The sequence below is a fragment of the Psittacula echo genome (genome assembly GCF_963264785.1).
Source record: "Psittacula echo genome assembly, chromosome: 24".
NCBI classification, from domain to species: Eukaryota; Metazoa; Chordata; class Aves; order Psittaciformes; family Psittacidae; genus Psittacula; species Psittacula echo.
In genome coordinates this window covers 3,738,045-3,796,529 of record NC_137759.1, presented here as the reverse complement: position 1 = coordinate 3,796,529, position 58,485 = coordinate 3,738,045, and the positions used below count along the sequence as shown (strand labels likewise).

General features: G+C 49.3%; 6 protein-coding genes across 8 annotated transcripts in view; 2 read left to right on the top strand and 4 right to left on the bottom strand.

The window, feature by feature from the left end:
* Window positions 1-3,077: 3,077 nt before the first annotated feature.
* TIMM13 (translocase of inner mitochondrial membrane 13) lies at window positions 3,078-4,247 on the top strand. The gene is made up of 3 exons (XM_080634119.1): window positions 3,078-3,233; window positions 3,466-3,534; window positions 3,623-4,247. Exons 1-3 carry the CDS (start codon window positions 3,096-3,098, stop codon window positions 3,719-3,721), a joined length of 306 nt encoding a protein of 101 aa, XP_080490245.1. The 5' UTR covers window positions 3,078-3,095; the 3' UTR covers window positions 3,722-4,247.
* A 1,118-nt stretch (window positions 4,248-5,365) lies between these two features.
* Window positions 5,366-18,704, bottom strand: TMPRSS9 (transmembrane serine protease 9; the record flags this gene model as incomplete). Its single annotated transcript, XM_080634188.1, has 18 exons — window positions 5,366-5,527; window positions 5,961-6,097; window positions 6,572-6,837; window positions 7,223-7,394; window positions 7,883-7,999; window positions 8,087-8,432; window positions 8,934-9,070; window positions 10,034-10,305; window positions 11,400-11,571; window positions 12,566-12,884; window positions 13,137-13,273; window positions 13,393-13,667; window positions 13,825-13,996; window positions 14,946-14,987; window positions 16,052-16,233; window positions 16,961-17,028; window positions 17,262-17,389; window positions 18,581-18,704. 18 exons carry the CDS (start codon window positions 18,702-18,704, stop codon window positions 5,366-5,368), a joined length of 3,228 nt encoding a protein of 1,075 aa, XP_080490314.1.
* Window positions 18,705-28,070: 9,366 nt separating this feature from the next.
* Window positions 28,071-42,658, bottom strand: SPPL2B (signal peptide peptidase like 2B). Of its 3 annotated transcripts, none has more exons than XM_080633735.1 (15): window positions 42,514-42,658; window positions 39,163-39,282; window positions 38,173-38,355; window positions 37,425-37,514; window positions 36,918-37,057; window positions 36,212-36,354; window positions 35,313-35,409; window positions 35,040-35,156; window positions 34,584-34,665; window positions 33,703-33,777; window positions 33,532-33,594; window positions 32,977-33,076; window positions 31,998-32,075; window positions 31,683-31,843; window positions 28,071-30,813 (listed from the first exon to the last, which is right to left on the bottom strand). In XM_080633735.1, exons 1-15 carry the CDS (start codon window positions 42,574-42,576, stop codon window positions 30,523-30,525), a joined length of 1,803 nt encoding a protein of 600 aa, XP_080489861.1. In that variant the 5' UTR covers window positions 42,577-42,658; the 3' UTR covers window positions 28,071-30,522. The 3 variants fall into 3 exon arrangements, with proteins under 3 accessions (XP_080489861.1, XP_080489862.1, XP_080489863.1); XM_080633736.1 differs by lacking the exon at window positions 42,514-42,658 and adding an exon at window positions 41,909-42,493; XM_080633737.1 differs by having other exon boundaries at window positions 30,674-30,813; window positions 31,615-31,843.
* An 88-nt stretch (window positions 42,659-42,746) lies between these two features.
* LSM7 (LSM7 homolog, U6 small nuclear RNA and mRNA degradation associated) lies at window positions 42,747-45,628 on the top strand (the record flags this gene model as incomplete). Its single annotated transcript, XM_080634072.1, has 4 exons — window positions 42,747-42,779; window positions 43,007-43,097; window positions 44,387-44,458; window positions 44,613-45,628. 4 exons carry the CDS (start codon window positions 42,747-42,749, stop codon window positions 44,753-44,755), a joined length of 339 nt encoding a protein of 112 aa, XP_080490198.1. The 3' UTR covers window positions 44,756-45,628.
* Window positions 45,629-46,704: 1,076 nt separating this feature from the next.
* On the bottom strand, window positions 46,705-49,395 carry LOC308229755 (kelch-like protein 23; the record flags this gene model as incomplete). Its single annotated transcript, XM_080634009.1, has 3 exons — window positions 46,705-47,017; window positions 47,220-47,631; window positions 48,474-49,395. 3 exons carry the CDS (start codon window positions 49,393-49,395, stop codon window positions 46,705-46,707), a joined length of 1,647 nt encoding a protein of 548 aa, XP_080490135.1.
* A 3,053-nt stretch (window positions 49,396-52,448) lies between these two features.
* Window positions 52,449-58,485, bottom strand: part of CERS4 (ceramide synthase 4) — a gene marked incomplete at its 5' end in the record, with an annotated part of 21,058 nt that continues 15,021 nt past the window's right edge. Inside the window, 6 exon segments of the mRNA XM_080633992.1 lie at window positions 52,449-52,724; window positions 54,929-55,085; window positions 55,502-55,608; window positions 55,875-56,003; window positions 56,732-56,824; window positions 57,221-57,271. Of these exon segments, the coding sequence (XP_080490118.1) occupies window positions 52,533-52,724; window positions 54,929-55,085; window positions 55,502-55,608; window positions 55,875-56,003; window positions 56,732-56,824; window positions 57,221-57,271 (729 nt within the window). The 3' untranslated portion in view covers window positions 52,449-52,532.

Sequence of the window (58,485 nt, the reverse complement as noted above, 5' to 3'; positions counted from 1 at the left end):
GAGAAAGATTGGACTTGTCAGGAGGCAAAGTCTTTCAGGCTTCTCTGATAAGGGATGTTAACCAGTAAAGCTTTTATCAGAATAGTTACTTGAGTGTAGCCACCCCTATGGATGTTTTTATTCCAAGACAAATAAGCAAACAACTTTATTCTGGGTGAAATAGTAAAAATGATTCCTAATTAATTCTCAGTGGTTAAGAGGGGGAAGGAATAACAGCATAACTGCTGCAGAATAGTTAAGCCAGTCCTTTCATTGTGTAGATCATAAGATCTTATATGATAAACACACACCACCTAATCCTAAATTGGTAAGCTGGTACTGTGCGACAACACTTGTGTCTGAATAACTCATCCTTCTGCAGAACCATTGGGAACATGACATCCTGCAGATGGTTATAGAGAGCCTCTGACATTTCATTCCCTTCTTTCTCCTTCACTTCCATATGATCCTTTACCTGTTGTGTTGCAGTGATTAATTCCAAGTAACGATGTGGCTGTGATTCCTGTGTGTAGCTTCATTTCCCAGTGTGTCTACTTAGGCTGCTGCTACTCCAGATTTGCCCTAAGAGAGCCAATAGTTTACACTGATGCATCGATGGCTCATCTGCAGCGCTGTTTTGCCAGTAGATGGGAATTGGCTGGCAGAGTTTGTAGCAGGAACCAAGTCTCAGGAAGAAAATAAACATCTGCTTCCCATGACCTGCAATGTCAAAGCCAGATGGGCTTGTCTGCAGCTCGCATTGGTCATGACAATTGTATTGCAGCGTGAAGCAGACTGTACTGTGAAAGGAGATCATGTTTATCCTAGAGCAACAGGACACCTCATGGTCAGTTCAGGGATTTTACTCGGGTTTTTATACACCCTCTTTTTATGCTTCTCCTGTATAAAGGCCCTTTAACTGCAACCTGAACAGAGGATATAGAAGAAGCTTGTAGAAGTCCTCTCTACACCCCAGAACATTTGAGAACGTTCCTCTGGTGTGAAAGGTCTTGATGCTGTGTGTTTTCTCTCTCCTATAGCCACTTCCTTGCTATTAAGCCATTCTATCCCTTCTGTTTGTATCTTCCTTTGAAAGTCTTATCTCTAAACAAAAGCATATCCATATTTGATACTGGATTTCATTGCCACTGTTGGGTCCAACCCCCGTGTGTGCAGGAAACAAAGCCTTGTTGTAAACCAGTGAGTGGAAGGTGAGATGACGATTGCATTTGGTTCAAAGCATTGTTTTTAGACAAATCGTGCTGGAGAGTTTCTTTTCTCCCTTACAATGGCCTGGGAAACAGAATTTTATTTGCCCTTCAATATGCTTCGCTTTAAACCAATTTAAAATAATTTAAAAGTGGTGTTTTTTTTTATACAAGACCATATTTACATGCAATTATTATTTGTAAACTTAATGCCTTTCTTGAAATGCTAAGGTCTAGAGACTGAAAAGGATGCTTAATATTCAAAGACTCGGAAACAATGAATGGACTTGGAGTTCAGTTTGAACTTCCAAAAGGGGTTTGAACTTCCAGACTTCCTACTTGGTTCGTAATGATTCCATGTTGATCAACAGTAGGTGTGATTGTGTATTCCAGAATCACTACACTAAAAATGAGAAGCTATTTGAAACAAGTTTAAGCCACAACGCTACCCATCTGGGCACAAACTGCAGTACAACAGTGATGCCTTGTGACTTGACTTGCGATTTATTGCTTTTTATTCTTTTTCCATGTTTTTAAACACAACCTCTGTTTAGATGGCTGTTGTTCTAGGTCACTGCTGGGGTTCACTGGCTTCTGGATCAGCTGCTGCAGAAGAGTGTTTGGAAGGTTCAAGTTGTTAAAGGAAGAGTTGTGAAAATGGTTGCAAATTGAATTACAACAGGGTTAACATGTTCATAAGGAACTTATGAAAGCTATGGAATGATCTAGACTTTATCATTTCAAAGTGGTTTCTTTTTTTTCTTTTTAGAATATGCATGCCAAAAGTCTTGTCTTTTTTCAATGATTTGTAATATACATTTTATGACTGGAACCTTTTTGTACAACACACTCAAATAAATGTTTTGCATTTTATTTGCTTCCTTCTTTCATTCAGTCAACGCAAAGCCCATATTGGCTGTTGGAAATCATTCCTCCCAGGGGAGGGGACCTTCGCTGTGCAGGCAGATGGGACAAGGCACTCCTAAAAGGAATCAGAACCCCCCAGCGCTTGAGCAGCAGGGCAGGGAGGGGATGAGAGAGCTGGGCTGGGGCAGCCTGGAGAAGAGAAGGCTCCTGAAGGGGAGACCTGAGAGCAGCTCCAGTGCCTAAAGGGGCTGCAGGAAACCTGGAGAGGGGCTTGGGACAAGGGCCTGTAGGGACAGGCCAAGGGGAATGGCTTTAACCTGCCAGAGGGGAGACTGAGATGAGCTCTTAGGCAGAAGCTCTTCCCTGTGAGGGTGCTGAGGTGCTGGCACAGGGTGCCCAGAGAAGCTGTGGCTGCCCCATCCCTGGCAGTGTTCAAGGCCAGGTTGGACACAGGGGCTTGGAGCAAGCTGCTCCAGTGGAAGGGGTCCCTGCCCGTGGCAGGGGTTGGAGCTGGAGGAGCTTTAAGGTCCCTTCGACCGAACCCATTCCCTGCCCTGGGCAATGGACAGAGGCACCGCGGGGTGTAGGGATGGACAATACCCTTCACAATACTCGCGTGGGGGCTCCAGCTGGTGAAGATGGGCGCGGTTCTGGCTTTAGCTCAGCCGTACTGCCCAGCCGCTCTCTCACAGCCATCTCCTTCCCTCACATCACATTTACTCTGTGACGGTCTTGACTCTGATTTACTTCTACCAAGTCCCTCAGCGTTCTTACATCGTGCAATCAGTGCAGGCCGCACGCATGTGATGGTTCAAGCCCCCGAACCGTCCCCGTTCCCAGCACCGCGGCCGCATTTCCACCCCTAGGACCTCACCTCCGGCCCCAAAGCTCCCCCGGAGCCGCTTCACCCGCGCTGGGCTCGGCCCCGGCTCGGCGGAGGGAGACCGGAGCCGCTGAGGTACTCGCGGTGCAGGGCGGGAGCCGTAGTCCCTCCGAGCCGCCATTTCGCCGGCAGCGTGCGGCCCTCGCTGACCCCGCGCCATGGAGAGCGGCTTCGGCTCCGACTTCGGCTCCGACTTCAGCTCCGGGGCTGGCGGCGGGGGGAAGCTGGACCCGGGGCTCATCATGGAGCAGGTGAAGGTGCAAATCGCCGTGGCCAACGCTCAGGAGCTCCTGCAGGTCAGGAGGGGCAGCGGGGGGCGGGCGGGGGTGCCGCTGTCCCGGCCCCGCTCTGTGCCGGGCAGGGAGGGTTTCCCCTGGGGCTCGGGGGGGGGGATTCGGCCGTGGTGCAGTGCGAGAAGGGAGAACGCGATCGCGGTCGATGCTGCCGGCGCGATCCGGCAGGGCTCGGCCGGGGCCCGCGGCCCCTGTCCCGGTTCTTCCCGCGGCCCCTCACGGCCTCTCTCCTTAGCGCATGACGGACAAGTGCTTTCGGAAGTGCATCGGGAAGCCCGGCGGAGCCCTGGACAACTCGGAGCAGGTGAGCGCGGTCGGGGCCGGGGCGGGGGGGAAACGGGAGCCGCGGGGCCGAGCCCCGGGGCAGGCGCTGAGGGCCCCGTGTCCCGCAGAAGTGCATCGCCATGTGCATGGACCGGTACATGGACGCCTGGAACACGGTTTCCCGAGCCTACAACTCTCGGCTGCAGCGGGAGAGAGCCAACATGTGAAGAGCGTCCGCTCCTGGAGCAGGGAAGGACCATGTGGGCACGGGACGAGCGGCCGGTCCGGGTGGCTGGGGGTGGAATCCTGCTGCCTTTCCAGCCCCGACCATGGCGGAGCAATAAACCCTCTCTGAGCCTTCTGCATCCATTGGCTTTTATTAGCAACCAGCCCCAGGAGCGAGGGACTTTTCCAGCCTCAAGAACCACCGCGAGCTGCTTGGTTCCAGACTGGCCATGGAGCAGCGGATAAATCCCTGCTGGAAGGGCTGCGAGAGGCAAGGAGCATTCTATGGACAAGGAGCACCAAGCCAGCAACACGTTCCCCTTGCCCAGGAAGCAAGCATGGACCCAGCCACCAAACAGTTAACCCAGGCCCTTCCCATCACTGCCATGCTTGGCTCTTTCCTCCCTTGTATTTTGATAGCAGGTTGAGGGCTCACTTTTGGGCTCGTAGGCTTTGACTCAGCTCAAGCAGTGTGCTGGGGAGCAGGGGTGCTCTTAGGTTTGCAGCACAGCCTTGGCAATACTTGTACAAGCCCAGCTGGGGATGGGAAGGGCTGGGAAATCCTTGGGTTTCATTCATTCTCCAATAAAACCTGTTGTGTGGCTGTGATGTTTTGTAACCCCTGGTTTGCCTCCGGCACAGAATGTTCCATCTTGGAGCCTGCCTCTTAGGTAAAACTCTCAGGTTTCTGAGGGAGAAGTGCTTCTGCAGCAGGATGTGGGGCAGTGTGGTTGGTGGCTTCTATGGAGGGACTACAGCGTTCTCACTCAAGGTGAACTGTTAGGGGATAAGTGGGTATTTGGATTAACTGAAACTGGGGTTTGCCATCCAGTCTGGGTAGAATGACTGCTTGAAAATAAAGTGCCTTCCAGCCAGGTTTGCTGAGAGGCCTTGTTACTTTTCTTCCTGGCTGTATGAGTTTCATGGTACTGCCTGTACAGCAGTCCTGTTTCATTGATCAGAGCATCCCACAGTGTTCGAGCCAGGGGTTTGAACCCATCCTGAGCTAAGCTGTGCCTGGAAGCCAGGGCTGCCACCTTGCTAGTGTTCGAGCTGGGGAAGTGGTGGATTTGGGTTGGGAAAGAAGAAACCTCTTGTTATACCTAGATGCAGAGTTTAAGTGCTAAAGATTAGGAAGGGGTTTGGGATAGAAGCTGCTGTTCAGTTTTGATGGTTGGAGCTATGATGTAGAAGCTGTCCAGAGATGTAGCAGCCTTCCAGTACCTAAAGGGGGCCTAGAAGAAAGCTTGAGAGTGGCTTTGGACAAGGGCCTGTAGGGACAGGACAAGGGGAATGGCTTTAACCTGCCAGAGGGGAGACTGAGATGAGCTCTTAGGCAGAAGACGTTTCAGTCACCCTTCCCACTAGAAAGGCCACGTTTTAATGCATAGGATATTTGGCCAGGTCTTAAGATGGACAGGCCTCCTTTATTTATAGAAAACATCTAGAATTGTACCTTTCTATGCAAAGCACTTATCAGACGCCCTGGTGTCACGGTCGCTGTGGGTCACACAGCACTGGCGTTTGCTTGCCCATCATCACTCCTTTGCAGCAACAGAACAGATGTACAATAGCTGAGGGGTTAGTGCATCATCTGCCAATGACTCTTCTCACTTGTCTCCTTCCCTGAGTGGTGAAACGCAGCTTCAGAGCTTGAGGTTCTGCGCAATCCAGCCCTGCACAGCCGTGACTTTGGTGTAGACCCCAGGGAAGTACGGCCTGGCGCAGCCGTAGCCCCAGCTGGTGATTCCTGCTAGGAACCACTTCCCTGAGGGTTCTTTACAAGCCAGGGGCCCGCCCGCATCGCCCTGCAGAAAGAGGAGAAGGGACCTGGATCAAGCAAAGCAGCGGCCCAGCCCTCCCCATCGGGGGTGTTCCTGCTCCCTGGGACATGGGAGCATTTGCTGTCCTGTCCCCCACCTCCCCCGGAGCCTGCTTCCAAGCTGGAGGGCTCCTCAGTGATCTGCTTGCGTGAGGTTAGGGCTTGGAGGCACAAAGAAGGCCATGAAATGGGCTCCACGGTGTTCCTGTGCTCTCTTGCTTGGCACTACCTCTGCCTGATTCCCTGACCTGTCCTAGGGTGATGGGACAAGCAGAATGAGGGACTCGGGTCCAGTGCCAGTGGGGATGGATGCAGAGAGAGCTGAGCTGGGGGAGGCAGGGCATGGCTCCTCAGGGAATGCAGCCTGGAGTCAGGCTTTGCTCTGTCCCAGCCACCGTGTTTGGTGCTCTCACACTCACTGAGCAGCTGTCGACGGTGCCCTGCGGGAAGCCAGCGCACAGCATCCTGCTGCTGATCTGCACCGGGTAGAACTTTTTGCAGGCCTGGTCTCCAATCACGTTCACTGCTGCTTTCTGCAGGTGCTTTGCCATGAGACCTGAAGGAGACAAGTCGAGCTCTTAGCTTGGTGCAGAGCGTGTGAGGAGTACGTGGAGTGGGGGCTCTGCAGCCATGCGTGCTTGCCAAGGGAAGAGACCTAACAGGGAAAGTGAATCGCGCCTCATCCTTCCCGGCAGAGCAAGCACTGGAAGGTCCCTTGGGTGTGCAGTTTGTCGGGCAGCTCATTGACTGGATAGAAATGGTACCGGGGTGGTTCTTGCACTGCAGGAGCAGCTGCTGCAGGGACGGGGAGCACTGTGGCTGGCAGGTAGAAAGCTTGGGAAGGCTGCAGGAGGGTGGAGGTGTAACCAGATGAAGAGTACAACGCACATGGGGAGGAACCTGGGGTGACAGCAGGCTTTGCCCAGGTCGGCATCGCTTGGTGGGGGAGTGCTTGGGACACTGGAGTGGGAATGGGGATGTTTGGGCTCACAGGGTAGCATGGATGTGAGGGAACCTCCTCAACCCGTACCTCCTTCCTTCGTGGAGCCCCAGCCTGTGATGAAGCATCTGGCTCCTTCATGGAAGACGTGGGAATTGTGTGGGAGACAGATGGGTTTGATGGTGCTGCTGAACCTGAGGGGCGCGCTCAGCTCCAGCAGGGCCACGTCGTAGTCCAGGCTGTAGACGTTGTAGAAAGGGTGCTTGTAGATACGGAATATTTTCTCCGTTTTGCCGTCAACGCCATTCAGGAGGGGGGTTCCTAGAAAGGCCACCCACATTTTGGGGTCACTGTAACTGCAGAAAGACAGCAAAGCTGGCTGTTAGGAGCATGGCCTCACAAGGAGGGCTGTTCCTCCACTTGTGGGGCTGGGCTGCCCCATCCCTGGCAGTGCTCAAGGCCAGGCTGGACACAGGGGCTTGGAGCAAGCTGCTCCAGTGGAAGGTGTCCCTGCCTGTGGCAGGGGTTGGAGCTGGATGAGCTTTAAGCTCCCTTCCAACCCAAGCCATTCTGTGGTTTTCTGATTCATTCCTCTTCACCCTTACCCACAGAGACACATCTGCAATAGAGAGCGTGTGCTTCCAGTGGGGCGCAGCATCGCAGCCACGGTGCTGGATGCAAGGAATGGGGAGAGCAGGAGGGTTCATGGCAGTTGGCTTCCCCAGCCCACCTTTGACTTACATATCAAAGCAGTGAGCTGCAGAGAGCAGCCACCGGTCCGCAATGAGCACAGCCCCGCACTTGTGCTCCTTCCGCCGCAGCCAGAGGCTCACTTGCCAGGGCCATTCGCCTCGAGCCGCGGTGCTTCCACCCACGATCTTGCTGAAGGCCAGAGCAGTTGTGGAGCCGCAATCTGGGACAGAGCAAGAGGCACTGTGTCTTTAAATACCAGTAAGTGAAGGCGACAGCCACCCTCCTTCCATTCCCCGTGCCATGGGGCAGCCTTCGGGGGAGACATCCATAGGGCATCCATCTGAGGGAAGGCTTGGCAGATGTGGTATGGTTTGGGAACTTCTACTTGGTATCACAAGGAACAGTCCTGGGGATGACAGGGCATCCTCTGGACTGCCACACTGAGCAGAGCTGCCTTGCCAGTTTGTCCTTACTGGCTAGGCCTGAGTGCTGGGGAATGGGTCTGATGGTTCTAACAGAGGGGAAGATGCCACATTTTCTGGCATAGAATTTGATCTCTGCTCATCCATCTTCATCTTGTTACAGGCTCTGGCAGAGCAAGAAGGGGCTGGGGCAGGTACCCAGCATAAAACATGGGGCCCAAGACCCACGTGAAGCTGGTGGGTTGGGCAGTGTAAAATCAGGCTGGGCAGCAGTTGTGGTGCTCACCGCAGTTGCGCTCATCGAAGCCGTTGCTGCAGTCCACGATGCCATCACATTCCGGGTTTTCTTTTCCAATACAGACCTTGCTGGAGCACTTGAAGGTGAGGCTGGTACAAGGCACCACTGGAAGGCAATAACCCATCGTCTGCTCAATACCCACTGTGCTGGAGCTGGAGGCCTCGTCCCAGCACGGCAGTGAATCAGGTTTACCTGGGGTTCGGGTGGGCTCGGCAGCCTCACTGGTTTCCAGCACTAGGGAGGTTCCTTTCATGCTTGTGGTTGTCCTCATCCCCAGCGTGGTTCTGTTGTCTGGACCTGCAGACGCTGGGCTGGGCTGGCGGGTGAGAATGGCTGCAGGAGCTGGACTGGAAGGGCTGCCTGGGCCGGGACTGGGCAACGGTGAGATGGTGCCCAGGATCCAGTCCTGGAGCTTGGTAACTCGGGAGTACACACCAGGGTTCATAGCCTGGGCACAGCCAATGCCCCAGCTCACGATGCCAGCCAGGTAAAACGTTCCTGGGGTCACCTCACAGGCCAAGGGTCCTCCTGAATCTCCCTGGGGAAGAAGAAGCAAGGCAATGGCTGCTCACTCTGATCTCCCCAGTACAGGTCTACGTGGAGCTGCTGCTCAGCCACACTGGGAGGACTTGGCCAACTCCTCTTTCTCTAGCCCTGCAGGTCTGCAGTATGTGTGCAAGACGTGAGTGTGCAGAGGCTGGATGTGGGATCAGTGGCTGCACAAATACAAGTGACATTAATAGCTCCTGACAGCACCTTTCCACCAGAGCAGGACCACCACCAACTGCCACTGCCTCACTGCCGCAGATGGGCTTCATCCAGACTGCCCACACAGTGCAGTGAGAGGTGGTTGCTCAACTTGATGGGGCTTTATTTACTCTTCTAAAGCTCCAAAGCCGTGGGCTGGGGTCTTTGAGCTAAGGGACATGTGGATTACAGCACCTGCGTTAGCGCTTCCCAAGGACGTGCTGAGGCTGGGAGTCAGCCCAGCTTTCTGGAACCAACCACAGAGGAGTAGAGACAAATCCCAGCCTCTTACCTGGCATGAGTCTACCTTCCCCTCCAGGAAGCCAGCACAGATCATTCGGTCAGTGAGGGAGAAGTTGTAGAGGAAGTCACAGGTTTTCTGGTCTATGATGCCCACAGAGGCTTTCTGCAGGACCTCAGGCTTGGTGGCTGCATGGAAACCACAGCATTGATGAGTGGAGCAGAGGGAAGAGGGAACTCGTGGCTTTTAGACTGACCCAACCCGGATTCGAGGAAGACAATCTCTAATCCCGTAGTCCTGCATCAGCTCTCAGCAGTCGTAGAATCATAGAATGGTTTGGGTTGGAAAGGACCTTGAGATCATCCAGTTCCAACCCCCTGCCATGGGCAGGGACACCTCACACTAAACCATGGCACCCAAGGCCTCATCCAACCTGGCCTTGAACACCGCCAAGGATGGAGCATTCACAACCTCCCTGGGCAACCCATTCCAGTGCCTCACCACCCTCTCAGTAAAGAATTTCTTCCTTAGATCCAATCTAAACTTCCCCTGTTTCAGTTTGAACCCGTTACCCCTTGTCCTGTCACTGCAGTCCCTGATGAAGAGTCCATCCCCAGCATCCTGCTGCTCCTGGCTTCCCAGCTTGCGGTATCACCAGGATGCACCTTCCTACCTGTGCAAAGGATACTGCACACAGGCAGCACCTTTCTATTGTCTCGACAGCTTGTGGGCTCCTGGTTAACTGCTGGAGGGACAGTTGGGCTTCTTTGGTAGCTCACGTGCTAAACTCTCCTCCTACAATGGGATCTTTGCTTTTTCTGATTGCTTGGGGCATCTTCGCAACTGAGTGTGGGTGCTGAGGGGGACACAGGGTCCTGGCAGAGCTACAGCAGGGCCCTGAGGCAGTGCCCCGCTCTTGCTTAACTGCTGAGAGGAGCCCAGCAGGTTCCTCCTGGTCCCTGCCAAGCTGCTCTCTCTGTTTTCTCTGCTGCTGGCTCCTAAACAACTGGATTAAGATAGTCTCTGAGGACCCTTATTCTTGTGTCCCTGTTCCTGTCCCCTGTCCTGTGTGGCCTCTGGATTGCCCAGGCTTTGCTGCTGAGGCTGTCACAGCTCCCAGGCGGGTCAGCGGGTGATGGATCACTGCTCACCGTTCCCTTCTTGGAGGTTACCCCAGCCAGAAATGAGGCATTGCTGGCCAACAGCAAACTCCTGCGCAGCGAGCGGGAGGCACACGGGCTGGATGTGCTTATTGAAGACAAGAGGCCTTGCCAGCTCAAGGACAGCCACATCAAAGTCCAGCATGATAGGGTTGAAGAGGGGATGTGGGATCACTCTTGTGACGTTGACTTTCACTGCACCTCCGTCTGTTCCATTGAGCGATGTTGTTCCCACAGAGGCTTCGATCTCTTCTGGGTTTGTCCTGCAAATGCAGAATTCTGAGCATGCAAACACACACACGTGTGTGCCCAGCAGGGATTCTGGCATTTCAGCTGCAGGCAGCTCCCAGTGATCAGCGTCTGAGACCTTACTTGGCAAAGCAGAGCTCAGCACACAGAAGAGCCCTGCTAAGTCAGGCCCGGAGAGCTGCTCCCAGTGCCACACGTTGGATGGCTCCTGAAGAGCAGGTGAGCACTCAGTATTCCCCAAACACTTTGTACCCTTTGGAATTGTATGGTCCTGATCACAAGTTCCCTGTTGTCTCCTTTCCCAAGTTTACTTGGTCTACTTCATCATGCTTGTTACAGATGCTGTACCCAGCTCATCCCTGTGTCTTGTGATAGCCTTTTCCCAGTGTTGTCCCAGTGCTGCATGAAATGTCTGGGAAGTGGGTACCTGCTGGGTTACCAGCAATGTACTGGTGCCCTCAATTGTTTCTCTAGTGATTTCTAGCATCCCCTTGCTCTCTGATTGCCCCTGCCCACAGAATTGCTGTTCCCATGGCGATATCCTCAGTATTTCTGACCTCTTGTTCGGAATGGTAAAGCTGATGGAGACCCATAGTCACCAAAAGCACTGCTTTTCTGTTACGTGCCTCACTTCACACTTGCCAGCCTTGCTTTTCCCTTGCTGCTTTATTGCCAGGCTATTTAAAGCATAAGATCAGCTTGAAACGCTTCATAGCTTGTCCCCCACCTTTTGTGCCTTCAGACAAGCATTATCCTCTTGCTGCACATTTCTTTGTCTAGGCTATCAATTTGGGCTCTTGCTATGCAGGATTGAACTGACCATCTTCCCTCTATGCCGTATATAACAGCCAGTTTTTAAGGATCCGTTGAGGAAACTCTTGTCCTTGTGGCACCTTTCCACCCATTAGATGTGTTGTTCTTGCTCCCTGCCCAGCCTACTTTAACCTTCCTCTGCCTCATCCCAACCCCTTTTCCTATGGGTCTCTAGCTATAACCAGTATTCATGTCCAATGGGTGTTCTTGGCTTTCCCCGGTGTCGCAGTGATGGGTTTGGCTCCATGGCCATGGGCGGGCGAGCTGGAGCAGCAGTGCAGGGATGGGCTCTTACTCATTGAAGCAGTGAGCTGCTGACAGCAGCCAGCGGTCCCCTATTATGGTGGCTCCACAGAAATGCCTCGAGTCCTCTTTCAGGCTGACTTGCCAGGGGATCTCTCCTCTGGAAGCATCGGTTCCTCCGACAATCTTGATGGGTTTCGAGAACCCCGGTCGCTGCCCGCACTCTGCACAGAAGGCAAAGCAGTGATAGAATCATGGAGTCATAGAACAGTCAGGGTTGGAAAGGACCTTAAGATCATCCAGTTCCAACCCCCCTGCCATGGGCAGGGACACCTCACACTAAACCAGGGCACCCAAGGCTCTGTCCAGCCTGGCCTTGAACACCGCCAGGGATGGAGCATTCACAGCCTCCCTGGGCAACCCATTCCAGTGCCTCACCACCCTCACAGTAAAGAATTTCTTCCTTAGATCCAATCTAAACTTCCCCTGTTTCAGTTTGAACCCGTTACCCCTTGTCCTGTCACTACAGTCCCTGATGAAGAGTCCCTCCCCAGCATCCTTGTAGCCCTCTTCAGATACTGGAAGCTGCTCTGAGGTCTCCATGCAGCCTTCTCTTCTCCAGGCTGAACAGCCCCAATGTTCTCAGCCTATCTCCATACAGGAGGTGCTCCAGCCCCTGATCATCCTCATGGCCTCCTCTGGACTTGTTCCAACAGTTCCATGTCCTTTTTATGTTGAGGACACCAGAACTGCACACAATGCTCCAGGTGAGGTCTCACGAGAGCAGAGGGGCAAGATCACCTCCTTCGACCTGCTGGTCACGCTCCTTTGGATGCAGCCCAGGATACGGTTGCTTTCTGGGCTGCGAGCGCACACTGCAGCCGGCTCATGTTCATTGTCTCATTGACCAACACCCCCAAGTCCTTCTCCACAGGGCTGCTCTGAATCTCTTCTCTGCCCAGTGATGTGTGATGTGTGAGTGCTCCTAGCAGGAGACAAGGAGGAAGGAGACCTTTGGTCTCTCAAAGCAAAGTCTGAGCCGCCTGAGCCCTGCCTGCTGATCGTGGCAGTCCCGGCTGGTGGTTGTGCACAACCATACAGTCATGGAATCCCAGCCTGGTTTGGGTTGGAAGGGACCTTAAAGCTCATCCAGTTCCAACCTGTCGAGGGCGATCCTGACACTTGGAGCTGTACCTGCCCCAGGCTGGGTGCTCGTACCTTGTGCTCTCGGTGCAGTCACCGCCTTGCTGGCGGCTGGGGCTGGTGAAGAGGTGGGGATTGCTCTGCTGGTGGTGGAGTTGAGCTCTCCAGGGTTGACTGCGTTACTGTTGGTGCTGGAGTGTGTTAGAGGGAGGGTGCGGGCTATGGAGGTGGGGAACTCGGAAATAGCATCCAAGATCCAGTCTCTGAGCTTGGTCACGCGAGTGTACACCCCGGGCCGCCTGGCTTCAGCACATCCAATGCCCCAGCTCACGATTCCCGCCAGGAAGAACTTGCCAGATGGTTCTTGGCAAACCAGGGGCCCACCAGAGTCACCCTGCAAGAGAAGCCAGATGGTGAGCTCTCCCTGGGGATGCTCGGTACCCATGCGTGTCCCAGCTCACCTCTGCTTATTCCCTCCAACCCACTGATGCTGAAGCATCTCCTGTGCTGGCCTTTGGCTATCAAGCAGTGCCCTTGAGATGCCAGAACCACTTCTGTCAGATCCTGCTCCTCGAAGTGCTACTTGGTGCATACTGGGAGGGAAAAGACTCTTGTGGGGTCTCTGGCTTCCCCAGGCAAAGCTTACCTGGCAGGAGTCTATTTTCCCCTCCAGGTAGCCAGCACACAGCATCCTGTCGGTGAGGGCATGGCTGTAGAGGCTGGAGCACAGCGTCTGGTCCAGCAGCTCCACTGTTGCTTTCTGCAGGTATTCAGGCTTCACCACTAAATGAGAAAGATGCAACCACAAGCTCAGGGCAGGGAGACCCTGCCCCAGCCCAGCAGCATGGCCCCAGCACCCTTCGCTGGTGCCTCTTGCCCTGCTCCCGCACCACTCTGCTTACAGAAATCCTCCTTGAGGTAGCCCCAGCCAGAGATCAGGCACTTCTTGCTGGTGGGGAAGTGGTGCCCAGCCTCGGGCAGGCACACGGGCTGGATGTACTTGGTGAAGCTCACGGGTCTCTTCAGCTCCAGCACGGCCACGTCGTAGTCGGCCGTGTCAGTGTTGTAGGAGGGGTGCGGGATGATCCGGGCGATGCCCATCTTCACTGCGCCGCTGTCCGAGCCTCTGAGCGAGGTGGTCCCCGTGTAAGCTGCCCACATGGCTGGGTCCTGAAACCTGCAAAAGAGACGGGAGCCTGCCCATCCCTCCAGCCCCGCTGGGACAGCAGCTCCGCACGGCTCCGTCGGGTAGGGGAAGGAAACGGCGCCTGGGGATGCAGCAGGAGCTTGAGCTGGGAGCCAGCAGCAGCTTTTGGGACTGGGCTGGAGCTTACTCGGTGAAGCAGTGCGCAGCGGACACCAGCCACTTCTCCGTGAGGATGGCGGCTCCGCAGAAGTGCTCGTTGTTCTCTCGCAGGCTGACTTGCCACGGGAACTCCCCTCTGGATGCCTCCGAGCCCCCGACTATCCTGCCGGCAGTCTGCATGGCCGGGCGGCTCCCGCAGTCTGCAAGGCAGGGGGAGAGCCGGTGCCTTGGGATGCTGCGCCCAGCAAAGCACCCTCAGGACCAAGTGGGAAAACCAGCTTCAGCTGCAGGCACGCTCCCAGCACGTGGACAGGGCCAGGGATGTCACAGGGATGTCACACATTAACCTGCAGGCTTGGATAATGAAGCAGAGCCCTGGCCCACCACAGCATCCTCCCTCATTTCTCCTAAAGCAAGAAGTTCTGCAGACAAACCCCTCGTTCCACAGGCTCAGCTTTGCCTTGTGATGTGCTCCCAGCAGCTCGTGGGCTTCTGGTGCTCGCCCAGCATTGCCGCCTCACCACGAAAGTGGGTCTTGTCCTGACCCTTTGCAGCGGGTGGGGGGACCAAGGTGTTTCTAAGCTGTAGTTGCCCTCATCCTGATGCAGACATCACCATTGGCCTCACAAGTTGTGCTGAGCCCTTGGCTCTCTTCAATGCCACAAGCCCAGTGGAGCTTCAGCTGCCAAGGTCTGCAGCAGTGGGTAATGGCCATGTCCAGGAGCCTCACTCTGCTCCTCCAGCTCCAACCCCCTGCCAGGGGGACCCCTTCCACTGGAGCAGCTTGCTCCAAGCCCCTGTGTCCAACCTGGCCTTGAGCACTGCCAGGGATGGGGCAGCCACAGCTTCTCTGGGCACCCTGGGCCAGCGCCTCAGCACCCTTACAGGGAAGAGCTTCTGCCTAAGAGCTCATCTCAGTCTCCCCTCGGGCAGGTTCAAGCCATTCCCCTTGGCCTGTCCCTCCAGGCCCTTGTCCCAAGCCCCTCTCCAGGTTTCCTGCAGCCCCTTTAGGCACTGGAGCTGCTCTCAGGTCTCCCCTTCAGGAGCCTTCTCTTGTCCAGGCTGAACAGGATGGGGCACAAGTACCGGAGGGAGCTGAGGCTGCGGAGGGCAGCCAAGGCAATGGCTCCTCCTCCTGCTGGCTCTTACCTGATCTCAGCCCGGGTCTGCGGGGAGAAACCTCACTGAGACCTGTGACAAAGTGGAAGGAATGGGGTTCAGTGAGGAACGGAGCTCAGTGAGGAAGGGGGCTCAGTGAGGAATGGAGCTCAGTGAGGAATGGAGCTCAGTGAGGAATGGAGCTCAGTGAGGAATGGAGCTCAGTGAGGGTATCCCAGGAGCTCTGTGCTCCCATGGATTCCGCTGCTCCCAGGCTGGGGCTGGCAGAGCCTTTGCTTCATCCTCTCCTCCAGCCTGGCAATGGCCTTCCCTGCCCCACAGCCAGCGGTGAGCTCCTGGCCCAGTTCCCTTCCCCAGCTCCCTGCAGCCCTGAAGGCTCTGGGATGATCCCAGGTTCGGGGAGAGATTCCCAAGGATTCCCAGGAGCAGGCTCCGAAGCTGAACCTGCGCAGGGATGATGCCTAAAGCAGGGGGCTATGTCTGCCCCCTCCAGGTGGGCTGCACAAGCGTCCCAAAGGGGGCATCTACTCCCTCATTGCAGGGAGTGCAGAGGAACCCACAGCCTCATGTTTTCCAGGCACATGTAGGGTTAAATCTGCTGTCCTGTGCCCACGTAAGCTCCAGTCAATGAAGGAAAGGAGTTCCCATTCAGGTGGCTCCAGAGAATAACTCAAATATGAGAAGCATCCACCCGAGCAGGGATTATTGCTGCAGCTCCAGGGAATGCCCATGGCTGCTCACACTTGCAGGTACAGACAAGCCAGCAGTCAGCCTCCTGCAGCTCCAGCTTTTATCCCTCAGGCTCTTTCCAGGCGCCAAAGAAAAGCCAAAGAAGCTGCAATTTATGCTTCAGGCTCTGTGGTTGCTGCAGGCCCCCAAAGCCGCTCTTGTAGAACCACATTCGTGTTGGAAGGGGACCTAGGGACTGCCCACAACTACCAAGATCCAGGCTTGTTTCTGCTGGGCACAGGGGGGCAGGCAGAGCATCTTCTGTTGGACTGCTCGGGGGCCTCCATCTCTAACGTTGCTGCTGGGCAGGAGCCTCAGCTGCACATCCAGGGCTAAAGCCTTGCTTGGGTGCCTGAGCCATGGGTTGTGGTTGTGCCTTTGGGGCTAGCACCTTGCTCTGACCCTACCTGTAAGAGAAGCTGAGGATATCGTCCCATAGGCATCCAGGGAGAGCCCCTGCTTGTGCAGGGCCGCCGCCAGCCCCTGCCGCAGAGCTTCCTCCTCCATGGTGGAGCTCAGGGGATGCGAATCCTGGGGAGCGAAGCGGAGGCGGAAACGGACGATCACGGATGAGGAGTTCCCATTCCTGCTGGAAGAATCAATGGGAACGTTGGCTCCATGGCCAGGACAAGGGACAGGGAAGTAAAACTGATTCTGAATAAGTCCAGGTGCAAGTTTCTCCGGGTTGAAATGGTCGTTCGCAATGTTCGCTATGGCCCAAAGTTCAGCTCTGGTTGGACAAAGCTGTTCTCTGCTTTTCCAAAGGGAAGAAGCCAGCACATTGGTGTGAGCCTGGAAAAGCCAGCCTTGCCCAAGAAGCAGTTTAAATCTGCACTGGGTTCGGGCGAGGACAGGCTGAGAAAGTTGGGGCTGTTCAGCCTGGAGAAGAGAAGCTGCGTGGAGACCTCAGAGCAGCCTTCCAGTGTCTGAAGGGGGCTACAAGGATGCTGGAGAGGGGCTCTTCATCAGGGACTGTAGGGATAGGACAAGGGGTAACGGGTTCAAACTGAAACAGGGGAAGTTGAGATTGGATCTAAGGAAGAAATTCTTTACTGAGAGGGTGGTGAGGCACTGGAATGGGTTGCCCAGGGAGGTTGTGAATGCTCCATCCCTGGCAGTGTTCAAGGTCAGGTTGGATGAGGCCTTGGGTGCCCTGGTTTAGTGTGAGGTGTCCCTGCCCATGGCAGGGGAGTTGGAACTGAATGATCTTAAGGTCCTTTCCAACCCAACCCATTCTATGATTCTATTCTATGGGAGCTGAATGAGAAGGAGCTGGAACATGCACTGATAGCCTGCAGAGAGCTGCCTCCACTCACCTGTAGCCCAGAATGGTGCAACCGGTGCACATCCAGTCCAAGCGGGACTCCTGGAAACTGGACAGGAACTGCAAAGCAAAGAGCGACGGTCACGGACTTCCCGGGCCCAAGAGCCCGAGCAGATGGGGCTGGACGATGCCTGGGAGCTTCCAGGAGCCGAAGCATCGTCTCTTGCCTGCGGGCAGCAGCGGTACCTGTGTCTGGCCCATGTGGAACCCTTTTCCCGAGGCTGGGAAGCTGGGCCCTGCGGAACCACCTCCATCCTTCCCAAGCCTTCTCCTGCGAGCCTGCAGGAACTCACCAGCTTCTCCAGAGCGGGTGTCAGCACCCTGTAGTACTCCGAGCTCTCCGTCTGAAGGCTGCTGTTGAAGGCGATGCCTCCCAGCTCCACCGTGTGCTCGAAGCTGGTCTCTGCCGCCGGATGACAGGCTGCCAGAGAGGGAAAGGAGCTGGCACGGGCACAAAGGACCCGTGGAGCTGCGGGGCCATGGCGAGACCCAGCTTTCCTTGCTGCCTGCTTTGGAGCAGGGCTCTCATCATGTCCTTTAGACCCCCCCCTCCACTTTGAGTAGCTTGGGTGTCCCTGACCACCCCTGGCTGCTTTTGGGGGTGCCCCATGGCTGTGCTGGGCTACCCTGCAACAGGAGAACCTGGCAAAGAGCTCATTTGAGCTTGGAAACAGTGGGTTCTGTTCAAGCCTGGGGCTAAAGTTTATGCCCCATCCCTGACAGTGCTCAAGGCCAGGTTGGACACAGGGGCTTGGAGCAAGCTGCTCCAGTGGAAGGGGTCCCTGCCCGTGGCAGGGGTTGGAGCTGGATGAGCTTTAAGGTCCCTCCCAACCACGCCATGATTCTCTGATTCTACAGAAGGTTCCTGAACTGATGGGTACATCCTGGCAGTGCAGCACCAGGTTGGCCCCATCCCTGCAGGAACAGGCTGGGGAAAGCCCTGCTGGGTACAGAAGTCAGCTTAGCAAGTGGCACTGTCCAATAGAGCTGTCCTGGTGGGATCTGCCAGGCTGGAGTCCACATCAGGGTGCTGGCCAGAGGTGGCATCTGGCCATGGGGCACCAGAGGCAGCAGGAGGGAGGTGGGAGAGGCAAGGAGGTGGTGGCCATGCTCTCAAGTGGGTCAGTAAAGCATGCAATAGTCAGTGCCTGCAAGAGGTGACAGGAGATGGCTGGGGCAGTGGGGTGCAGTGACAGGAAATGTGGGAGTCACAGGGGGAGATTAGAGGATAGAATCATGGGATGATTTAGCTTGGATAAGACCCTTAAGGTCTTAACGTAACCCAGCACTGCCAGGTCCACCGCTAACCCGTGTCCCCAAGCACCACGGCTTTAAATACGCTGTGGGAAACGGTGTCAGGCTAAAGCCTGGGTAGACAACATCCACGTCCTCATCCACTGAGTCATCTTGGCATGGAAGGAGTTCAGGTTAGTGAAGCAGGAGAGGAGTAGAGCAGATGTGTCACACAGCACTGAAGATAAAGTGCAGCTTGTGGGGAGCTGACTGCATTTTGGCCTCAGCAGGCGGCTTTGAGGATCTGTGCTGTGAGGGCTGAGCTGTGCAGGCCATTGGAGCATAGGAACTGGAAGAACGAATGTGGCTGCACACTCACCCAGGAGGATCCCCAGGTACAGGGCTGTGACGCTGCCCACCACGGCAGCAGCAATGGTTCCCTTCCAGCAGCTGGCCCTCAGTCCCCTCCTCTGGGTGCTCAGCTCCGGCTTTACCTGGTCCATGCTTTCTGAGCAGCTCAACAAATGGCCCCTGTGATCAAGAAGAGAAGGAAAAGGACAAGTCCGGGATGAAACGTGACAGCCGTGGTTACCCCAGGAGCTCCAACCAGTGCATCAGCACGAGAGGGCAAAGGATGGATGCACACCGCATCCCCTCCGGGGCATGAACACATCAACCATGGTGGCCCACCACCGAGCACGGCCACGTACATTGTGAGTGCAAGCCAGCCTGATGCCTCCATCCCCGTGCATTGCACAGGCACTTTTGGTGACACAAGCTCTGGGTGAGTGCTGAACCAGTGTCCTGGCATCACTGGGGTCCAACCGGGCTTCAAATAACACAACTGGGCTGTAGTCACATCCTTAAACATGAAGCTGCAGTCTGAATAGAGAGCTATGCGGCTCTGGCCAGTAAATGTACCAAAGGCAATGGGGATGGAAAACCTCTAGAATCCTTGGCTGTTTCTACTGGACCATTCCAACTTGGCTACTGAAATCCTGGCCCTAGGCTGCCCATGGTGTACATCATGTACACCACAGGGTTTAGCTCTGCTGCCAGTGCCTAGTTGTATGGAGCAATTAATGTGTGCTTGACTTATAGCTCTGCTACTATCCTGGTGAGCAGTTTCTCCTCCCCTGTGGTCAGCACTGATGCTTCCAGTATCTTGCTCCGAGTGGTACAAACAACCTGCAGAGGAATCAAAGTCCTTTCATGTGACCTTTCCTGCTTCCTGAGATCAGCTCGATGGACTCTGCTGTACTTGTTTCACTGTCAGTGCTTTTCATGTTCTGATGGGATCCAGGACTCCTCTGGATCCCAAAAGTACCCAAAATAGGGCACTTCCCTTGGTTTTCTATCTGCACTCTTGTAGTAAAGTGAGCCTGCGGTTGGCCGCCTTTTGCATGTCATCAACTGGCTATCGATAGCAACGAAGGAGCCTGGGATATCCTGCTGTATCCACAGTCATTCCATCATGTTCATGTCACGTTGTCACTCAGCTTCTCCTTCCTCAGTCCCAGAGGCTGTCCTGCCGAGGGACATCTCATCTCACCTCGTCGCTTCTGCACTGCCCACTTGAGAAGATGCCGAGTGGTTGGGCTGCAGCAGCCGATGCGATGCCGTCAACCAGGCTGTGACTTCAGCAGACAGGGAAGCCGTGGAGGAACCACCTTTTCTCATGTAAATGCATCAAGCCATGAAAGAGAAGGAGGGAGAAAAGGAACCCAGGATGCAGGAAGCAGCAGAGCTGTTTCAGAAGAGCTTTTCAGTGGCTTCCAAGAGGCGTCAGCCGCTCTTTAAACTGAAGCTTCTAGATAAGAGATGTGGAAAGGTCACTTCTTTGTGAGGCAGCAGACAGAGGGAAAGGGGGAAGGAAGGGACAGGCTGCCCAAGATGCCTCTTTTTGTCCTAACAGACCTCCATGTACTCTTTTCCAGCTGTAACTGAGCCTGGCACAGGGGCTTTGTGAACAGCATCTCCGTCCGACCGTTCAGCTCTGCCTCAGAGGAGGCAGGCAGGAAACCTCCAGTGGTCCTTGTGAGCTGAATACCTGCAGATGAGTGATCCCTCCTCCATGCTTCCAATGGGTTTTGGAGTCCCTCTTGCAGGATGGAAGCTCAAAACTCTCATCTGGGTGTGCTGACCGGTGGAACCGTGGTCTTCCTACCAATGGACTTTCAAGGTGGGACAAGCACATCTGAGCGTGAATTAACGTCACAGGTGAAACTGGCTCAGGCTGGGTGTTATTTTGACAGACAAGTTAGACTGAACTCGTCTTGGCTGCATATGAAAAGCCATATTACAATAAAAGGTACTTGGGACCCTAGAAAGAAGTCTGTATTATTGATTGCAGTGATATGTAACTGGAAAACCAAGCGTATTTAGAGACACAGAAGCCTTCTACTTCCCCAAATGATCCAAACCTGTCTTCTTTGCTCTCCCTTTTAGCATCAGAAAAGTTCATTTTCCTTTGGTGTGAGCAGTGTTAGAAAAGACATCAATGGAGATCCCACCTTGCAAGAGCAAGATAGAGACTGGAATTTTTCCAGTGAAAGAAGACAAGATGATCTTTTGAGGTCCCTTCCAATCTCTAACATACTGTGATACTGTGAAGGGCCGTCCCTAAATCCATCGTGGGGATGAGATGCCAGGAGCTACAGATGTTGAAGAACATCATTGCATAAAACCAGATGGGTGAAAAGTGGATTTTGCTGCTGGGGGCAGGCATTGAGAGAGGAGCAGGAGTTTCCAGTGGGAATTTTGACAGGAAAAAGCACATTTGTGTGTTTTTGCCCGATTATCAATTGTGAGTGGCTATAAATGTGATGCCCTGATACTGGGGGACATCAGCGACCTAAGAGAGTCCTTCCAGTCCTGTCTTGGTGGGGTTTCTTCTCAGTGCTCTGCTTTAGCAGAGGAGGCAATGGAAAATGCCAACTGTCCCATGAAAACCACCATCTCCAGCAGTCCCTAAGGATCCCCTGGGATTCCCGGGAGATGGGCACCGTCTCTGCTCTTCTGCTTCTTGGCAGCTCAGGGTTCGTGTTCGCGACAGGAGGCTGGCTTTGGCTCCAGGGCAGCCTGGAGTCATTCCATAGGATTGCCTTGGAAGATCCGGTTTCGTTCTCAACTGGTACAGACAGGGACACCCTGAAGTGTAAAGTGGAATGGGACAGACGCCCATTTATCCTTCCTCTTAAGCAGCCAAACTGTCACTAACACCCGCTCCTCTCGTCAAGGAGCCCAAGAAAGTAGCACGTGTGTCTTGTGCGCGCTCATGGAGCAGGTCAGGAGCACATCATGGGCAGGAGCAATGAGGGGACAAGGACCCAGCCTCTTCTCTTCCACTACTTGGTGTTTCTCTTTCTTTGCCTCTGTTGTGTCCTTCCCTTCACGCTTTCCCCTCCTGAGGCCTTTCCTCCCACCTTCCCAGTCCTCTCCAGCTCTTCCTGCTCAGCCTCCCTTCAGAACAGGGATGCTCGCACCCATCTCATGCTGCTTTGCCCAGCTCCCTTCTGCTCTTCTCCAGCTTCTATGCCTGCTCTGCCAGCCCCTAGCAGCAGCCTCCCACCACGAGGACACGAACCAAGCCCCTCTGGTGAGCAGAAAGGCACAGAGGAAGAAGCAGAGGAAGAGAACAGTGATGCCCATGTCTCAAAAGTCAACTTCACTGGCACACAATGAATGGGCGCAAACCCTCCTATGGCAGAGCCCAGGCTGCTCTGCAGCCTTTGTGCTGCATTTCTCTATTCTAGCCTTACGGGGTGCTTTTCTCCAACGCTATGGCTATAAAGGGCATCCGAAACGCTGCATGTGAATAACCAGGGGCCAGGAGAGCATTCACCTGATCCCACATCAAGATGCTGCTGTGACAGGGTCAGAATGGCTCCCAGCACAGCGACTGCTGAGCCTTCAGACACCAGGGTTGTAAAACTTGTCTCGTGGTCTAAGGTCACGCCTGGAAGCCCTCCCCCAGGCAGAGCCCTTGCAAAACGGTGCCGTTGGTATGGAAAATATGGGACTTGCTCGGGGCAAAGATGATGAGCGGCAACCGAGAGCATCTGGTCAAAGGTGGGTGAAGGACTTCATCGGAGAGATAAGACCTGAGGGGCTTCGGAGGGGGAATTGAGCGGCAGCGGCATCGCGCTGCTCCGGAAGGATAAAGCCCGGAATGAAAACGCAGCCCTCGAGGAGCCTCACTTGGTGCATTCACCATTGCAAACCACATCCGTGACACCAAACCGTGAGCTTGGGCACAGCAGAGGAGAGGGGCACTTGTGGCAAGTGAGAGCAGAAGCACGAGCAGAGGAGATGAAGAGATGCGGTGTGTAGTTTGCTGGCACAGCCTGGTAGTGAGGACAAAGAAGCCCCAAAACCTCATTTAAAGTGAGGGCAAACCTTGTGATTTTATACTTTACCCTTGGGAATTTCATTGTATGCAGATGGAGCCCAGCGGCTCCTGACAGGAGGTAAACTCCTTTCCTAGAGGGGTGGGTTTAGCACCAGAGGTATGTGCTGGGTGATGGTGCAAAGAGGTGTCAGTGTGGAGAGACCAAACCCCTGTGCAGCCGGCCAGCAGGACACAAGAGGAGAGGCCAGAGCTGCTCAGCATCACCCCAGCTGGACCAGATGGTGCTTCCATAAGCATCCACGTCACCAGTGTGACACGGACAAGCCAGGTTTGGCTAAGGTGGCCTTTTTGTTCCACGTGGCACGAGCATCTCCTGCCACCAACCTGGTTCCTCAAGCCACCCGACCCCCTTTTGCTTTAACCCATTTCCACCTCCCGTCACAGGAGGTGCAGAGCGGTGCCTGCCCCGCAGCTCTCTGTAGGTTAATGCTTGGTGGGGTCGTGCTGCCTTTCAAAGGTGGTGCCTTCCTTCCAAGCAGAAAGAAACCCTCTCACCTAAGAGGCTGCAGGGCCTGGGCTGGGGACACCTCTTCTCTATGGAGCAAAGACCCCCCCCCAGCACTGTCAGCCTCTAGAACAAGCGTGTTCTGGCTGGCACCAGCCCCTGCACCCAGTGCAGCGATGACCTCAGTGGGTGCCTGCTCACTGGACCCGCTCTTGGGAGGTGCAGCGGGTTCAGCTCTAGTCCTGCTCACACCAGGCCCATGGCACTGTGCGGGCCTTGTTTATTGTCCCTCTTGGACTTCCAGTGTCTCTCGATTTACAAGTAAGAAGATCCCCTCCTTGCCTGCCAGCTCTGCAGTCGCAGCCGGGACATGATAGGCGGCTGAGCTCCCGCTGCTTGTATTAGCACCGGCAGCACAAGCTCAGCATCCTTTCCACCTTGGAGACGCTCAGCCCCGAGCTCTCCCTTTGGCAACAGAGACCCAGGCAGATTTGTACCCGCAATTGCTTTCTAAAGCCATGGATTACACAGTAAAATAAAAGCTGCCTTCCTGCCCCTCAGCCGTGCTGGCCCAAAAGCTCCGTGCAGATGATAGTAAATACAGAATACACATGGGGAGTATCCCGTGGGCAGGGAAGTGCCATTTCTGTCCAGTTACTTTTCACAACAGAAGCACTTTATCATTTGATCCTTTCCAGCTCATGAATGGCCAAGAAAAACTCACATCCTTAACTCCTGGCATCTCCTTTCGTGACAGCCACCCTTCTCCCTTGGACACTGCGTCTGGCCCAGTGCAAAGGCTGTTGGAGACATGTGGGTCCTGATGGAGCTGGTGGAGACACCGAGACCGGGGGTTCTTGGAAGAACAAGGGCTGCAGTAGATGCCTTTGCCTTGCAGATAACCACAGTCTTTCTGACCAGCTTCCACACGTTAGAAGCAATGTGTGGAGTACCCGGCTTCAGCCGCTGTTACAGTTTGACAGGCATTGATGTGCATGGGCACAAACCCCTCCATGCTGCCCTGAAAGCAGCCGCCTGCAATGCCTGCTCCCTCAAAGGAGGGTTCACAGAGAGAAACCAGGCGGCGATAAAAGATCTCAGCCACGCAGGGGCCTCCCAGCACCTGAGTCACTGATTTCAGAGGGAAACGCAGAAGGAAACCCTGCAGGTATCTATGTGGGGTAGCATCATCTGCTAAAGGCGGCTGTGTCCCCAAGCACAGGCTGCAGAGCGCTGCGCACACAATGCTCCAGCCCTGCGCTGCGTTGCTTGATCCCTTCACCCACAGGGACCTCCTTCCAGCAGGACACAGGGCAACATGCCTGAGCTCCATAGGGCAGCCTCATGGCTGGAAGACATGGCAGTGCTCAAGGCCAGGTTGGACACACGGGCTTGGAGCAACCTGCTCTAGTGGAAGGTGTCCCTGCTGTTGTAGGGACTTGAAACTAGGTTGTCCCATCCTGGAGACACTCAAGGCCAGGCTGGATGTGGTTCTGAGCAACCTGATCCAGTTGAAGTTGACCTTTGAAGGTCCTTTCCTTCCAACCCAAACTATTCTATGGGTTCCCTAATCTTTTAGGTCCCTTCCAACCCAAACCAGTCTGTGATTCTGATTCTCTGGTTTAGCCATAAGTGACTAACGAAGGAAGCACCCAACTTATTTGTGTCTCTTAGCTTAAATAAAAGGTTTGATGTTTCCCCTATCAGCAATAAATTCAGAAAGAAGCCGTTTCCTTAGAGCCAACAAAGCAAGAGGAATTTTCCGAAGCGGGATGGGGCGGGAGGGGGGGGAATATTCAAGTGGGGAGGAGCAATTCCAAATCCGCACTGGTCTGGAAATGTCCAAGTGCGGGAACAGGGATGGGATGGGACAGGACAGGAGGGATGCGGCTCTGCCTGCGCTGCCCGCAATCCGCGCTGGACCAGCGGGCGAGGAGCCCCCCGGGATGGGGGCAATGGCCGGGACAGGGGCAGGTTTCACGCTTCTCTTCCCACCCTTGCCCAGAGAGCCCGAAACCTCGAAGAGAACCAGAAGGGGCTGGAGGAGGGCGCAGGAACTCACCCGCTTTGCTCTTCCCGCTGCCACCGAGGTGGATTTTCCCTGGAAACCTTCTCCCCCGGAGCGGCGCCTCCCGCCTCCCCCCCGCGGTGACCAGAGCAGAGGGTGGGAGGCACACGGGGATTTTGCATACGGAGCTTAAAGGCACAGCCGGAGCCCTGAGGAGCGGGTTTGGTGCCTCACTGGATTTCGGGATGCCCCCGCTCCTGCTCCTCCCAAGCCTGCAGCGGTGTCTGCGGCTCACTCAGCTCCCATTCACTTCGGCAGCAAAACTGGTGCCAGCGATGCCGGTGGCTCCCATCAGCAGCGCTGAATTTACCCTGCACCAGAGTCAGCCCCAAGGGGTAAAACCGGTGAAGGGGGGCACGTCAACACCCCCCCTCACTGCCTCAGTCACCTCTACAGCACTTGCAGCCCACGCTCTATTGATCACAGCATCCCAGATTGGATTGGGTTGGAAGGGACCGTAAAGCTCATTCAGCTTCCAACACCTTCCACTGGAGCAGCTTGCTCCAAGCCCCGGCCAACCTGGCTTTAATCACTGGCAACCAAAATCAGCGGGCAGCTGGGGCCACCCTGGTCATTGCAGGTTTGCTCCACACACCATTACAGCAGCCAGATGCAACAAACACTGCGCTAAAGCAATGTCATCCTCGAAATTCCACAGAACAAGCAGGAAAACGTAGCGATGCACCATAAGGTACACGTGTGGATCAGGCTGGTCCAGGAGCTCTCCACTTCATCATCTGCCCAGGTGAGCTCATGAACTGATTTCAGACAACGACTTAACTTGTAAGCAGGAGCTGACCGAAGAGCTTCCCAAGAAAGGATGTGAGGAATTGGTGCAGGAATTTCAGTGTGCCCTGAAGGCAAGCTTCAGGCATCACCTCTGCAATCCCTGTGCTTAAAGGAGCCATCGGGATGGATGGCATCCTCCTTCCACAGACTCAAGAGGCTTCTTGCTGCAAGACTAAGGAAGTTGTACAGGGATGAGAAGCTTGGAAATAGTGAACACAAAAGTGCTTCTGCAGATGTAGAAGCGGTCACGTAGGACACATCTTCAGTGAGCACATCAGATGGGAGATCCTTTCAGAGTCACTACGGCAATCCATAGTGATGCATCAGGCACGTGTGGCACGGGTGGTAGAACCATGGGCCAAGTTCATCAGAAGAGCAGTTTAGGATCTAACCCGATCCAGATGATGCCACGCTCCCGTTTGAGCAGTTCAATTCCCCATTGGAGCATTACTCTGTGCCAAAACCAATAACTTAGGCTTTATCTGTGTTTGGTTTTCAAACGAATGCTCTGTCCATCTCTGCGCACCGGATACAGTCAAAGTCACCCGGCTCGTTCATCGGGCTAATTCTGTTCTAGCATACAGGTCTATGTTTAAAGCTGCAATGCTAGCTACTGTTTCAACCACGATAGGATGGGGTTTGGAGTATTTTAGGATGAGCTTTGTGGCCAGGCTGTATCTTCCCATTTACTACCCTTTATTTAACACAAAACCAGTTTTTCTGGTTTGGAATCCTCTTTGTGTGAATGGCAGGCGCTGTCTCTTGATTCCACAGCCACAGCCCCCACAGAAAGGCTGTCCTGCTGCAGGTCTTTCTTGGCTTTAAAGCCAGCTCACACAAGAAATGCCTCCATTTCTGTCTTCCCATTTTACTGCTGTACCTCAAAGTGAAAGGCAGGACACAGCGAAACCCATGGGCACAAAGCCAGGGTGGAAATGTACCTGGGTTCTGGTTGCATTGCTCTCGGATGCTGTGATGCAAAGAGATGTTGGGGGGTGTTGGTTAATGTGGTTTTGATTCTTTGAGGTTTTTGACTCAAAACAGTGCTTCCCCTGAAGGCATCCAAGTTTTTAGGAATAGAATCCTTATTATGGAATTAAGGAAGTTCGCTAAAGGCTTAGTATGTGAGAGATGTAACCAAGAACTGCACCGACTTTACTTTGAGCATTATTATCCTTTGAGCATTTTCACTCAAGTTTGTTGGGGGATGTGTATCAGATGCTGCAAGGGCTGGAGCAGCTCTGCTCTGGAGCCAGGCTGAGAGCTGGGCTGGGGCAGCCTGGAGAAGAGAAGGCTCCTGAAGGGGAGACCTGAGAGCAGCTCCAGTGCTTAAAGGGGCTGCAGGAAACCTGGAGAGGGGCTTGGGACAAGGGCCTGTAGGGACAGGCCAAGGGGAATGGCTTGAACCTGCCCGAGGGGAGACTGAGATGAGCTCTTAGGCAGAAGCTCTTCCCTGGGAGGGTGCTGAGGCGCTGGCACAGGGTGCCCAGAGAAGCTGTGGCTGCCCCATCCCTGGCAGTGTTCAAGGCCAGGTTGGACACAGGGGCTTGGAGCAAGCTGCTCCAGTGGAAGGGGTCCTGCCCATGGCCGGGGTTGGACCTGGGTGAGCTTTAAGGCTGGGATCCTATGTTACAATCATCAAATAAAATGAGTCAGCTGCACTGAATGTACCTTCACAGTTTCCTACTGAACATTAAGTTTCACATTAAACTGATCAGGGAGGCTTTTAAAAGACAAAATGCACAGCCTTGGTTTTTGATGGAAGTCATAGAACTGCCCAGGATCAGGGTCCAAACAGTCACAGCCAAACTGGTGCCCAGGGTCATCCGATTTGTGCAATATTACTGCAATAGTCACAGCATGTAACGCAGTACTAGTTTAGACTTTAACTGGAGATACTGCACTGAGGAGCTGTTAGAGTTTTTCCTCACTGACTAACCAAAATCATACTTAAAAATACATGTGAAACTCCCAGAACCACAAGGTGAAGCAGAATGCTCCAAGCAGTCCTATCTAGAATGCAATGGGAATAACACAGCTGTTAAATGCCTACAAGTTAAACGTCATCCATTCTTCTATTTTAATTCAGTTCTAAACAAGTGGAAGTGTTTCCTAACCCAACCCACAACATATGAGAACAAATGTTCAAACACACGTTCAAGTCGATGAGAAAACTTAATACTTCATCATTAGAAGCCTACTGGCTTTTAGGCATATAAAAAACTATTCCGTGTTACATTATGACTGAAAGACAATCAAGACAAGAAACCCACATCTTTGAGTCAGTCTCCAAACTTGTTTTCTTGCTCTTTGTCAAGTTCATTATTCAAACACAAGATTGGTTTCTTAGTTTAATATACATACTTATACAATGGCTTAAAGTAAGGCATAATCCAGCTGGCTGAAGGTTTCAGTAAAATGTCTCTGTTGCTTTTATTAGTAATAATTGGTTCAGATTACTGCTGGCAAGAGTAACATAGTCCATTAAAGAGGAGATTGAAAACGAGCTCTCTTTAGTACTACTATCTTCCATTGGGTGAGTCGAAGATCAGATGGAGTGCAGGCCTTTGGACTCAGGAAGCCTTTCAAGATATTCACCACTGAAGGAACTCAGCATCAGGGCTTGAAGGTTTAAGCAGAAGCTGCTCAAACTCTGAAGCCATAAATGTGTTTTTTACAGAAAGCATTTTGCATTCCAGACAAAGGACAGCACCCACCCAACGTGAGGCAGAAATAGAAGCTGCCATCCAAAAAGCCCAGGGTAAGGTTTTAGAAGACCTGGCTAAAAAGACAACAGCAGAAACTTAACAGCCAGACATCACAAGAGGATCCAATTCAACATGCCAATGGAGACTTCCAATTTTAAAGCATCACCTCTGATCATGTCACTATCATAATACTTTTGTAAATGACATAGACTCCGAAGAGTCTATCTTCCATGCCATTTGAATCCTATTCTAGGATCCTAGAATACTTCAGATTTCTCTTTCAGTTTTAATGGGATTGTAACTTCAGTGTAGAACAGACCAGGCACCTTTGATGAAACCAAATGTCCTTGGATGGAACAAATACTCTGCAAATCTTATCATCCCTCTGTATGGACTAAGATTCAATTACGGTATATAGGAAAATGCCCAATTTCAGGTGTATAAAATAAGACCAGATGCATCCCAAAAAGGTTTCAATTCACAAATTTAGTCCTTCCCAATGTCATGTAGCAAGAGATGCAAAAGAACAGGTTAGCTCACAGCCTCATTCCAGAGCCTTACAGGTCATGCTTTGGCTACTCTTGGGACAAAGCATGACTGAGGCAGTTAGTGAGGAGCAAGCAAGCTTTAAAATCACAGCTGACTATAGCACTGTATGTGCTCCCTTGGGAATAAATTCACCAGATGATTTTCTTCAGGACCAGAAATCACAGTTCCATCCCTCAAATGAGTAACAAGCAGCAGCTCAAACCCCCAAACACTGGAACTTCTACTGCTTTAACGTTTTCCCAACAAAAATACTGCCTATTAAGCTTAGTATAGTACTGCTACCTATTTTCTTACAAGGCCAGGTTGGATGAGGCCTTGGGTGACATGGTTTAGTGTGGGGTGTCCCTGCCCATGGCAGGGGGGTTGGAACTAGATGATCTCAAGGTCCTTCCCAACCCTAACTATTCTATGATTCTATGATTCTATTTGGCTTGTGTTTACTCCTATAACATTAAACATTCCCAATATGCTTTTGCTTCCAGTGTCCCCGGAAGTGTTCACAAACCATGCAGACAAGGCCCTTAGTGACATGATTTAGTGGTGGCCTTGGCAGTCCTGGGGTAAAGGCTGGACCTGATGATCTTAAAGGTCTTTTCCAACCTGGTTTATTCTATGATTCCATGATTCTATTTTCAGAACAGCCCCTAGAGTTTACACAAGGGCTTAGAAAGCTTCCTGTAGCTCCATTCATCCTGCCTTTTAAACTAAACTAGTAACCAACGCAGGTACCTGGAGTAAAAGACAAAGACGAAAACGTTAAGAGATGCATTTAATGCACCATGGTAGTATAAATCCTTTCAGAGGCTGGTAATTCAACCATTCTCTGCGTTTCCTGAATGAGTTTATACTAAAGCATTCCCTTATATCAATGGTTTTGACAAGTAGGGAAAAAGCAAAGGTGACAATAGGGAAAGTGCTAAAAAAACCCCCCCAAAACCCTATCATGTTTCTCTCAGTTAAGCATTGTAACAGACTTGTTCAATGCTTTTCCTCCGGGTGAACCTACACTATGCTAAAGCAGCAAAATAGCCACACAAGCACAGAGTACTGTGTAAATAAACTTGTAAATACTACCTTGCTATAGAGAAAAATGGAACGGTCAAAGGCATTCCCTAATAAAATGAGCATTGAAATCCATACATCAGAACCCTTGTAGAGCACCATATTTCAGAAAGATGTTTGAATTGTATAGCTGTACCGAAGCTGGAGGCAGAACATTCCTTGTTGGATTTGATGATCAGACTCCCAGTGAGGTTCCTCAATGAACGCAAACACTACTAAACCAGTCCTAAATACATACTGGTTTTACATGGATATGCTTGTGAGGGAAAAGGAGTTCTTATCCCACTGTTTATTCCAGCTGCTTTTGCTCTGTATTTACGCCTTTGCTTTCACGGTTGTCCTTATTCTGACCAGCTGGTTCCTCCTCACTCTGGGCAATAGGAATTTCTGACTGGTCCCTCTTTGTGGCGGCATCAGCCAGTTCCTCTGCAGCTGAGGTGGGGCCTTGCAGCTCCTTCACATGGAGGGTAGGATTGATCATTTGCTCTGTGTCTTGTTGGGAGGCTGGTACATTGCTGTCTTTGGGTAGCTCAGGGCAGTTGACAGGAGCTATCACCAAGGGAGGCTGAGGTAGGTCTTTCTGTAAATGGAAGATCACAGTCAGAATGATGGAAAGCAAGAATTACCGTGCCCAGGTATCAGGAGTGATGGTTGTACAAGATGAAGATTAAAGGTCCATCATCTCCGTTATCATTGTGGACACATGCATAGTTATCCCATCTTTGTCTTTTATAGTACACGAGGGGATTTTTCTTCCAGAAATGTGTTTAGTTGCTTTCTGCTTGATTATTCCCTGCTGACTACACAGGAAGAGGCAAAGAGCACTTTGGCACTTGGTCACACTCTGGTTTTCCCCACACCTCTACTCTCAATGCACAACAATAAAGTTGTGAAGTTTATCACAAATAGTTGAATAACAAAATAAATGTGACTGTGGGGGGAACCTCTAGCTTGATAGATTTGCCCTTCAAGTAATTAATCAGAATCTAGAATTATGCATCCCAATGGAAATGACTCTTTTTGGAATCAAATTCATTTCACTTCTGCCCCCAGCGAAACAAGGTGATAATTTACTACACTGAACTAGCTTTCTACCTTCATAAGCAGAAGACAAATATTTTAAGGATGCATTTAATAACAGAAATCATTATTTTAATACTTAATAATAATAATTTCAATGTAGATGAAACGAGTAAAATTATGTCCCAATCCAGAAGGAGAGACAAGATCTACTCTACCTCTCACTAACCAGTTTAAGTGGCCATAAACATTAAATAAACCCTTCCTGAGGCAAAAATAAAAATATGTAAAAAAAGGCAAAGAATCAAGCAAAACAATAATCTTTGGGTTGGTTTGATAATACTGCAATATTTTACTCAACTTTAATTCTAGTTAGGTTTTTATAATATTAGTATTTCTTGAAGACACTCATATCAAACTGGTATTCACCGCAAAGCCGCTGCCCGTCCAGAACATTGCAAGCTCCTTTCTCCAAAAAGCCACAGCAAAGCTTGTGAAGAGGGTACAGGGCACCAAGTAGAGGAGAGCAGGTTGGCCCATCTGCATCATTGCCAAGGCAACAAAGGTCATAAGGAGGCCTATGCCATATGCTGAAGGGAAATAAAACCAGCAAAACCCCGTTATTCAGATACAGCTTTGCTCAAGAACTAAATAATGAGCTAGAGGAGCATCCTAACAGGAACTTTGTTCAAGTAATATGCAAAACAGTATCTCCAGTATTTTTTCAGTCACTTTTATACATACCTATGGTGCAGGCCACAAAATACACTCTGGATGACTGCACCTGAATATCAAATCTATGGCAATAGGCTACCAGTAAGCCTGGGAAAGGAAAGAACAATTACAACATGCTTTCAACCCATTCATGGCTTTAAGATACACAAACCCATCAAATTATCTAAGAACTTCTAAGATTTTTCCCCCCTTCCAAGCCTTACTTGGGCACCCCAGTGTTTAAGTATCATGAGAGCATCATGCAGGAGGCTGCACAGCCTCCAGAACAGGTCTCCCACAAGCCCAGTGTAACAGAAGCACTCTAATAATCAAATGAAGATCTACAAATACACAGATCCTAAATACAAAACATTAGCCCATTCCTAATAAACAGTTGTAAAGTTATGTTAACAAGAGTAAGTTTGTCCCTTCCAGCTCCTAGTAAAGACAGGAGAAATTAATGGTTAATGTCTATGCCTATTATAGGTCAGAGGGGACACAACCAGGGATGATGCAGTTCATATTTCCCCAAAACACAAAAAAATAAATAATTTCACAGAAAAAAAGTGAAAGCCAGAAGGTGCAAACTCGTTTTCACCTGCAGTGATGCCAGGCATGCCTCTACATATTAGCTAAAGCCAAAGTTGAGAGGAGAGGTGGTAGTCACACAACATCTGGAGTTTGACACTTTGGGTGGTCAGGTAGGTATGTACCCAAATCATGGCCAAATAGACAAATCATTTCCTCTATCACCATACAACTAAATATGTTTTATACTATAAAATTAATTGCTAAACCAACTCTGGAGATTTCTCTACATTTCTTGGCATCACTGCATGTGAAATTGAACCGTAAACTTGATGTGCATTGAATTTGTTATGGGAAAAGGTGACTAGTGCAGTAGTCAAATCAAACTGCCTGTCTGAAGCAGAAGTACAAGAGGTATAAACTAGTATCACAGTGCAACAAGTAAAATTGTTCACATGCTCACATGCTAAGCAAGAAATACCTGGAACTAAAATGTCTCCAAATCCTAGAAGAGAAAAAGGCCTGTCACACAGAGCCAAGGGTGAGAAGTTCAGGCGTGGAACCTTCAGGACCATGGGGAGCTTGGAATGAGAGACACATGCCTTATGAAAAGCTGTTTCCTCTACATACTGGCACCACCTACCAGCACTTGCTCCTGCTGCAGTCAAACTGCAGACTTCAAAATAGAGCAAATGTCTCTTTGTTTTACATTGTAGATTCTTTGAATTTTTTTTCTTGTTTAAAATATTTTCTTAATGCTACTGACAATAATTAACAAAACTGATTTAAAGTACAAATAATTAAATACTCTCCTAAAACAACCGAAGAAGACCAAAGCTGCTGTGAATGAACCACTAAAAGCCTGATTTGCCCTGTGTTTGGTACAGATTTCCAGGGAGCTCAGGAGTGCTTATTTCCACGTTAAATTCTTTTCAGATTGGCATCTCCCTTTCAGCTTTGTGGCCTTTGAATTCTAGAGAAGTTGCAAGTGTAATAGCTGGAAATTAGTGCCATGCTTTCAGTCTACATGCAGTACCTTTTCATGAGTGGAAGAATCAGTCGGACCTGCAGCCACCTCCACCATTATACTCTCCCCAGACTAAAGGGAAAAAAAAGGGAAATTGGAAATCAGCACTTTACTCAGCAGGTCTGGGATCATTTAGGAACACACTGTGAGCAGCAGGCATTACAGAAGTACTTTACTTACCTTTGTTAGAAAAGGTGTGATAAATACAAAGAATACATCATACACAAAAAGAACCAGGAGGAGCAAGGTACAAGCCTGAAGGAAGACACAAGATACTTGGTATTGACATCAGATGCAATAGTAAACAGCAAAGAAATAATCAGCAACTTCAGACTATTCAAGGCAAAAAGCTAACAAAACCAAGTGAGCAAGTTATTTTTCTTCATTCCTAAATATTTTAGATGGAAGAATTGGGTCTTGCATGCACCACAGAAAAGAAGGTAATTCTTAAACACAACATTACATGTTAGCCCCTAAAGTCCCTGATTTTATATGATAAATAAAAGGTGATGGTTCAATTTTTCAAGGCATCTTAAAAAGTTCTGCATATTCTCTGGAGGATGCTAAGCACAGCTTGGAACAGTATCCACATTCCTTTAGCCAGTTTGTACAGGGAAACAAACCTATAGCTGAAGATAACCTGAAACAGTTTGAAGAGCTGCCTAAGGGGCAACTAAATGACTAATTCTGCTTTTTATCTTAGGATACTGAGAAAGTTCTGGAAGATTTGAAAAAAGCACCAGAATGATGCTTTTTGTGTGTCAAATTTGAGAACAAAAAAACCCCCAACACTCAACAAAAACCAACCCCAAACAACAAGCCTCCCCCAAAACCCCACAAATGAGTGTGTGGTGTGTGATTTACTGGTGCTCAACACTACAGGACTCCATGCATAACAATCACATAGCACTTACTGGTCTACGTTTTAGTCATTACTTCACTCTTTTCCGAACCACATGTGAATGGAAGTGCATTTCCAAGCCAATGTACTCCATTATAAGCAACTCCTCTGTTGAACTATATACAGGCAAACAACCTCTTTCTACATTTAACTTTTATACCTTAAATGTAGGCAGGCGAATTGTTTTCAACATATAAAGACAGAAAGCAATTCCTAAAGCATCTTGCAGAACCCAGGCCCACCTAAAGAGAGAGAAGAGTAACATTTTTGCAGGAAGCAGTAGGAAAACCAGACCAAACCTTGTCCTCACTAAGGACCTACTTGGACAAAAAACTATTAACATCCTTGTTGTCAGCATACATTCACGAATGGGAAGTTATGCCTGATCAACCTGAAGACCTTCTACAATTAAATGACCGGTAGATGAGGGGAGAGCAGTGCGGATATTGTCTATCTAGACTTTAGTAAGGCTTTCCAATGAGAATTTCTGCCCAAGTCTCTAGTTTCTTTCTTATCACTCTACAGCCTGGCCAAGTTTAGGCTTCTATGGACGTCAGTTACTTATACTATAAAGCATGCTACAATTTCTAGCACAGACACTAAAGTATACACTTACTGATCTTCGTTTCTGAAGACTCCCCAGACTACACTGACAGAGATACAAAGTACTGCCAGCAGCAACATCCGGACCTGTGGCCGCTTGTGGAAATAAGGCAAGTTGTTGTTTGGGATTCTGAAAATGAAGCACACCAAAGCTGCAGTTGCTTATGCAGTTCCCCTCCTCCTTTAGAAACATCGTGAAGTCTGAAACCACCTTGTAAATCCCACAGCTCCCCAACATTATATAAAAGTAATTCTGCCCATTAGAAATGCAGAAGTTACCACATACCTACACTTTCCCAAGGGGAATCTTCTTACAAAGGGTGACAGGCAACTGTAAAGACCAATTGATGCAGCCAGGCAGAATATTCCTATGATAACATAGACTGTGAAAGAAAAAGTAGTAAGTTCAAGTAGCATAATGTAAGAGATGCTTTTTTGCCATATGTTGACTGAATAAAGAACAAATCAAAAAGCCTGAATGAGAAACAAGGCTTACACCTCACTAGGAAAAGTTAAATTCAAAGTCTTGAAATTATTGTTAATTAGATCTATGCTCTTTAAGGATCTAATTCTAGCTCATTTAACTCAGGTGTACTTTATGCAACAGCCACTTCAACAAATCAAGTGTTTCTCTTCTCATTACGAGTATACATGAGCATCATAAGGCAACTCTTAAAATCACACAGTAGCAAAATGAATTAATACAGATGAGATGCATCTTTCATAACTTCCTTAGCACTATGATGGAAGTTCCAGTGCATTAAGCTCTCACATGCTTTTGTCAATCAATTTAATAAGTGATCAGTAGAAACTTATCTTTATAACAATAAAAAAATTGATCCTGGATCCCATTACTTAACCTCAAATTGAACAATAACATAAAGACCAGTATAGGTTTGAGAATACCTTTGATAAAATAAAACGTGGAAGACATTAAGTCTTTATCTACTTAATAGGCTTTAATGTCTGAAAGAAGCTCTATGATCACCTGATTCAACCTCTCTAAGAGCAGGTACAGAAAACTACTCAGTGGGTTTTCTTACGAGGTTTTAAATCATATTGGGATGAAGAAACATGCCAGAAGATAACTGTTTCATAATGATTTCCATAGAAGAAACATTCTTGAAGTGCTGGCAGCCTTGTGATATTGAAGATGCATCAGTACAAATACAACTTTAAAAGTACCTAAGTGGTCATAGAAGAAATAAAGGAGGATCAGCATTGAGCAGCACATCACTACAAACACACAGATCATTATGGGAGTCACATCAACTGTTTCATCATCATGTTTCTCTGTGCCATCATCACGTTTGTGCTTCATGTACCGCCTGAAAGAGTAACACAACTAGAATCAGTCCATTCCTTCTGCAAAAAAAAATGGAAAAGGGCACTGAATCTTCAGTGAGAACAACATGGGGTTGGAAAACATGACACGGCACCAATGCCTGTGCACTCATTTCCACTCAAGTCAGTGAAACTCCACGTTTCACCTGGATGTATGAACATCAGCTATAATGTGATGCACAAACCAGTAAGCACTGCATTAGTTTATCAACAGCACTATTTTTCATTCACTAAGAACCCAAGAGAAACATGAAATACTGCAGAATAATTTGCTGACTTCAGAAGAAATCCTCAAGTCAGGTTGTGTATATAAAGCAAACGTTAGAAATCAGGGTGACACAGGTGGCCTCCTCCCCTCACTGGCAAAAAGTAACCATAAGACTTCAATCCAAGACTCACAACAAACATAGCATGTATTTACCCATCGCTGTTATCCTTTGGTCTCCAAACCTCATTGTAGAGCTACCAAGTGATCTTAGATAAATACCACATTCTTTTTTCCGGGAAAGACACAGGAAAACTGACTTACTCCAATCCAGGGACTCACTTTTTAACATCTCTGCTTCCTGCCCAGTAGCCTCCAATTGCAACAGTCCCCACAGCCATGACAAATATAATCACCATGTTATAGTCCAGCACAGGCTCATTTGGTGCATACAGTGCCCCTCTCACATGGGTGCCAAAATTCTGCAGAGGTAAGTGCAAGTTATGAATCACTTCCAGAAAGTTACCTTAGCAAAGGTTCAGTCAGTTAGTTTTCCACTAAGCAACCTCAGAACCAGGTTTTGTTAGAAATACTTAAGAGTAATCTATTTGCTCTACTATAAGTGATGCTCATTTTCAGCACCAGGCTCCATTTCAATTTCATTCTGCAGATGAGAAATAGCCTCCCAAGAGATGTGGGTTTTTTCAATATATATTTTCAACATAATAATACAATCTTCATTATTACAGCTTTCTACAGATTCAAAGCTCTTAAGACGGACTTCAGAAACTGTTGAGTGACTCATTTAAATGAGATAATACAAACCAGAGAATGTAGTATCAAGTTTACCTTGCGAATATCTAACATATCATCATAGCTGAGCAGAGCCACAGGAATATCAATCTCTTCATACTGACTCCTGTTACCCCCAGGAGGAACCTGAAAGAGTTCAGTCCAGGTAAGAATATATTCATTTCTTCTACTGCTTCCAAAAGGTTAAAGTTGCAAATTCTATTTCTGTTAATTTGGGAAATATACCAGAAAGGAACACAATGACAGCAAAACCTCAAAGTAAAAATGTATGCCTGCTTCCACTAAAACATAACTCAATAAAGACGGTAACAGCAGCAAACAAACTTCAAGCAATATTGTTTGCATATCAGGCTTTATGACTGATGTGTGCACCTAGTATTAACTGGAGTATTCAAACCCACTGATTTTACAAAACATGCAGCAGTGATGCTCCAGCTGAATCTAAAACACTGGATTCACTGTGATCTAGATCTCATTCAAGGTAGTAGCATGAGTCAATAAATCAACCTCCTTCTTTGATTCCAGTATTTCACATGACAAGGATAATTCTGAGCCCTTGACTTGACATAGGCTCTATGCAGCATTTCCTACTTAAATGAGTACCTCCTCCTCATGCTTCCAGAGGGATTATTTCCATGCACAGCTGTGCAATGTATGTACATGCATAAACACACATATATTATTTATTTTAAAGAGAAGCATCAAATACCAGCAATGAGCACTGAAGACAATATCTAACATCAGAGGAGGATCAGCAATGCGGGAAAGACAGAAGGAAGCTTACCAGTCTCTCCTTACTAACAATCAGCAGCCCACGAGCTCCATTTATCTGAGCAAGCCTCACTTTCTCATAGAAGGTGCAATTCCCTCGCATCACCATGGGGATTTGGTTATTAAATCCCCCACGAGGTACATCAGAAGAAGAACACAAAACAGATGCTGTCTGATTCTGCAGTTCCAAGAGTGACTGAAAAGAAAGAAATTAATTAAATGCAGATATATATATATATATAAAAAATGAAATTATAAAAGAAGTCAATAGCAGAAACCACAGAGTTTCTAAAGGACAATTTAAACTTTCAAGTAATGGAGTAATAGAGCACTCTGAGAAACTTGAAAGCTAAAACCAGTGCTGGCCTCTCTATTACAAAGGGTCCTGCCTTGCTTCAACTTCTTGTACAGAATTCTGCTGGTAATAAATTTTGGGTTCACGCACTCGCATTTGTATTCTTCAGCACTGCTGCTGTTCTGATGCATGCATCCAGGATGTAGGAGGAGTACAGCAAAGTGCTGTAATTGCTAGGGTGGCAGAGAGTTGCAGGCTGAGAGGATGTAGAGGTATGAACAACTAGAAACACAAACACAGGCTGGGGTAAAGGACAAAAGCATGTCCAGGTTGGTGACAGCAGTTTTTGAATCAGCTTGGAGCTACTGACAGCTTGACTCTTACACCAGTAGTCAGTTATACAGGCATCTCTTCGTACAAAACCTCCTTTCCAACCACAGGTAAGTGCCATTCTCATTTAATTGGTCACATTGTACAAAAGGAAGATTTTTGTTTTGAACCAGGAATAGCTATTACCTTGGCATGCTGCCTGGAAAAGAATATTGCCATCATAGCACTGCCTAGGGTGATCTTAACAGACAGAAATATCTTCTAAACAGAGCAAACAAAGAAGTTATTTCAAATTCTAAGAATTCAAGTTAGAAATTAGAAATTTCCCTGTACCAAACGTATTTTTGACCAAGTTGTTCTGCTCGGCCAGGTACTTACAGCTTTACCCAGATCCTGTGGCAAATGGGCCCACTGAGAGTTGAAGAGGATACAATAGTCTTTTCCTTTGGTGCCCGGCATTTCTGAAAGGACATGTACCATCCCATACTCACAGTACACCTGAAAACACAGCAAAAGATTCCCAACAAGATCACATGAAATAGAAGTGAATGGGTGTAACTTGCTGCTGATGGCCCTGCTTTGTATTTGAAAGAAAAACAAAAGATTCTACTAAGTTTCAGTATCTGTGCAGGGAATATAGTGGAATTTGTTCTTGTTTCTATCATACTTCAAACAAGTACACATGCATTATGCAGATTCCATGTACTCACCGACTGGTTTAAGAATCAAATGAAGCCTCACTGGATGTCTATAAGAAAACAAAATGCAAAAACCCCCAAACCAATCCCAAACAACACAGCTACAATGGTGCAGTAAGTACAGAACCAGAGCAATAGTAAGAAACCGGACTACTGCAGAACAGGTAAGAGACTTGCAGTCCTGCCCCTGGGCTTATCAGAACTGACGAAACCTTGCTCTGGAGAGAAACACAATGTAATATCCCTAACCACTGCTGCTTTCCAACGAGACAGAAAGTTGTGACAGACTAATCTGACAACATCTAGTCTAACATTCATAAGCTAAACAGACTAATGAGTTGATAATTATACAGTTACACTCTTACAGCTATATCTTACACATTTATTTCTCCAGGCAGCAGCTGAGAAACAAGATGCTCAAGATGACTGGAGGCAGCACCAAAGTTGTGTCTTGCTCAAAAACCCATTCAAAGAACCAATCACTCTCATTTCTCCCTCTTTATTTCAAACCCCACTACAGAGAAGTTATTCTGCACCCTGAGGAGACACTTTTTGGACACTAGTGTTCATTAAGTGCTCTAAAACATATTCCATTGGTCCTGAAGTGTGCTCAGCGTAGCAGGTGACACAGTTTATGTCAATGCAGATTAAAGCCACTTAAGCAAAGTGCAAGTTCCCAAGATACGAGATACTATTGTGCATATGTGATAAGGAGAAAACGTATTTAGCAAAACCCACCTACTTGCCAAAGCAGACTTTTTAACTCCTACCTCAGCTATTTATGCAGGGCACCTAAAAGCCTCCCACCAAAAGGGAACGCATAGCAAAAAGGAAGCCATTATTATCATCATCTTGAACTTTCCAACAGTAACAACCTACAGAGATCAAAATACAGACCCAGGCAGAAGACCAGAAGAAAAGCATTTCCTGCTTCTTGTTACAGGATCTGACTGGCCTTAAACAAACAAACTCTGAGTAGCTTGGATTTGAATATCATGTGTAGCCAAACTGCATCCAAACTCTTCAGGCAGCTTCGCAGGAGCAGCTCCCTGTGATCCAATGCTTTTATGCATTTGAGAAACAATCAATCTACACAGCTAAAAGTGTTACAAACTACAGATCTTTAAACCAAGGGAATAAGTACAGGGTGTGTTGCTACATTTCCATTTCAATAACCATCACTGGGACTCAGTAATAATCCCAAATGGAACACTGGGGACAGTAATACCCAGTTATGCTTTCTGAGCAACTTAATGGATGTTCTTTAAAGAAGTATTAAGGGAGTAAAAGGTTCTTAATGTGAAATGCTCAAACCATTTTAGAAGCTCTGTGTTTTTATGTGCCAAAAGCCAAGTGAAGAAATCAAGGATGAGAGGAATTAAAGGGGATATGAGCAGGGCTAAAAGCTGAAGAGGGTGCACAGAGCTTTAGGAAGCCCACGGCGAATGGAGTCCATGGAGAATGTGGATTAACAGACATTGTCACAAAGCCATTCTCACTTAGCATCTACATCTAGTTCTGAAGTCCCTCAACAGCCACTACAAGATAGTTCATACCCTCCCACCTCAGCAAGCAGCAGAGGTTCTTGCTTCAGTACCACAGAGCTTTGATGCTTCCAGTTTTGTTTTTCTGTATGGCACCAGGTAGCAGAGAACAAAAGGAACTTCAAAACAACACAGCTGATGCACTGGGATGCTGGCAACGTTTCTTATAGTTCTTAGTTCCTCGAGTTCAATCCATATGCTACATTAACCCATAAGGAAATGTAATCTGTGCAGGCCCTGTACCATGTTCCTACAATCCCCAAAAGGCATTCAGAAAACAGCAGCTGTTGTGACAATAAGGTGTTTTAGGATACTGGCTTCTTATAACACATATAGTTTAGGGAGCACTGCAACAAGCTTCAATGGGAATGGGCTGCCAAGCCTCAAATAACAGAATTAACATCTCCCAGTTAATTAGGGAATTACCCACTTTCGCTGTATGAATAAGGGCAGAGTGTTTGCAATTAAATATCTCACCAACCAGGCATCCATACAAACAACAGTGCCCTGGCACCAGCAAGACCTCTGCAAAGCTGGAACTCAGTAAGAATCCCAGCTTTATGGAGATTGTTGTACAATTAACACATAGCAAAGTGTTCCATATAAAGCTGCAGAAGGTTTTCACACAACCGAAGTGTAAAGCGCAACTTACCAGGGAACCGAGCCAATCTAACGGTGGCATTAAGAGCACACTTGTTTGCTCTGAACCTCATCAGACCCTTCCATGGCTCATTTAATACATTAAAACTGCAGAACGCTCCCTGGGGTTTTTTGCTGAGTGAAGTTTTTGGTGATATTGGTGAATTAACACTGCTCAGAGACAAGTTCTGGGGTTTGCGAGGTAAAAAAGGGAAGGAGATGGAGAAGAGGAATTCAGCTCACCCATATCTCAAGAAGCTGCGGTGTGAGTGACTGAGCCCACCTAGTGCCTCAATCTTGTCCGTTCCTCTGTCCCAAACTCACCCGCATGCCTCATACAGTTTTCCTGCTTTCATTGTCTTTATCAGCCGATTCAGGCACCTGAATCTCAGACAGATTTAACAGACACAAGGCGCTGTGTGCTTTGGAGAAGAGATAATCAGATCGGTGCTGCTCATGGAGACGGCAGGGGACTGGAACTGGTCTCTCCCAACCCAAGCCATTCTATGACTCTGTGTTATATAAAACCGCTGCTAAACAGCAGAAAGCGCACAAACACAGGCTGCAGCCTCAGGTACAAAAGGCGCCGTCTTCTTTCCACCTGCACAAGCGGCCGCCACTTGGCCATTACCCCCCTCCAGCACCCTCCTGCTGCCGGGCAGCCCCAGCTCTGCGCTGTTACTGCCCATCACAGGCGCCTCTCAGGCCGACACACACCGCCCGGCCACCCGAGGCCTCCAGCACCACAGACCCCGCCAGGGCCGCAGGACCAGTGTCGGGCCCGCGCCCGGCTTTGTCCGTCACGGTTCCCCCGCCCAGCACCAGGGCACGAGTCTCCCAGAGCTCACCTGCGGCAGGAGCTGCAGGAGCAGCCAGACCTGCAGCCAGGGCCGGGCTCGCCGCGTCGCCATCCCAGGCCCGCCGCGCCGCCGCCCGCTTTGTTTCCGACCGGGCCGGGCCGGGCCGGGCCCTTTCCGCACCGCGTAACCCAGCAACCCGTCCCGGAAGTCCCGCCCCGCGTTCGTCATTGGCCAATGAGCTTCGCCGGGGGATGACGGAACTTCTGGCAGCGGCGAATGAAATGGCGAGTGGCGGCGGCGGGAGCAAGATGGCGGTGAGAAGGATGTAGAGGGGAGCGGGGCCCGGCCGGGGTTACCTCAGCAGGGCTGGGCCTGGGGGTTCATGGCTGCGGGTGCTACCCAGCACAGCTCCGCTACTGGGCCCGTCCCCTTGTCCCTTCGCGTTTCTGTACCCGCGTGGTAAAAAGGAGCGTGATGGGGTTTCTATGTGGAAGCGGGTGGAGGGTTTTTCATTCAGGTTGCTTTTGCTCGTCTCTTTTAGGATAAAGAGAAGAAGAAGAAGGAGAGTATTTTGGATCTCTCCAAGTATATCGATAAAACGATTCGAGTGAAGTTCCAAGGTGGGAGAGAAGGTGAGGCATGGAGCTCATGGGGCTTTTCCTTGTCTTCTATGTGGTCCCGTTCCTTTCTTGTAAGGGAAGACCATCAGTGGTTTTATTCGTCATTATTTGCTGTTACCGGTGTAAAAGCTTCTCTGCTTGAACCTTGCCGTTAACCCCAGGCTGCAGTTCTATCGCAGAGTTTCATTCCTGCGCCGTTCATTCATTGCTCATTAATTGTCTTCAACTGTCATGTTTCTCTTAGTTGTTCTTTTCACACTGTAAGGGTGCACTTAAAGCAGCAAAAAAAAGACTTATGGGTGTTACAATTAACTCGCCTGTTATCCCTTTCATCTCTCAACATGCTAAATGTGCCTGGAGCTCATAGAATCCCAGCCTGGTTTGAGTTGGAAGGGGCCTCATCCAGTCCCAACCCCTGCCACGGCAGGGACACCTTCCACTAGAGCAGCTTGCTCCAACCCAGCCTTGAACACTGCCAGCGATGGGGCAGCCACGGCTTCTGTGTGCCAGTGCCTCAGCACCCTCACAGTAAACTTCATCCTTGTTTCAATACATTTCCCCATGCCTTCTCCTCACTTCCAAGGCTCTTATGTCACTACTGCTCCTCCTTCTCCCTTGCTGTGTATGTGCAGTTGTCCATGGTGTGCAGCTGGCAGTGCCACCTGCAGACCACTTGTTTGTCTCAAAGTTGGCAGCAGGCTGTTAAAATCATGTTAAAACTCCCCTGGCTCCTGATGCTTACAAGCCTACTTGTCCTTCTTATTGATGAGTGGACAATAGTTACTGTATTACCCCCAAAAGTGGGTTTGGGGGTTGTGTGGTTTTCTTTGTTGGTGGTTTTGGGGCAGTTGTTAATTCCATTGAATCCCTTGGCTTAGACAAACAATGCACGCTGAGTTCTTTCATGATGTTCATCTGACACCTGGGATTGTAGATCTCTTACTTGAGTTGGGCTCTTAGTGATACTCAAAAGGTATTTGTCATACTGGGGGATCATTCTGTGTAGCCTTGTGATTTACTCAGTGAACTCCTCTGCGCACACAAAGGGTGTTTTGAAGTGCATTTTGAAGCAGTGGTTCAAACCCCCCTGTGAGTTCCACTTGACCACACAAACAGGGTGCCCCTGCATTGACACTTTGCTAAAGAGGGCACTGTTTCATGGCGATGGTCTCGTTTGCCTGATAACCTTGATTGAAGGAGGGAACAGAACTGGAGAAGTGAACCTGCTCTTCAGGCAGTTTTGTGTTGCTGTGTACCTGATTTTGGTCTCTCATCTTTGTTTCATGTGTGGGCTTCAATAGCAAGTGGTGTCTTGAAAGGATTTGACCCTCTTCTGAACCTTGTGCTTGATGGTACCATTGAATACATGCGTGGTAAGTAACCTGTTATCTGTATAAAGCTCCTTCCCCTCCCCGGAATCATTTTCATCACAGAACTCACACAGCTCTGTGAGTGCCTTTTGAACTTGCTGGAATTTGGTTTCTTTTCCTCATGCTGCCATTTTAACTGTGGATCTCTGCTTTTCAGATCCAGATGATCAGTACAAATTGACAGAAGACACACGTCAGCTGGGACTCGTGGTCTGCAGGGGGACTTCTGTGGTTCTTATTTGCCCACAGGATGGGATGGAAGCTATTCCAAACCCTTTCATTCAGCAGCAAGATGGCTAGTGCTTGCTTTGGATTCAAGGGTGCAAATCATCAGAGAAAACTTATCAGTGTGTTGAGAAGCTTCCTGAGTTGGGGAAGGGGTTTAAATGTGGATTTGTTAGTGTGAAAGAATGGTCAATTCTTATGTTTGCGGCTTGCCATAAATGATGCAAGGATGGGGCATGACGTGTAAGAAGTACATTCTGATTTGCCCCCTCCCAGTAAATGTGTAACTACACTCTTCAGAGCTGTCAGGGGGTCATATATTGTCATGGAATTATCTGAGGCCCTCTTGATATTGTGAGTTTCAAAACGACCACATAAAATTAGTAAAGACTGCCCTGAATATCGGTTATATCGTTTACGTTTTTAAATACATTAAAATGTATTTAAGTTAATCTACAGCCAAAATACATTAGAACATGGTTTTCTTCCTCTTAGAGAGCAGTACTCAGCTAAGAAGCAATATGCTACAGTCTTCCTGCTGTTCAGTTCAGTCTCTTTTGCCTGCTTGCTCCATGTGCAGGAAAATGATTGGTTTTGTATAGTACCTTGTCATCCCCTTTACAGGCTTTGTAGCTAAGAAGTGTTCTAGCACTTGTTTCAGGCCTTGGGGGTTGGGATCTGTGTATCAGAAAGCTCCCACGTTTCTACAGAAGGACTGGACTGACTTCTAGGATGATTCGTGGCTAAAGGACAAGAACCTTGTGGAAGGACCCATCTGATCCTCGGGATTTTAGGGGAAGAATATTTAAGATCCTAATGTTCAGTTGTAGGCAGTGTCTGGAAATACTGCATATTTTTATATTGTGGCCATCCACTTGGCGTTCTGCTTGTTGGAACTCGATTTGTAAGTGAACATTTTTGTTTCTTTTATACTGAAGAAATAACAAGATTTGAGGATTTTTTGAGTAAATAAATACAACTGAATCTGTTCCTAAATGTCTGGGCTTTAGTCTGAAAAGGTGCTCTACACCTGACACTGCAGCCCTCCTCAGCTGTAAATCCAGTCACAATTGTTCAGGAGGGCCATGAGCACAGGAGGGACCACATCAGAACCTATGCACCCCTCTGAGGCAGGAGATCAATGAGAGATGACAGCAGCTGGTCCCTTGTCTGGTGGGCATTTTAAAGACTGCTGAGTAGCAGAGGTCATAGATTCGCAGCCTGGGTTGGGTTGGATGGGACCTTAAAGCTCCTCCAGCTCCAACCCCTGCCACAGGCAGGGACCCCTTCCACTGGAGCAGCTTGCTCCAAGCCCCTGTGTCCAACCTGGCCTTGAACACTGCCAGGGATGGGGCAGCCACAGCTTCTCTGGGCACCCTGGGCCAGCGCCTCAGCACCCTCACAGGGAAGAGCTTCTGCCTAAGAGCTCATCTCAGTCTCCCCTCGGGCAGGTTCAAGCCATTCCCCTTGGCCTGTCCCTACAGGCCCTTGTCAAATGCATAAATCCAGAACAGCCCCCCTCTTCCTGCAGTGCTTTCCAGCCTGGAATAAAGGTAATTTCAGCCATAATCATATAACCTGGGAAACTTGCTTATTTCAGGCTGAAATGATGCTGGCACTGGGTATGGCTCCACTTCAGTGGCTGGTTGGGGTTGATTTGCTCTGTCCTGTTTATCATTTCACTCCTACACTATTTTCCAGTGCTGATGCAATGACTTTCCTGCCTCTCGAAGTTGTTCAATGGACACAGCACCACAGGGGTTCAAGGTCACAGCAGCCCTTTATTTAGCATCGACCCTAAGGTGTTTACGTACCTCACCAGCACTGACCTCTCTTCAATGATGCTGTCTTTTAGACACAACAGCTCCAGCAGCTTTTGCTTCAGGTTTGTTTGCCAGGTAGCAAAAATAAGACAGTTATGAAGGAACAGAGCTGTTCTCCAAATTACATCATTCCTTAGCCCGAACCTGCACAGTCTGACCCCCATCAGCTGAAAGCACGGGGCTCTTTCTCCCTGGCCTGGCTCATGCCCACGTATCAAATCTTCGCACAGAAACACATCCATTAATAGGAAGGGGACAGGGGAGTTTGTTGTCAATGACCTGGCACATATCAGTGTAGGGATCAAAGAGGACTACAACAGGGAGGGCACCGTTCCCCTTCCTCTGTCCAAGGAGATAAATTCGTCCGTTCACAGTGCTGCATCCCATGAAGAACTTGCGGGTCAAGCATTCCTCATCCACCTGGGTCCATTCATCTGTCTCCACATCGAATCGAAAAGCTCCTCCTCCTATGGTGTATAAAGCACCATTTAGTGCTGTGATGCAGAGATCATACCTGGGAGGGAAGAAACCCTTGATCAGACTCAACAGAAAGATCTGGCCCTGAAGCGTTCAGTGTGACCTTGGTCCTCAAATCACGAGTCCCGTTTAATAGAGAATCATACAAGTGTTGGTGGACTTCTGCATTTGTCTTCTTGGAGCAGGATCAACACCAGAACCTCTCCTCCCCTGCCAGGCCCCAAAAGGTTATCTCTTACCTTGGAAGCGGGGAGAATGAGATGACATCCCAGCTGTCTGTCTCCGTGTTCAGCCGCTGCACTCCATCATAGACATGTCCATTTTCATCCAGGCCGCAGACCACATAGATCCTGGTTCCCATGCTGACTGCATCTCCCCTCTCCACAGGCTGAGCCATAGGGCTCATGCTTTCCCACTCTGAGTCCACCAAAGCCATGCGCTCCACTGCTGGGATTATCCCTTCATCTGTGCTCCCTCCGAGCACGTACAGGTAGAGCCCTGCTCCTACGGCACAATGGCTGTTGCGGGACTTCTTCATGGCAGGGCCTTCCAGCCAGCTATTGTCCAAGCAGTTGTAGGTAAGAACCCAATACACACTGTACCATACAAACTCATCCCGGAAATATCCTCCTGTCACAAACAGGAAGCTCCCTGGAAAGACAACAGGGGAAAGCATCTGTTATAGGAAGGCTAAAAATGGCTCCCAGGAGCTACAGCTCTCATCTCTCCCTGGGCTGTACCAATGAGGTGCACGATGAGGAGAGAAGATAACTGCTCTTTCTACCAGTTTGCAGTACTGGAGGCCTTGCAGGAAGTGTCCTCCCAAGCCTGCTCCTGCTCTTCAACAGAATCATGCAAACACTGCCTGCAAAGAACCTCTCGGGATCTGATAGCCAGGCTCCCACGTGGCGCTATCACCAGCACTAGATAAGGGAAGCCACAGCACTGAGCTGTCTTGGAAGGTGTCAAGCATGAAGATTTCACAAGATCCATGGTGAGTTTAAGTTCATGGCAGCTATAAATCAGAAGTCACCGTGTGTCAAAACCACCATGGAAGAGAGGGCCAAAAGATACCCCTTCAGTGGAGTCATTGGGCTCACTGCAGATAAAGCCAATGGAGGTAATGTATTAGGAAGAGGCTCTTCCCCGCGAGGGTGCTTGGAGCAACCTGCTCTAGTGGGAGGTGTCCCTGCCTGTGGCAGGGGGTTGGAACTGGATGATCTTAAGGCCCCTTCCAACCCAAACCGTTCCACGATACTGTGGTTCAATAGTTTCTGCTAAATGAAAAGCAATATTCACCCTTGTCTAACACGCTCCCAGGACTAAGGAAAACAAAACCATTCTTCGACTGAATGTAAGGACAAATACGAGTGAGGCTTTTGCAATGCTGAACAGCACAGATTTACAGGAAACACAGCTGAATTCCTTGCACTTGGGGCTCTCAGCCTCAACTTCTGTCTGCATTTGCTCAGTCCCACTTCTCTGGGAGTTACCTACTGCTGCCACCGCGTACTGGGTGAGGTTCCTGCGCTGCAGTGGAGAACAAGCCTGCCAGGTCCCTGTTTTAGGGTGAAAGAGAAACAGTTCCTGCTGGTCCTTGTCATGCGTTCCTCCCAGCACATAGAGGGTGTCATAGCTCCGGCCTGCATGAGGCCGCAGTTCTGTGCCGTGCCAGCTGGGCGGAGGACACAGGTCTAACTTCTTGAGGAGGCTGCAGAAGGCGTCTGCCTCCCCAGAGCGCTTGCTGCGCTTCACCAAGAAGTCGAGGAAGGAGAGGCTCAGAAAAGCGACCCTGACGTGGCCCACGAGCTCCAGGAAATCCTCCTCTCTTGTCGCCGGGTCCTCCATGATCCACCTCATCACGCTGTCGAAAACCACGTCTTCCCGGGAGACAAAGAGCTCGTCGCTTCGCAGGAGCTGCAGCAGCGTTGCTTTGGGCAGCGCCTTGAACTCCTCCTGGCACATCACGTCCCCCCAGTGAGTGAGAGCCACGTTCAGAGCAGAGGCGGACAGCTCTATGAAGGCAAACTGCTGCGAGTAGGTCAGCAGGCCCAGGCAGTTGGAAACGTGCAGCTCCCTCTGCAGAAACTTCTCGCACAGCAGCTTCACTCTGTCAAACTGGAGGAAATCAGCTGCTTCCAGTAAGCTGGTCACGGTCTCCTGCTCTAGGAGCACCTGGGCTGTGCGAGTGAACTCGAGCAGTGCCCGGAAGGGCACGGCCTCAATCCCTCTGATCACGATGTGGTGTTGGGAGCTCTCTCGTGCTCCCCCGAAAAACATGGCTTTGAAATAAGGGCTGTGCATGGAAAGTGCCCTGCGGCTGACCTGGAACAGGCTCCCTCCGACCTCCAGGACCGTGTCTGCAACCGCTTCTGTCTCAGGTCCCAGCTCCTCCGGTTCTGGTGCAGGCTCCATGCTTCTCGACTGCCAGGCAGTTAAAATTAACTCAGCCTTTCATTTGGTGAGGTCTCTGGAAACATTATCCAACCCCAGCCAGGGTAAATACAAGATAAGGCAATCTCGTGCTAAAAATAAAGTATGGTTTCTACCCTCCTGCTTTGCTCTTCAGTCTTTCCTGCTGCTTTCAGAGCAGAGCTGTAGAACCAAAACCCCACACTTTTAACTGGCACCTTCCTCAGCCAGATAGGACCACAGGGAATCAGCCAAGCAAAGAGCCTGGAGGACAAGGAGGAAAAAGGAGGAAGAACCAAAATTGCCTCAAGCACTGACTGAACACAAGAAGTAGCAGCAGAAAGCTGAACCCGTCTCCATTACGATACTTTCTGCTTCTGCAAATCAAAACCATAGGAAAGCTTGAGACTTCGTGGGAACCCACTGATTTCCCCAGAGCCACATCATTCATCAGTTCGGGTTTAAGATGCAATTCCAGAATGCTGGCAGTATTTAGTATGTATGTAACTGGCTGCTTTTAGTAAGAGATGGGGGAAAGAATGAGCTCCTGTTCAAAGCTAGATGGCTGTCACATATTTGGTCATCCCCAATCTCAATGCACTAAATAAGCAGTCATAGTACAAGCAGCAGCTCACTGACTCCACACAGCGAACTTGTCCAAAGTGTTTAGACCAAGCTATTAAACAGAGAGGTTTGCACAGTGACCTTGAACAATGCCCCTTATCCCAAAGAACCCATTCAGCCAGACTCAGTCCCATTCCTCAGTGAAGTTTGGCAAGCGAATAGTGCTGCCTGAATCCAGAGCATCCTTGAGGTTCCCTCCTGCACCTCTGCAAGAGGCTTCTGCAAAACCTCTTACCAATGGGTTTATGGTCACATCTCATGAGACCCCCCCGCAGTCCTTGGGCAACATGGTCTAGTGTGAGGTGTCCCTGCTCATGGCAAAGGTTGGAACTGGTTGGTCTTAAGGTCCTTTCCAACCAAACCCATTCTATGATTCTATGAAGAACAGACATTCATCTCCTCTCCTCCTATTCTTGCAAGTCCAAAGCATCTCCCCAGTGCTGCAGTCTTGGACTTGCCACTGTCTTGGCAATACCAAGGAACCTGCCCCCAGGTTAGGGGTGCCCCAAGGTGTCCCGTGTTCCAGGACCCAACACATCTTTACCTAGTTGAAGCCAAATGAGGTGTTCTCTGTTGGCATGGCCCAACGTGGCTGCAGGTTCTGGTATGCAGCCTCCTCACTGTGCATGCTGCACGTGTCTTGACTTCCGCAATGGCCCCCGCATGTGTCTCCTTGTCACACATGCACCGATAAGGTGCAACCAAGGCAGGTTACCTCCTGCTGGTTAAAGCAGCACAAAAGAGCCCAGACACTCCAACCTTTCAAAAGTCATTTATAAAGACTGTTTACAATCAGCAGTACAAAATGATCCACAACCACCCCTCCTGCACACATCCGCTGCAGAGGAGTGGCAAGATTGTAGACTCAGATTAAAGGAACATGACGGGATACAGAACATGTGCTTTAAATGTCAAATTAGCTCAAGGGTTCAGAGACCAACTATCTTCAGCGAATACGAATGTAAATGATGATGCAGGAACAGCTGCTCTCCTCCCAGAGCATGTTACTGCCCTGGAATCCCCCACACTGGAACCACTTTTCCCCTTGTGCAGTGAGCCAGAGTACTTTAACTGAAACCCAAGATGAGCACATACAAGCTCAGATCGAAGCTCTCTCAGCCACATCTCAGGTGAACCAAGTGGGTTGCTGAAACCCCTCTTCTGTGCTGCCACTTGCCTTTTAAACATGCGCTTCTGAAGTCATGTGTTTCCTTGGTGCGTGTCCATCCCCAGTGAGCACTGGTTCTTACTGGACACATATAGGAAAGTGTCAGCATGGCCTTGGCAGTCAAAGTCCCTGCACTCATTGCAATGAATCTGTAAATACTTTGGTTTCATAGAGTAATTGATCTATAAACCAGAAATTCAGGTCATACAAATTTAACTCTTTTAAGGTATTATAGAATTCAAAGTCTAAGACTACACAGGACGTAAGAGATTAAGACATCTAAACAAACTGAATCAGAACTGCATCATGACTTCATGGACTACTGCTTTAAACTTGCTTCTCTCCATACATCTAGGCTAAGGCCCTAGAGTTAGAAGGCCACATTAAAGCATTATTCCATAAGGTTCAGCAGACCTTCTCCGGATCATTTTTCCTCTGAGGATAGGGGAAATATATTCCCTTCTTGCCACAAGCTGACTCTGTAAACATTTCCTGCTGTGCCAATCACACTAGGTGAAAACATGAGCACTTAAATCAGTGTGGACTTCTAGATTACCTCCCTCCCGCTGCTGCATTTACCTCCAGGGCAGGTTTAAAGGATTACCTGACAGTTGAGACACAGTTGTCTGGATTTTCCAGCTCTTCCAGCTATGGTTTGGGTGGGCGCGCTCTCAATCTGGCCTTCGGAGTTCCCACTTTTGTGGCAATAATGCTGATAACAGAAGGGCCTCAGATCCATACCATTAAGAAACTGGTCACAGGGCACAGCAGCATTTCCTTTGAGAAGCAAATGTATTCTCCTATGTGTTTCTAAAGCTTCCATTTCACTATGCTCAGTTTTAATCTTCTGTGTATGGGCACCTGCCTTCTCAAAGGTTTCCCCACAGTAAGATTTGGAGTCTCACACTTACTTGTTAGCCATAACCATCAGTGGCAACGGGCCAGGGCCTCCAGGGGCTGGTAAAGGCTGAACAGAATCCTTTCAAACAGCATTATGTGGTTAACACTTGACGCTGTCAGAGTTTATCCACCTCTTTGTGTTTTTGTAAAGCATTTTTCAAGATTAACACATTTAACAACAACTGTGGCACAGCCTAACACAAGTCAAACCGCTTTGATCCCTTGCTATCTGCTTCAAGGCTACCACCTACAGTAAGCTTGTATTGAAGAAAGACCAAAAACTTCCTTCAACTATCACTGACCTTAAACACTTCTGTTTGTAGGAAGCAGGAATTCAGCTATGATACTGCAATTGCAACTCCAATTTATCTATACAATAAGCAAAACTGTTTCTAAAGACAGGGAACTGGGCTAACGTCAGACCAGGTCCGAAGCACGGGCACAGTAGCTATCTTTCCTTGACATGGCCATTGGTGAGAGGGGTTCTGTTGTTCAGTGGCTCAGACCCATTCCTCTGGATGTAACTGTTGCTTGTGACGTTGCTGAAATACATGATCCCGTTTTTCTCCTTTTCCCTTATCTTTTCTTTTTCTTCATCCTTGTCGCTTTCTTCTGTGTCACTTCTCATGTCCTTTTCCATCTAAAGAAACACATAAATGAGAAGCAATACAACATACAAGTCTGCGCAAGAAGCAGCGCTGGCTGAGCCACAGGACGAACATTCACCTGCTGCCTCAGATGAATGCGTGCCTCAGCCTTTGGCACACAGTTCTACTGTGTCTTTTCAGCTTTTACATCACCTTTGGAAACAAGATTCTCTCTTGTCTCTTTGATTTCAGTCTCAGTGTAATCCTAGCTGTGATCATGGAATCATGGAATGTTTTGGCTTGGAAGGGACCTTAAAGCTCATCCATTCTGACCCCCTGCCACAGGCAGGGACACCTTCCACTCGAGCAGCTTGCTCCAAGCTCTGTCCAGCCTGGCCTGATAACCATTACAAATTACAGTACTGGTTGAGAAGCAGCACCAAAACACAGACGGCCAGGACTGAGGACAATGACAGGAGACTGAGGAGATCCATACTGCTGCTTTGGGCATAAACATTTGGAAGAAGGATGGGAGAGGCTTTTTCACATGTTGCAAAAGGGCCAAGGAAATGGCTTCTGACCACGCTTGGCCTGGACGGCTGCAGGTTGAGCACACTGCTGTGGCCAGGAATTAGGAAAACAGTAAAATTAGGATTAGGAAAATAATAAAAGGGCATCTTCAATTGTGTCTTCATTTTCTGCCCTGTGAAATTTCTATTTCCTGGTTTGCAAGGAATTTGCTCTGCACAATCTTAAGGGAGGAAAAGGGGACAATATGGATGAAGGTGAGCCTTTAATGCTTTTTCTCAGTTCCCATAACACACAACTCCCCAGTTGGATACTAATAAAACAACTCATCTTGGGCTATGAGGTCAACTCCCACAAGGCACTGACTTTTTACTCCTGGACTGTATCTTCAGCATGTGGCCAATTTAAATGCCATTAGGTCACGCCTTTGATTTTGGGAAGAATTTCATGCTGAGCAGCAGTTTGGTCTCACAGCAAATGATGGGTCAGAAAGAGTGGGAGGCCCTTTCCTTAAGTTTATACAGCTGCATCTCAGGCTTTCATCTAGGGTTGCTCTGTGACTTATGAACAGCACTACCTGGGTGCAGTACTGAATGGATTATGCTTTGGACTTCTTTAGTGCTCCAAACAGTCCAGACAGCTAGTTTAGAAAGAAATATCTACCTGTAGACATTTACAGCACTGTAAGGCAATCCATATGAAACATGTATTAATGATGGGGCAGCGTACCCTAAGCCGAAGACACAAAACTGGGAGGAGTGGCTGATATGCTAGAGGATTGTGCTGCCATCCAGAGGGACCCTGGCAGGATGGAGAAATGGGCTGACAGAAACCTTGTGAAGTTCAGCAGGGGGAAGTGGGAACCGCAGGCATCAGAACATGCTGGGGGCCAACCAGTTTCTCTAGGAAAAACCTGGAAGTCCTGGCAGACACCAAGTTGAACACGAGCCAGCAACGTGCCCTTGCTGTCCCTGGCCTGCATTAGGAGAGGCACTGCCAGCAGGATAAGGTGATCCTTCCCTTGTGCTCAGCACTGGTGAGGCCTCACCTGAAGTGCTGGCTTTCAGTTCTGGCCTCCTCAGTACAAGAGAGACATGGACATACTGCAGAAAGTCCAGTGAAGGGCCATGAAGATGATGAAGGGACTGGAGCATGTCATGGATGAGGGAAGGCTGAGAGAGCTGGGACTGTTCAGCCTGGAGAAGGGAAGGCTCAGGGGGATGTTATCAATGTATATTAACGTGCAGCCAGGCTCTTTGAAGCAGGGCCCAGTGACAGGACAAGAGGCCATGGGTACACCCTGAAACATAGGAGGCTCCCTTTGAACATCAGGAAACACTTCTTTACTGAGCGGGTGACCGAGCACTGGCACAAGATGCCCAGAGAGGTTTTGGAGTCTCCATTCTTGGAAATACTCAAAAGCTGTCAGGACATGGTCCCGGGCAACCTACTTCTAAGTGAGCCAAGGAATATGGATAAAACTTCCATACCTTCCACCCTCAGCCATTCTGTGATTCTGTGATCTCAGTAATGCTGTCATTAAAAATCCTGTACTACAGGGGAAGCACTTTTGCACTGGCCTCGCCAATCACAACTTTCCCTGTCTTATTCTCTTAGTTTTGTTACAAATGCAAATCATCCTGGAGCAAGTGCTGGGACTGGTGGCAAGCAGCCTAGGTGGATCCTCCCTCCCCATGTGATGTACAGGGGACTACAAACCCATCCATACCGTGCCTCTGAGGATGAACATGTAGACCATGTGAATAATTAGGCAGGACCAGAAGATGTGGAGCAACTGCAGAATTATCAGGAGAGCATTCACAAAGTAGTATCCGAAGAAGGGTTGGAATATCTCCATGGAGTAATAGTAGGTATTATAGAGCACTCTGCAAAAGAGAGGGAATTTCAGTGGAGGGAAAGTATGTTGTTAGTATGGCTGTAATTAAGCCCTAGAAAGCTCTGGTCACAGAGGAAGTTTAAGGGCAATCATCACCTTCATATATATAACACATGTAAGCCAATTCCCAGTTTCCCACCAGAAATAAGAGGGTAGAGCCAAGGACTCCTCCTCTGCAATATTCTTCAGGACTTTAAGACTACTGTATGAATTTCAAGGCACGTCACCCTACTTTACCCCAAGGCAGCTGCAACAGCCATGTGCCACTGTGGCCTGTGCAAAGGGCAGGGACATACGCTCAAGGCCTGAAAAGCAAAGGCTGCAGCAAAAGATTCAGCACCCAGCTGAACAATCCTGTCCCTCTGAAGGCAGCTTTTCCATTTCCCTCTCCTGCAGCAGACTCACGTGTAGGGGAAAACGACCAGGCGGCTGATGAGGAAAACAGCTGAGAAGATCATAAAGAGGCTGTCACAAGTTTTTTTCCACTTCATGTAATTGAATATCTTAGTTGGCTGGAAAGAGAAAGAACAATAAAACCGCAGGCCAAGACAGTGAGTGCATCTGCACGTGCCCCAGGGTGCTAAAGAGCTAGATATGACACAATCTGCATGCATCAATCATGCCTCTTCCTGGCTGGTTGCAGGGCCCCCTATCCTGTGTCAAATCAGTACTGAGTTAGCTGGGAAACACCATAATGCCAGGCCCACACTGTGCTAGGTCAAAAGGCACCCTTTGGCTGAAGAGCACCATCGCCTGGCATGTAAGTTGTAGAGCTCACCTCTAGGAAGCAATCAGAAGCATCATGAATGATCATCACCAGGGTCCCAATGCGGATGTAATTGGCACAGTATGAGAAGCTGATCAGGAAGATGGTGGCAGCGTGATGGACTATCTGCTCCTTGAAATCCTGATGAGAAAGGGGACAGCAGTGAATAGAATCCATAATGCACCTTAAATCTCTCTACCCAATGACTAAGAAGCCTCCCACTATAAGGTATTACCCATAGAGCTCTTCTACCAAACACATTCCATAAACACAGGCAACCAAGAGACCAGTTTATGGTGTAAACAGAGGATCTTACAACAAAGAACACCCTCTCCCTCCCCCAGTAATGGTCCCAGGATGATGCAAATCAGAAGACAGAAGAATAAAAGCCAATGATTCAACATCAAGACAGCTTCCTTTCCATCACAAAGCAGTGCCCCGTTTCTACCTGTTTGCACAATCATCTCATACCCCCTTCTTGCTGATGGAGACTCAATCACTCTTTATTTACAAGGGTATATTTGCAGCCTCAATGCTCGTGTATGTAACCATGCAGCACCCTGTGGGGCACTGGCACCTAGGTGCACATGCAGCTTAACTGGCAGAGAACCATCTCTTTTCCCCTCTGAGTGATCAGTGCAGCAAAGATTGAGAACTCTGCAGTAGTTTGTGCCTTTCTGTGTCGGGGTTTGTATTCTCTACTTCTCAGAGGAGAGGGAAGCCAGTGACTGGGAATGGAAAGTCCTGGCAATGAGGAAGGAAAGAGTCCCCCAGAACCCCAGAGCAGCACTATAAACTGCTCTTGAAGATCACTCTCCTCAGTGTTCAGCCTGTGTGTGCTTGATTCTTCCCTAAGGCTTGCCACTCACCTTTCTCTTCACATCAAAGGGCAGGGTGAAGACCAGTGACCAGTAGAAGGAGAGCTCCAGCATGTAGTACCAGAACAGGGAGGACTGGAGGGGCTGTGAGGGAGGGAGAGACAGTGAACTACCCATCAGATAAAGCAGAGCAAAGGCTGGAAGTGAAGGCTCCTTCCTAGCCAAAGAACATCAGAAACCAAACCAACCAAACTGGTTCTTGCAGCTTCAGGGGGGAATACTTCCATTGAACAACACAGTCACTTATGAAATGTCATCTGTGCTGAGGCAAAACCAAATAGCCAGGGAAATTCCACTTCGCTAAATCATGTGGAACTTTTAAGGAACCACCAGGAAGATCCTGACTATTTTGTGTTTCTTTAGCACTGTGCAGATTCCCGAGCAATTTAATTCAGTGCTCTTTCTTTTATCACTAGTATAACCTGATTTGCAAAGACAGTACATGGTTTATAACAGCAGTTTTCCCTCTTGCAGACTCACCTGCTGTGGATATCCTGTCCAGCACTCTCTATGGTCCCAAAGCCAAGGCTTCTGCAAAGAAAACACAACATGACTGTGAGAATGCCAGAATTATTCTTCTCTCATCACCCACCTAATTCCTTCAGTTTTACTACTACAAACCTTGCTGTGTTTTATCAAAGGCAGAGATGGCCACACTGTCTGGAATTCAGTTGCGAAGAGGTTTCCACTACAAGAACTTGCAGCTGCTTGTGACATTACCAGTTTGTGGCTATTGAGCTGAACTTTCACAGGCTGTTCAGCCCAGTCCCAAATAAAATAGCTCAAAGAAGATTTACACCAACTTGTTCTACAAGTCTGGGGGGGCGATGTTTTGAGCGTATTAAATTACAACTATTTCATTAAGAATCTCTGTGGTTTGGACACCACCACTTAAATGTGGTAAAAAGGCTGAAAACTTGTGTGTCAAGAACATGGTTTCTCTTCTAAACGTGAGGCTCCTGCTGTAGTCTGTTGAGTAATGAACCTCTGAGAAGATCCGACTGTGTCCACACTTCATATAAAATTGGCAGCTGAGAACCTGACAACTTAGAAGCTTCCATAAAACCATGGCAACTAAAGGCCCCCAAAGTTCTTCCTGCACGGAGCATGCTCCGACCCTATGCCATGTCCAGATTTGATCAGAGTGATAGGACATATTCTATGCTGCATCTGAAAGGGTAATTGTCTACAACAGTTCTACAAGGCTCCAGATAGCAGAGCTAAGGAGATATTTCTTCTCCCACTGAGCACCTCCTGGTGCATGAGCAGTACAGGAGGGAAGCAGTGGCTTTTAGAAGCAGTGGTAACGAGGCTGTGTAGACACAGCCTCCTGCTGGCTGGAAGTGGGGTTGGGAGTAGGATTTGCAGCAGACACAGGTACAGAACCAGGAGAGAAGTGTGATATAGAATCAGAGAGAACTAAGCAAAAACTCTGAAACTATGGCACACTGTGTGACCTGAACTAGAAAGGAACCCCAGGTCCCTGAATTTCTTTGTTCCTCTACTCTCAGCAAGTAAAGCTGTTTTCTGGTGGCCTCCTGTGAGATAAGTAAGCCCAGAGGAAGCCATGAAGATGCTCCAAGGGCTGAAGCAGCTCTGCTCTGGAGCCAGGCTGAGAGAGCTGGGCTGGGGCAGCCTGGAGAAGAGAAGGCTCCTGAAGGGGAGACCTTAGAGCAGCTCCAGTGCCTAAAGGGGCTGCAGGAAACCTGGAGAGGGGCTTGGGACAAGGGCCTGTAGGGCCAGGC

Coding starts and splice junctions, on each gene's coding strand:
- TIMM13 (XM_080634119.1), top strand. CDS start 3,096: ATGGAGAGCGGCTTCGGCTCCGACTTCGGCTCCGACTTCAGCTCCGGG. Junction 3,234..3,465: donor ACGCTCAGGAGCTCCTGCAG/GTCAGGAGGGGC, acceptor CTCTCTCCTTAG/CGCATGACGGACAAGTGCTT. Junction 3,535..3,622: donor CCCTGGACAACTCGGAGCAG/GTGAGCGCGGTC, acceptor CGTGTCCCGCAG/AAGTGCATCGCCATGTGCAT.
- SPPL2B (XM_080633735.1), bottom strand. CDS start 42,576: ATGGCGACGCGGCGAGCCCGGCCCTGGCTGCAGGTCTGGCTGCTCCTG. Junction 35,410..36,211: donor TTTCTTCTATGACCACTTAG/GTACTTTTAAAG, acceptor TTTCTTTCACAG/TCTATGTTATCATAGGAATA. Junction 30,814..31,682: donor GGACGGGCAGCGGCTTTGCG/GTGAATACCAGT, acceptor TTCCATTTACAG/AAAGACCTACCTCAGCCTCC.